Below are 72089 nucleotides of genomic sequence, written 5' to 3'. Positions count from 1 at the left end.
ACCCTCACTGTGTATTGCAGCCCTTCCCTCCTGCCCATCTAAGACACTTTATGCTTCAGTTACAGCAAGCTGCTAATAGTTCCCAAATGCACTCACTCTGCCCTATCTCTGAGTCTTTGTGCTTGCTCTTCCTTTGACCAAGGATATCCTTCCCCCATCCCTTACTTGCCTGGTAAACTCCTATCCACCTATTCCCTCCATCTTTTGAAACCAAATTCATGTGTTGCTTCCTAGCAAAAGCCTCCCCTTCTCTTCCCTGAGAATGAGATTTACTTTCTCCTCTGTGCAATCTTTGCGCTTTGTAAATATTTCCATTGTTGCACTTATCACGTGGTGTGAAATCTTTTGCATTTACCTTGTCACCTTCCCACTGTAAAATCCTAGACTCTGCTTCTATTTCTGTATTCAGTGTCTACCACAGTGCACGGCACACATGAGTCCCTTAACAATATTTGCTGAATGAAAAAAACATGGAAGGAGGCAAAACTCAGAAGTGGCAGAGCCAGGAATTAAAACCAGGACCTCATACTCTTAACCCCATGTTCTCCCGCGGACATCCCCCAAGAGTCACAGACGCAGTGAGCCAGTTTTGCAGGTTGTCATCTAATGTCTCATGGCCTTGGATTGACCTGAGAGTGAGATTTACTGCCTAGTGCTCTGAAAGATTCAGCCTCCAGCTCATCTCACAGGAGTTGCACAGGCAAGGGACTAAAGTGCCTCAGAAAACACTGGGCATGTGGAAGGCTCTTAGGCTGCAGGCAGGAACCTCAAAGACCCCATCCAAAGCAAAATGAAAACTCTTTTTAAAGCTCAGTAAAAGTAGAGGGACTTTAAAAAAATTTGATATTAACGTGATCTCCAGGCTGTGTTTATTGAAACAGTCTTAGGTTCATAATCAAAACAGTGTTTTATCATTTCCCCTCCAGGCTGGTCACAAGCTACAAACTGGATCATTTGACACATCTCTCGTGCACTTGAAACTCAAATTGAAACTCTGCCATTTTAACCGTACAAAGTAAAATAACTTTTCAAAGCCCCACATATATATTTTTCTGATTCATCCTTTTGATATTTTACTTGGACTAAAACCCAAATTCACTTGGTTTCCTCCAAGCACATATTTGGGCTACTTCCATCATTGTTCTTGGAAATGATTTTTCCTTTTGACATAGTGTACACTGGATATACAACCTGGTCAATACCATCTCAGGCCACAGCAGTGACTCCCTCGTGGGCTGTCAGGAGCATCCCTAAAATATTACGTCTCCACAAAGGAGGACCAGCTGGTTAGTTGTGCAATGTTCAGGAAAGCATTGTGTGTGTGTGTTTGCGAGTGTGTGTGTGTTTATGTCAGCAGGAGTAAGCTTTGTGTCTGCTGGGGAAAATGCTGGGTAAGCATGTTTTTCAGAGGGTTTGGAGAATTTCTGTGGCTTGTTTGCTGATATGAACGAATGTCAGAATATGTTTTGGGAAGATATGTGGGTATGTTTTCATTTATCTTAGGGAGGAATCCCAAGTATAGGAGACTTAACATGGGGAGACGTTGTGTCTCCTGGGTGGTGTTGGCAGGGGATATTTGTTAGGAGAATATGAAAAGCTCATCAAAACTGGGCAAAGTTTTACCTTATTGTCTTAGAGGAAGAAAAATCAGCTTGTTCCACTGCTGTGGGGTTTGACCACGGCAGCTTCCAGGAACTGGGATGGCCTGTCTGGGGCAGGAGCAGGGAGAATGGAGCCAGCTATGGGGATTAGTCCAGCTACGTGGATTAGTCCATTTTGCATTGCCATAAAGGAGTGCATGAGACTGGGTCATTTAGAAAGAAAAGAGGTTGATTTGGCTCATGGTTCTGCAGGCTGTACAAGCATGGCACCAGCATTGCTTGGCTTCTGGGGAGGCCTCAGGAAGCCTTACTCCCAGTGGAAGGTAAAGGTGAAGAGCAGCAAGTGTGTCACATAGTAAGAGAGGGAGCAAGAGACAGGAGGGAGTGCCAGGCTCTTCGAAACCACCAGCTCTCAGGCCAACAGCGAGAGCTCACTCACTCCTGTGAGGGGGACACCAAGCCATTCATGAGAGACCTGCCCCCATGATCCAGACACCTCCCACCAGGCCTCACCTCCAACACTGGGGGCCACATTTCAGCGTGGGATTTGGAGAGGACAAACATCCAAACCACATCACTGTGGTTTCACCTGAAGTCAAGCTGCCAAACTCCTTGTTGTCCTTGGTCATCTAACGAGTCCACTGGCGTGTACCCCACTTCTTCATGTACCCCCTTTCCGGCCCAACCTCCCCCACATCAGGTTCCCACCTCCTCACCTGCCTGTGGCTGATCTTTGCTCCTTCTCCCTTATTCTTGGTCCCTTCTTTCCCAGTTTTCTCTCTCCTTGTGGTTGGTCCTGGCTATCCGCTTCTTCTCTCGTTGTCTGCTCCACCGCAACCCACCCCACGCTTTTTTATTTCTGCCCTGATTTTTCCTACTGCCTCCTGCCTCTGTTTGGCTTAGGCTCTGCCTTCCCCATTCCCTGCCCTCCCTTCCTCCCCCAGGCTCTGGTCTGTGTGCTCTAATGGGAGCCCAGGTAAAACACTGACAGGGGAGGATGACCACAGCAAAAGACTCAAGTAAGCAAAAGACCAACTTGGCCCACATGGTGAAACCCCGTCTCTACTAAAAATACAAAAAAAATGAGCCGGGCATGGTGGCACACACCTGCAATCCCAGCTACTCGGGAGGCTGAGGCAGGAGAATCGCTTGAACTTGGGAGGCGGAGGTTGCAGTGAGCCGAGATCGTGCCACTGCACTCCAGCCTGGGCGACAGGGAGAGACTCTGTCTCAAAAAAGAAAAAAGAAAGAAACACCATGACGACAGGCAGGAGCAACTAGAATCCCTTGGAAGAATTCAAGTTCCTTTAATGTAGACTGTTCCTAATACACAACGGGGGGATCAGAGCCAATGAAGCCATGCTGCTGCCTCTGGCTCATTGCAGTCCATTTTTAATAAAGGCTACAGCTGGACACAGTGACCAGATGAACTTGAAGTTCCGCCCAGTGCTGAGATTCTATGGTTTGCAGGATATTACAGCTGTAATATTTTAAATACTTTAAAATCGTGAATATGTATCAGTTTTAATTGATCCAGGCTTTATCTTAGCTAGAAGGAAGAAGGCCCGGCCACGGTCTAAGCTCTGTTGAGCTGTTTGACAGGCTTTCCTGTCCTCTCGACGCTGCTGCAGCCAGAGCCAGGGAACTCTAGCACACCCAGAACTTTCACAGAGGCCAGAGTCGCTGCTTTCCAATTCCTCCCACAGTTTAGGGAGGCGATGAGATACCAGTACTCTCGTTCCATGTTGCTGTGACTTCCAAACATCATAAAGCAAACTGAGAATGGCCCTGGCTGAGCCGTCAGCCCCAGCCTCACTATGCTTCTGGTCCTGAAGAGACTGGATGGGAAGCCTCCAGTTTCTCAGCTAGGGTAGGTGGTATGCACCTGGATGTCAGCATCTCCTCTAGTTCCTGAGGGGGCTCCTTCCTAGGCTCTTCCACCTGAATCCAAGTTGCTACCAGGCATAGCACTACATCTATTTCTTGGCTCGACTAGCTTTTGACCAAGTGTGATGGTTAATTTTCTGTGTCAATGTGGCTAGACCACCATACTCTGCTATTTGGTCAAACACATCTGAATGTGGCTGTGAAGATATTTTTCAGATGAGATTAATGTTTAACCACTAGACTTTGAGTAGATCAGATGAATAATGTGGGTGGCCTCCTCCAATCCTGTGAAAGCCTTAAGAGCAAACACACCGACATCCCCAAGGAAGAGGAATCTGTGCCTCTAGACGGCCTTCAGAAACAAGACTGCAACATTGACTTTTTCGACTTTCTTCTGAGTCTCCAGAATGCCATCCCAGCCTATAGCTTTAGGACTTGCCAGTCTCCACAGTCCTGTGAGTCCATTCCTTAAAATAAAGCCCCCCAACCCCTGCTCTGAGTGCACGCATGCATGTGCACACACACAGATACACAGACACACACACACACACACTACTGGCTCTGGGGAGTGCGAACTGATACACCAGGTGAGGCCCAATCTAGACACAGCACAAGGTGGCCTTTCTTTCATTCTTTAATTTATTTGCTGCCACAAGATCCTTAAGGCAACTCATTGAGTGTCCAGGATTGAATTAGCTCTCGGATGGGTGACTGCTGGTAACTAGGAGCTATCAGACTTTAGGGTGACCAACATCCTGGTTTGCATGGGCCTGGGGGATTTCTCGATCTGTGGGAGCTTCTAGGGGTAAAACTGGGAAACCTAATACATCAGTCAACCTCACCACTTTAGCAATTTGGGCTACTGACTGTTTTACATTCAAATGCCTAACATTTTTGAGACTGCATCTCTGGTGTACTTACTAAGAAACTGTTGTGCCTAACATCTCCGGATTTTGGTTGTTGATGCAACAAGCACACAACCCCTGTCACAGACATGCCATTTTAAGGCCCTGGTGTTGCGTCCAAGAATCACTCAGAGTCTTACATAAACATATCTTCTAATGTCCCCAAAGCACTTTAATTATGAGTGTGCCTCTTGCCAGCAAGCACATTTACATGCTGGCTGTGGAGTATTCTTCGGATTCTCAATGCTGGCTTCCACAAGCCATGGCCGACCCTGCCTGGGTTCTTTTCTGTGCGTGGGAGCCACAGCTGTGTATTTGTGAACCCTGCTTTCTCAAATGCTAGTGCTCTGTGACTTTCAGTTTTCTGGAAAATTCACCCTTGCCCGGCATGAGCCCTCCAAGTGCCCTTCTTGTAGTTACCTCCAAAGCTGAACGTCTGTGTGCAAGCCCCTTAACAGAATCTAGACAAGATCAGGCCTCTCCCTCTGCCAAACCCCTTTCTGTGTGGACACAGTTTCTTGACTGCCCAATCTGTAAGACTGGACCATGGAGAAAGTCAGGGTTTAGGAAGTTAATGCCCCTCGCCTGATTGCCCCATTTCTCTCCTTCCTGGAGGGTGTGAGTAAGGGCCTCTCAGAGACTGAGGTCTAGAGGGCTCCCAGGCGTTCAGGCCCTCTGAGCCCGAACAGTTCCACGTGGCATGCGGGTTTTGATGTGAGAAGCTGCACACTGGAGATGAGTGTGTTGCTATTTATCAGACACTAAACTCTGTGCTCAGAAAAGCCAAGCCCTTACACTCTCGCCCCATTAGAGCTGCTGGCCACGAAACATGCTTGTTCGCGGAGCCACAGATAACTGGAGTGGAAGCTGAGACCCTCGACGACCTCCGTGGCAAGTACTGTACCAGGCACTCCACTCCGGGCAATAGATAACCCCACCACCATTTTACCAATGAGGAAATGGACTCAGATTAAGTGCTGTGTTTGGTGTCACAGTAAGCAAGCAGTGAAGCTAGACGTTGATCCCAAGTTTCTCTGACTCACTCCAAATACCAGTGTCCTTCCTCTGATGCTTCACAGCTTAACAAAGTGCAGATACGTGCTATGCTCCGATCTCAACTTCATCCTCTGTGAACTCAGAGTTAGGATGGTATGATAGATTGTTAAATATGACCACAGATTCCTCCCATCCCTGTGTGCACGGCAAGTTTGCTGTTTCTGCCACCACGAAGTGGAGGCTTACTTCACTCCTTCAACCTGGGTTTGGCCAGGGAGCTCGTTTTGGTGAATGTGATGTTAGTAAATGTGGTGGGACATGAGGCTTGCCAGGTGCGTGTGCATTGGGACTTGCCTTCTCTTGTTGCTGGAGACCCTTCCTCCCCCACAGAGCAGTTAGAGGCATAAAGCTTAGGCAGCAGCTAGCACTAACTGCCAGGAGGGCAGATGATGCCATCTTAGACCAGCCAGCCCCCAGCTGATCCTCCAGCTGACTAGAGCTGCGTGAATGATTCAGGACAGACTAGGAGAAGAACCGCTCAGCTCAACCCGACTTAATTATGTATAGGTTTGTGAGCTGGTAAATCACTGGGTTGGCTTGTTATAGAGCAATAACTGGCATGGAGGGTAGCACCCTCCCTTGGGCATAGGAACTGCAGAGGTGCATGTGTACACACGTGCGCACACACACACACCATCCCATGTTGATTTAGCTACTTGGTTGATTTCATTACTTGGGAGAAGGCCGACCACTAAACGCTCAGAGAGTGTCCCACCTGGATGTCTGTGCTTTCATTTCCTATCTTTCTGTCACTTCCCATTACTTTCTTGTCTCAGACTCTTTGTGCCAAAGTCCCTGTGTTGGTGGGGGGCGGGGTGGGGGTTGCAGGTGGTCGAGGGAGTGGCACTCGGCTTTGCCCTGGCACTCATTACCCCTCTATAGGATAATGGGATAATGGATTAGTTCTCTCACTCATTGTTGTGCCTTGCACATTCTAGAGCCTCAGACCTTGCAAGAATTCACTGTTTTTTCTTCTTTCCTTCTTTCTGTTGGGCTCTGGGTTTGGAGGTTTTTGCTGGGTTTTGGGGAGGAGAGGATAGTGGGAGTGACAGGAAGATAGGCTCTGTTTTCCTCATGAACGAGGATGAGGTGAGCTAGAAAATGATGAAGCACTTCCACTCCAGGGTATAGTTGGTTTGTCTATGAGAATAAAGACTAATTTCTCCCATATTCATTCTATCCTCTGCTCATCTAGTTTTTTTTTTGTTGTTGTTGTTGTTTTGAGACGGAGTCTTGCTCTGTCACCCAAGCTGGAGTGCAGTGGCGCGATCTCGGCTCACTGCAAACTCTGCCTCCTGGGTTCATGCCATTCTCCTGCCTCAGCCTCCCGAGTAGCTGGGACTACAGGCGCTGCCACCATGCCACCATGCCTGATTAATTTTTTTGTATTTTTAATAGAGACTGGGTTTCACCGTGCTAGCCAGGTTGGTCTCGATTTCCTGACCTCGTGATCCACCCTCCTTGGCCTCCAAAGTGCTGGGATTACAGGCGTGAGCCACCATGCCCGGCCTACTCATCTAGTTTTTAAGAGAAATTTGTATTCTTCTTATCCTTATGAATATAACATAGGCCTTATTTCTTATGAATAAAACCCTTGTCTAATTAAGCTTTCTGTCTGGTAAAAACAATGCCAAAGGTATAAATGTCCCTTCCCTCCCAATAATAGACCTGTTGATTGAGTAGGTTTATTGTTGTTATTGTTATGTGATGTTAAAGCACTTAAGCAGTGTCTTAGAATGTCCCATGAAAGCATAAACATATCTCAGATTATCCATTTTTCATACTTTTTTAAAAAAGAAAGTAAGATGCGGTTTGATATTTTTGTTGAAATCATCCAGCAACCAACTACAACAAGGGATGGTGAACATTCTATAAAGGAAAAGACAGTAAATATTTTAGGCCTTGCTTTCATGCGGTTACTAACCGAACTACTACACCGCTGTCATAGCATGAAGGCAGCTGTAGGCAGCAGTAAATGAATGAGCATAGCTCTATTTCAATAAAACTTTATTCACAAACACTGGCAGTTGGATTGGCTTTGGCCCAGCAGTTTGTAGTTTGCCAACCACCATCTAGAATGTGGAGATTCTGAGTCATGGGCATACAGCCCTTGGGGTTGTAAGTCAGTCTTCCCAAGATGAGCTTTTATATACACCGGTAAGCTGATGTTGTAAGGGGCCTTAGATAAGCCTGGACTGGTATGAAATCTAGTCGCACCCTCTCATTTTACAGATGAAGCAATAGGAGCTCAGAGAAGTGAAGCAAATCACCCAGAATGAGGCAACAGAACTCATGCTCCTGACACTGAGCCAAGGCACAGCAGTTGCTACATACTTTCTCTGAGTACTTGCAGTATGTTTCCAAGAGCGTTAACAATAATAACACCTAACATACAGCTGTTTGCCAGTTTATCATTTACAAAGGTGAGAAAATATATCTTGTTTTATATATGAACAAATTGAAGCTCATAGACTTTCAGTAACCTGCTAGTGATCAGAGAGTCAGCTAGTCACGGATCTAGACACAGACCCATGCCTTTGGACTCTAAGACTGGCATTATTGTGTTGTAGAAACACGTTCTATAGATAATGCCTCAGCTGCGGAACAGAAAATGTAGAGAGAAACTGGTAACTTCCCATTGACTCGGTAGCTTTGGTTCTGAATGTGTTTCTGGTACAGCAATAGAGGGGATCCCTCTTGGCTCTGTCTTTGAAGATTTGATCCTGTGAATCTGGACCTGGCGTGGCAGCAGATCTTAAAGTGACCCCTGAATCTGAAGTTAAGGATCTCTAGTACTTCCTGGTGCTGCCTCATTACATGCAAGAATCCGGCATCTACGTAAAGCTTTTTTTTTTTTTTTTTTTTTTTTGCATATGTTCTCAGGGATTAGAGAGTGCAAGCCACTTGCTGAATAGTGGTCATTAGGTTTGGAATAATTCAGGCAGACAAGCTGAGCTTTAGAGATGCTCCCTGCAGCTTTTTTCCTCCTAGGGGAAAGAGATAGTGAGTAACTGTGTCTTGGTGGTCAGGTACACCTAGCATAGTGCAGGGTGCACAGACAGTAGGACGCTGCCTGGTTTATATCAGTTCCACCCCTTCTACCCTCTCAGTGACACTCAGTGACACTCTGCCAGGGCAGCGGTGCCTGGCGACCTCTTCCCACTCACATTCCTGAGCACTGCTGAACCCAGCCCAGCTAAGCAAAGCCTGCCAAGCAACTCGGCACACAGAGTGCGGTGAACTGCCTAGAAGAATGCAGAGACTGAGGCCAAGGCCTGCTTGGCTTTGTTATCATTGATTTTGGTGTATTTATTTAATTGTATTTGCAAATTCTTCTTTATTTTCCTTCTTTGCTCTTGGATGGCACGTGACAAGGACTTCCTGGTATCACATCTAATTATACTATTTTTAAATTTTTCCTTCACGCCCCATCACTGGCAAATGTTTTTCAAAAAACTTGATGAGATTAAAACTAAATGGACCAGATGGCTTCTTTGCACCTAATTTAGCACAGTCCAGTGGTGCCAGATTTCTAGGGCACAGGGACCCATTATCCTCATGCTTACTTCCTTGAGCTGCACCACTCTGTTCTGCCTTTTATATTTATCAACTCTGGAAATGGATTTAAGGAAATGCACAGATGTTACTGAGCTAAGAGGAGCCTTGGGGCTTTAGGGCTTGGCAGAGAAATGTAGCAGTGTGCTGGGAAGAGTCCCTGAGTTGCATGAGGGATCATCTTTTCATCTTCCAGTTCTGCTTCCTAAAGCCCAGCTAACAAGGGAAGTAAATGGTCTAGAACTACAAAGCTAGACCTGGGTTTCATGTTCTCTCCCTGTTGTGTTCATTGTCCAAATTTGTCAGAGGGTATGAGAATTTTCTGGTTAACACTTAGATTCATGCATCCATCCCATATTTTCTAAGTTCCTCTAACATACCAAACACTGAAATAACAGCTGGGGATATCATTACAAATAAGACAGGCAATCTTTGCCATATCAGGACGCATAGTCTATTTGGGGGAAAATATTTAAAAAGGTAGTTCAGGTGTTGTTGCAATCTCTTCTTTTCCTTCAAAAGGTAGTATTCCATAACCTAAAAGGCAATTAAGAGATTTGGAGTATGTCTCTGCAATGTCTTTTCTGGGGCCTACAGGGTCATAAGCCTCTCTGTCGTTGACAGCTATGAATGACCCAGCATCCGAGCCTGCCTATGGAGCTGCTGCTCACTTCTCCATTGGATCCAAGAAAGGAATACAGAGGAGCACTCCTTTCCCCATGGCAACACAATGGGTTGTGGTACATATATGATGTTCCTTATGGAAGAGTTACAGTGATCTCAGAAGGAAACATTCCAACTCAAAAGGACAAAGCCTGAAGCTGTACTTAGAACTTCCTATTTTGTTACACAAAGGAAAGAGACGTTGTCTTAGGCCTTCACGAGGAAGACATCCTTCTCTGACCTGGCTGTCAGGTTCACTTTTATATTCATGTGTATTTCTTCCTTAAGCCTCTCAATCTGGCACCTCTCAAATGTTTTCTGTGGAAAAATACATTTCCTCCACAGGTTGAGGCTCTAGGTTTTTCCTTTGAATCTTCAATGTCAGTTAGCATTAACTAGATGAACACAGATGTTCACTGACTCTAAGTTTCTCAGGCTACATAGCCCATGAGTGAGCGTGTAAGTAGATCCTGTACCTACCAGTGAAATTGTGACCTGCTGGTTCCCGATTTAAGTGGTATGTTGGCTAAAGATATCACTCTAAGATAAACATAAGCTTCTCTTAGCGTCCACATAGTTAAATCCCATGCTGGAAAAACAATATTTCTGTATTAGCAGGGCTTTCTGGCTTAGTCCCTTGGGAATGATAGGACCTCATGAGTGGGTGAAAGGGCCCCAGGCTCTTTCCTGTTCTGATCAAGCCTGGAAGAATCACACCACAGTAACCTCAGTTTTTAATGGCTATTCTATTTATAATTTGGGAAATAATTACAGTTCTGATTATATTATGTTGTTTTTAGTCTCCTTCAAATGGGAGGAGGAAGACTCTGAAAATTTGTCTTACTTCAACAATTTCTACAAATTACTTAATTACCATTGTTATAATTAACCCAAAGGAAAAATACAGAGTTCCGTGATGTGCACAGCTGGGGACATCAGACATGATCTGGCAAGAAAGGGAGAAAGTTCCTTAACGGGTTGAGATATAAAAAGTAACTAAGCATCTTCCACTTCCAGTCAAGATGGGGTAAGGGGGATTGGATTTACCCTCACACTTGGCACAACTACAGCACTGGAAAAAAGGTATAAAACAATGACACTCAGGACATTGACCATCAAGTGACAAAGGAAAAGTAGGAGGGGAGTCCTGTGATTACCCCAGCTTGCAACCTGGAAAAAATTTTCAGGTCACAGTGTAGGTAAGAATCAGATGTTTCTTTGAGTTGAGAAGACGAAATGAGGAGTCCAGGGAAGCCAAAGCAGCTAGAATTCCACACAATAATCACCATAAATGAGAGATCCATGCAGAGAGAATTCCAGAGACATTCAGGAGATTCCTGTCAAGTACTCAGTTGAGTGTGAATCAGACCATGCATGTGAGGAATTATCCAAGGCTGGGGAAAGAATCACCTTGAGAGGATTAGAGGAAACAGTATTCGAATGTCACAGACAGCCTGTTTCCAAAAGCCACAGTTGAAAACCCGATTTAAGGGACATCAGTTACAATTCTAAGAAGTGTCTTACCTCAATAGTGGGAAAAATTATCCTTAGACTAAATGCAACTCTGGTCCCAACTAACAAAGTTTAAAGCAAGTCCTGAAAAGACCAACTGTTTTTGAGCAACCTAGCCACATTCTAGAATCAAACTTAAAAATTGCTCAATTTTTCCCCAAATCTGATTAAAACCGTAAAGCCACAGACCTAAGAAGTTCCACAAACCCTAACCACAAGTAACACAAAGACAACCACATAAAAATGTTTAAATGTTGAAGTGTTTAAATTGTTTAAAACCAATTGTGAAGAGAAAAATCTTAAAAGTAACCAGTGGAGAAAGACATATTACATACAGAGGAACAGGGTAAGGAGGACAGATTTCTCTCTGGAAACAATGCAAGTCAGAAGACAGTTGAACAGCATCTTTAAAGTACTGAAAAGAAAAAAAAAAGCCCACCTAGAATTCTTTACTCAGCAAAAATAACTTTTAGCAGTTATGGAAAAATACAAACTTTTTCAAATATATAAGAGCTGAAGTAAATCATTGCCAACAGACCAGAATTATAAGAAATGTTAAAGGAAGGCCTTCGAGCAGAGGAAAAGTGTAACTAGATTAAAAACCTCAATCTTCACAAAAGAATGAGGAAATGGTAAATATATAGTAAATATAAAGACTATTTTAAAAAGTTTAGTTATATTCAAACACAGTAAACCATTTAAGTGAAAAACAAGAACACTGTACTTTGAGGTTAATAACATGTAGGACGTATATAATATGTAGAAAATGTGTAACAACCATAGCACAAACATGAGGGGGGAGAAACAGAAGAATAATGTTGTGAAGTTTTCACACTACACTTGAAGTTATCTAATATACTTGAAGGTAGACTATGATAAGATAAAATGTGTATTATAAACTCCAAACAATTTTCAACTCAGATGACATGGATAAATCCCTTGAAAAACATAAATGACCAAAACTCACTCAAGAAAAATAACTCCAATAGCCCTGTATCTATTTTAAAAAAGGAATTACTAGCTAAAAGTCTCATGAAGAACACTGCAGAGGCCAGGTGTGTTCGCTCACACCCGTAATCCTAGCACTTTGGGATGCTAAGGTGGGAAGATCTCTTGAGGCCAGGAGTTTGAGACCAGCCTGGTCAACATAGTGAGACCCTGTCTCTACAAAAGTGAAAAATAAATTAGCTGGGGTTGGTGGTGGTACATGGCTGTAGGCCCAGCTACTCATAAGTCTGAGGCAGGAGGATTACTTAAGCAGAGGGGTTCAAGGCTACGGTGAGCTATGATCTCATCACTGGACTCTAGATTGGGTGACAGAGCAAGACCTTGTCTCCCTTAAAAAACAAACAAACAAACAAACAAACAAAACGCTACAGGTCCAGATGACTTCTCAGGTGAATTCCACTAAACATTTAAAGAAGAACTAATACCAATCTACATAAACTCCTTTAGCAAATTGAAGGGAGGGAACCTTTACAGTTATCTTCACAAGGTCAGCATTAGTCTGATATCAAAATTAATCAAGGACATAGGAAAATATTAAGGACCAATATCCTCATAAAAATAGAGGCAAAAATGCTTAACACAATTTTTAGCAAAGTCATTCTAACAACATATAAAGGAAGAATACCTCGTGACCAAGTGGTTAATCCTGGGAATAAAGGTGATTTAATATTTAAAAATCCATTCTATGAACAGATTAAAAAAGAAAATGATATGAGTTTTTCCAAATGTGCAGAAAAAAATTACAGAATTTACCATTTATCTATGATAAAAATTCTCAGCAAATTGGGAATAGAAGGAAACCTTCCTCTATCTGATAAAGGGAATCTACAAATGAACAAACAAACAAACAAAAACCCAAAACAACAATGAAAAAAAAAACCCCAAAAACCAACAATGGTTAATATTATACTTAATGATGAAACAGGGAGTGCTTTCCTTGAAGATCAGCATCAAGGCAAGGATGTCCATTCTCACCACTTTTGCTCAACATTGTTCTATAGGTTCTAGCCAGTACAATTAGGCAAGAAAAAAAATGAGTCGTCATAATTGGAAAGAAATGAGTAAACTGCCATTATTTGCAAAAGACATGATTGTCTATGTAGGAAATTCATGAAACTTACAAAAACACTGGTAGTAAGAATAAAGCTATTCTTATTATTTATTAGCCTTATATCCTGTAAAGCATAAAATAGGTTTGAAAATAAACTATATTTTTATGTATTACAATAGACAAAATTAAAATAAAAACACCATTTACAGTAAAATCAAAATACAAAATATTTTGGGATAAATACGGCAAATGATGTGCAAGACATGTACTCTGAAAACACAAGGCAATGCTGAGAGAAAATTAAAGAATACTCAAATGAGCAATGTGTCTTGTTTATAAGTTGGGAGAGTCAGCATTGTTAAGATGTTAATTCTCCCCATATTGGTCTATAAATTCAATGCAACCCAATCAAAATTCCAGCAGGCTTTTGTATAGAAAATTTCAAACTGATTTAAAAATTCATCTGGGAATATAAAGGACGTAGAATAGTCAAAAAACTTTGAAGAAGAACAACTTTGAAATAAGCCTTGAAGACACATTAAAGATTATTATAAAGTTAAAATGTAGCATTGAACTCAAGGTGGAGAAATACGCTAAAGGAATGTAATAGAGTCTAGAAATATATCCACACATATATAGCATATGCAGTCAGTTGATTTCTAAATTTTATTTTATTATTATCATTTTTTGAGATTGAGTCTCACTCTGTTGCCCAGGCTGGAGTAAAATGGTGTGATCCTGGCTCACTGCAACCTTCGCCTCCCAGGTTCAAGTGATTCTCCTGCCTCGGCCTCCCGAGTAGCTGGGATTACAGGTGCATGCCTCCTCACCCATCTAATTTTTGTGTTTTTAGTAGAGACAGGGTTTCACCACGTTGGCCAGGCTGGTCTCAAATTCCTGACCGCAGGTGATCTGCCAGCCTCAGCCTCTCAAAGTGCTGGGATTACAGGGTGAGCCACCGCACCCAGCCTAGATTTTATTCATTAATATATCTTTTTTTTAAAGAGAATTTTTAGGTTTACAGAAACATTGAGCAGATAGTGCAGAGTTCCCATAAACCTCTGCACTACTTGTCACTCACCACCCTACCAGTTTCCCCTGGTATTAACATCTTGCATCAGTGTGGTTCATTTGCTATCCTTGGTGAACCTACATTGATACATTATTATTAACTGAAGCCCATAGTTTATACTAGGTTTCACTCTTGGTGTTGTATGTTTTACGGATTTTGACAAATACATAATATTATGTATCCACAATTACAATATCATACAGAATACTTTCACTAACCTAAACATCCCTTGTGTCCCACCTATTCATCTCACTCTCCCTCCCCCTGACAACCTCCCCTCCCCTGGCAATTACTGATATATATATATATATATATATATATTTTTTTTTACTGCCTTTACAGTTTTGCTTTTCCCAGAATGTTATATAATTGGAGTCATACAACAGATAGCCCTCTCAGAATGATGCTTTCCCTTAGAAATATACATTTAAGGTTTCATCCATGTCTTTTCCTAGCTTGACAGTTCATTTCTTTTTAGCACGAATAGATGTTCCATGATTTGTTTATCCATCCACCTACTGAAGGGCATGTTCCTGTTTTTGGCAATTAGAAATGAAGCTGTGATAAATATTGGTGTGCAGGAGTGCTATTGATATGCTGGTAATATGTTGGAGGGAAGGGAAACTTTCTGTTATCCCGTGACTAGATGTCAGTCATTTAGAGTCTATGCTGCTTGGGTGTGACATTCACAGGTGCTTCTCAACTTTCCCTTTCCTGTTTGGAGAAACAAGAAGGCTAGAGGAGGCTGGAGCTATTTCCCTTACCCCACATGGACAGCCACAGGGAGCTGGTATTGTGGATATCCCTTCCCACAGACCCGTCAGGATCTGATAAAACTCCCAGTTATGCCCCAGTAGAACAGTTTCCTTTGGGGGCAGGCCTTTGTTAAGGGGAAGAGATCACCCTGGACATACTTCAAAATGATTACTCCTCTCCCACTGCTGGAAGCAAGAGGAGCTTTTCTCTGATTTTCACTCTGAGAGCCAGGTGGGGCTCCTGGAGGTAAAACTTATGAAAGTGTAGGGGCTCCCCTAAGACTGGGCTGCTAGGACTTTTTATTTCCCAAGCTAGTCCATAGCTTAGTCTCCAGCAATGAGTCAATTATTGTTTAGTTGCTCCTACCACAGCTGGGGCTTCTGCTCCTGTGAACTCTGATTCTCTGCATCTACCTTTCTGTCAGTTTTCGGGGTAGTACTATGGCCTGTGACCTCAATTCTCTGATTGATCAGAGCTGTTGATTTTCGGTTTGTTCAGTATTTTCCTTGTTGTGAGACAAGGAAAGTGATGGCAAGCTCTTTACAAGTGGAAGTTGGAAGTTGTCAACTGCTTTTGAACGATGATGCAAAGCCAGTCCATCCAGTGAAGAATGAATGGTCTTTTAACAAATGGTGCTGGAACAATGGGACACACATATTAAATAAAATGAAGAATTTTGATCCATACCTTGTACCACATGCAAAATTAACTCAAAATGGATCAAATGGATCCTAGAACCAAGCATAAAGCCCAATGCCATAAAACATCTAGGAAAAAAGTTAGGAGACAGATCTTTACAAACTTAGGTTAGGCACAGATTTCTTAGATACAACACCAAAAGCATGATCCAGGAAATAAAAATCATCAAGTTGGACTTCATCAAAATTAAGAACGCCTGATCTTTAAAGACACTGCTAGAGAATGAAAAGACAGGCCACCATCAGGGAAAAAATACTTGCAAATTACACAAAAGATTTGTACTCTAAATATGAAATCTCTATAATAAGGAAACAGATAACTCAATTGAAAAACAGGCAAAAGATTTGAACAGATGTTTTACCAAAGAGATACACAGATGGCAAATAAACATATGAAAAGATGTTTGACATCATTTTTATTAGAGAAATGAAAATACAATTAAAACCATAACGAGATACAACTATACCCCTATTAGAATGTCTGACATTAAAAACTCTGACCCCTACCCAGCATATCTAAGGATGTGGAGGAACTATCTCCCACACAGTATTGGTGAAAATGTAAAATATGCAGCCCCTTTGGAAACAGTTTGTCAGTTTCTTAAAAAGTGAAACATGGCCGGGTGCGGTGGCTCATGCCTGTAATCCCAGCACTTTGGGAGGCCAAGGCAGGCGGATCACCTGAGATCAGTAGTTTGAGACCAGCCTGGCCAACATGGTGAAACCCTGTTTCTACTAAAAATACAAAAATTAGCCGGGTGTGGTGTCACGCACCTGTAATCCCAGCTACTTGGGAGGCTGAGGTAGGAGAATCGCTTGAACCCAGGAGGCGGAGGTTGCAGTGAGCCAAGATCGCGCCATTGCACTCCAGCCTGGGCAACAAGCGAAATTCCGTCTTAAAAAAAAAAAAAAAAAAAAAAAGAAAAAGAAAAAGAAAGAAAGAAAGGAAAAAAAGAAAAAAGAAAAAAGTGAATCATACAGGTATCATATGACACAGTCATAGCTATCTAATGATATCTCATTATAGCTTTAATTTATAGTCATTTGTGAAGTGAAAAAAAATTCAACTACTGGAAGAAAAAAATAAAAGAAAGGAGTAACAGATATTCAATCACACACCGGAGCCTGTTGGGGGTTGGGGAGCTGGCGGGGGGATAACAGGAGAAATGCCTAGTGTAAATGACTAGTTAATGGGTGCAGCACACCAACATGGCACATGTATACATATGTAACAAACCTGCACATTGTGCCCATGTACCCTAGAACTTAAAGTATAATAAAAATAAATTTTAAAAAAAATCATTTGGCCATCCTCTTCCCCTAAGTTGAGTATGGATCTTGTAAAAATCCTCCAAGGGTAAGTTGAAAGGATGTTCTATGGGATAGAGCCGAAAGAATATTTGCCTACTAGGTTGTGTTTTAACCCCACTATTGCAATGTACACAGAAGTCTAAAAAGTAAACTCTGCTTTTAAAGATCACAGAGATGTATATAAATTAGAAATTTTATGCATCATAATCATTTTCTAAAATAAATGGGAACTTGAATTTTTCTACCTTGCAATGTCAGTTCCAAGATATGGTTAGAACAGCATTGTCCAAAGTGCATTCTCCACAATTCTTCTGCTCGTAGGTGTTATGAAAAAAAGGTGAAATCTAGTAAAACTGGCTTGATGAGAAGTTTGAATGTAAATAATCATGAGAAAACCTAGGGGAAGCACGTATTATGCAAGAAAATATAAATATTCTAACCATGGGCTCTCTCTGTTTTTAGAGGCATTTTCTCAGACTAGTGTTCCATGAAATAATCTTTAGTGATGCCAACCTAAATGCAATTTGTATTCTGCAAATGCAATTTAAAACGGAGACCATAAATCAATCAGCTGTCAGGGAATGGTTAAGCAGGATTCTCTACTCGGGAGAATAATGATAAAAATGCTTACCTTTTCATGTTATTTCTTAACTTTATTAATCAGCTTGAAGAGCAGGGGTCTCGGCTGTTTTGTCAGCAGTCAGGGTCAGGCATGGAAACCGCGCTATGTGATCTGAGAGGGGGTGTCTTGGAGGAAAGCCAACTGAGGAAGCCAGGCAGGCTGCCCAGGAGAAAGCCTCAGGCGGAGAGCAAGGAGCTGAATGTGTGTGCCTGTGGGAGGAAACTGCATTTCTCAACGACATGTTTCAAAGCTGCTATTACCTTTCTACTATTTGATTTAGAAATTGCAATTGTTCTACATCAGTAGGAGCAAAGGTGAGAGGAAAAACTTAGAGGAGCCCCCTCGGTCAGCGAGTGCCGAGGTTTGCAGCTCTTTATGGAGATGAGAGCGGGGGCGACTATGAAAGGTGGCCCTATGTGAACATGCCCTTTCCTTCATTTTGGACCCCTTTTCCTGACTGGAGGAGGCTGTGCTCTCCCCTGGACTTACCCAGAAGAAGGCCTTGCTTGGCTCTGAGACACTTCTCAAGTAGAAAGCAGAGTCTGTTCTGTTTCTGGCCACTGTTCTCTCAATAAACCATATGCTATGGTTTGATGGGATTTTTTAGGGGTCCAGCATTTCTTTCCCTGTAGATTTTTTTTTTTTTGAGACAGAGTCTCACTCTGTCACCCAGACTGGAGTGCAGTGGCATGATCTCGGCTCAATGCAACCTCTGTCTCCTGGGTTCAAGCCATTCTTCTGCCTCAGTCTCCCAAGTAGCTGGGATTATAGGTGCGTGCCAAAAGGCACGTGGCAACACGCCCAGCTAATTTTTGTATTTTGAGTAGAGATGGGGTTTTGCCATGTTGGCCAGGCTGGTCTCTAACTCCTGACTCAAGTGATCCGTCCACCTTGGCCTCCCAAAGTGCTGGGATTACAGATGTGAGCCACCTCGCCCAGCCCTTTGCCTGTAGATTCTAATAGCCTATCCTCCAATGCTTAGGCTATCAAATCGGCAAGACAAGATGCAAGAACTCTACCTCATGGCTTAAATAGGAATATTTTTGACTTTGTCCACAGCACATGCTGTGTTTGCTGGTTAAGTCCTTCTCAAAACAGTGTTTTTTTTTTCCACCTATGGCATCAGGTAGGGATATCATCCAGTTAGATCCCAAGCCCTCAGAATAGGGGCTCTTCAAAGCTGCCATTCAGTAAGTTCTGGAAGATAGTTGAGATGTCGCACGGGCCAAATGGCTTTCTTGTGCATTCAAAATGAATTGAGCAAATTTAGAAGCCCGTCCTCCACTCATCATTTTTCTAGAGACAAAGTTGTAGGTGCCTCTGTGCATGAATTTCGTAAAGGCTCATCCCACACAGAGCTGGTTCAAGAGATTGTAGGAAGAGGTGGTGGTAAAGAATGATGACTATCTTGAGATCTGAATATGCCTGGAAGAGGCAACTTCTTCTGTCCCTCCAGCTCAAAAAAAAATTACGAAGCTTGCTGGGGCTTATACAGTGAGGAGGAGGGTCTGTAGAGGCCCCTGCTCCAGTTTAATTTTAATATATTGGTAGGTGCAGAGCCTGTGGAATGCGTCGATCTCACAGCCACACTCCTCATGTGAGGATATATAGTGCCTCCTCCTCTTCCTCTCTCCCTCCTCGTCTTCCTTTTCCTCCCCCTCCTCCTCCTCTTCCTTTTCCTATTCTTCTTTCTCTTTCTCCTCTTCCTCCTCCTTATTCATCTGAAACTATTTTTATAGGCAATCTGATGGTAAACATCTCATGGGAAACAGTGGACAGAGTTATTAAGGAGACGTATGGGTCATAACCATCTGTGTGATTAGGGATACCATGGCTGGTGAATAATGGCTAATGGAAGCTTCTCCAGCCCTCACCTTGTGACTTGAAGCAGATTCTTCCTCAACAGTGGGTATAAATGCCTAGTGTATTTTCTGGTGCCCCCTTGGACTGGGTGGGTGGGGATCCAGTCAAGCTAGATCAGGACTGGAACTATGACTTCTTTAAATTTTACTACATTGATATAGAGTCAGAAACCAATGATCCTGACCCTCTCTGGGATGCATAAAACCCTTCCTGTGGCCAAAAAATGGGGTTCAACGCAGGCAGGAGCAGCTTCCCTGGCAATTGGATTGTATCTCATTGGATATGGCATCTTTGGATAGAGTGGCCTATTATTCTGTGGGACAGGCACAACTGGGCATCTGTGGGTAATGAGGGAGGGTGTCGGCCAAAGAGATCTCTTGTCTCCCTGGTCTGGAGGTCTGCAGGACTATAGAGGGCATGAGCTCAGGAGCTCAGGCCAGCTCATGGTGCAGGGCCTCTGGAAGCCTTCTCAAAATGATATCTGATTTTATTCAAGACTCTGGCTGGGAATCCAGAGCGCCAGGGCTTGGTGGGCCACACATCCTCTCTCGCAGCCTGTGTGTGGCTTTTCAGGCCACCTCCAGGCTGTCAGGGAGTGCTGGTAGACTTTTAGCCGCAGCCTGCCATCTGGAGGAAAGGAATTGCCCACTTTTCTGCATTCCCTGCCATAAATGGGAAAAAGGATGACAGAATTTTGAGGTTTTTTTTTCTGCCCTCATGGGGTAGAATATTTTAATTTTGAATATTTGCACCCTGCCTCATTCCACAAAGAATCTGAAGTGGCTTATACAAATGCACACAATACAAATGAGTGGAAATAAATAATTAAATGAGTCAGAGTGATGGGAAAATACAGTGAATGAAAGGAAGCCATGTGTAATTTTATCACCCCAAAATGCATACTCCATCGTCCTCGATGTGTCCTGTGGTTGGGCCATATACTTGCACCTATGGTGGAGGAAGTTAAAGTCCTAAAACACATTTTGGTGAAAGCAATTTTAACAAGACAGTAAACCCATGCAGTCCTTAAATTCAGAAGTCTGTCTTAAGTAGGATGAAAAAAAATTGTAACTCTAAGAGCGATTTTTTCATTTTTTGTATTAATTTTAGTATGCTATTTGATTCATACAAAAGACTATTTATGATATGTGTAGGTTTCAAAATATAGTAGTATGAGGAACATTTCTGAACCCAGCAGTCAAGCAAAGGACAAGTCCATTCCCAGTAACTCATATCCACACTCACTTCTGCTCCTAACTTTCTTCTGTGTCCTGCTTTTCTTTTCCCCACAGAGAGAACAACTATCCTGAATTTTAAAATTATTCTTTTGATTTTTTGTTTTGTTTTATCCCAAATGCGTGCATATGTAAATAATATTTTGCCCAGTTTTGCTTATTTTTAGGTTTATTAAAATAATATCTATTAGGTTGGTGCAAACATACTAAGGTTTTTGCAATTACGTTTGCACCAACTGAATAAATCAAAGTCTCCTGGGTTCTTTCCTTTTCCATTCAACATCATGTTTCTAAGATTCCTTAATGTTGTCACACATGTGTGCAATTCATTTTTTTTCTACTGCTTTATTATGATACTTTTCATGAATATGCTGCCCTTTATCCATTCTCTGCTGTTCACTCTTTAAGTTGCTTTTAGTATTGTACTATTATGAACAATGATCCTGAAACCACTTTTGAATATGTCTCCTGGTGCACATATTCAAGAGTTTCTCTAGGCTGGACACCTAGGAGTAGAATTATGTGTTATGCTTCACAAGATAATGCTGAAACGTTTTCCAAAGCAATTGTACAATCTCACCAGTAAAGTACAAACCTTCTCAAATCCTTATTTGACATTGTCAGATATTAATTTTTGTCGATCTAGTGACATAAAACCCATCTCATTGTGGAAACGCAGTTGCATATCCTGGACTAGTAGGGCAGTGAAGAATCTTTTCATGTTTTCTTTTTATAGTTTTCTTTTTCTGCGAAGCATTTTAAAAATGTATTTTGTACATTTTATTGGGTTTATTGTCATTTTCTTACTGATTCATGACAATATTTTATATATCTTCTCTTAGGCCAACGTTTCATTCTGTTTCTCAGGCAGGCCATTTTATTTATTCTTATGGCTTGAATTTCTTTCTATGTATTGATTACTCACAAATCTAAGTATTCAGTCCAAGATGTTCTTCTGAGCATCACACCCACGAATCCAACCAGACACTTACTCAACACCTTTACGTGGATGTCTCACAAGATTATGAGACTCAGTATGTCCAAAACTGAGTTCAACATCTTCCCACCCAGGCTGAATTCCTCTGTTTTGTCTTCTATCTTAGAGGTATCACAACCAAAAACTCAGGTATCCAAGCTACAAACTTGTGTGGTTTTTGACTGTAGCCTCTCCTTCATATGTGATGTCCAATCAATAACCAGGTTCTATGGATACTAATTTCTAAACGTCCCTTGAGTCTATTCCTGTCTCTGAATCCCCAATGCTATTCCTTTATTCAACAATCACAGGCACCCCAAATTGCTTCAGGGTCCTCCTAGTTGGACTTCTGGTCTGCAGTCAGCATACTGGAGCCGTGGGGATAGCTTTTTAAAACAGGCTACGTGGTCAAGCCACTGCCTTGTTTAAAAAGTTTTAATGGTTCTCCAGGAAGCAGAGATTGCAGTGACTTGAGATTGCACCACTGCATTCCAGCCTGGGCAACAGAGCAAGACTCCATCTCAAAAAAAAAAAAAAAAGTTTTAGTGGTTCCCATTACTTACCAAGGCCCAGACACATCATGGCTTAAAAGACCCTTCATAGTCTGACTCTAGGTCATCTCTCATTCCTCATCCACTGTCACGTCCTCTGCATGCTTTGTGCACCAGTCGGACCCAGATATGGCAGAAGCTGCAGATGTGGCAGAAGCTGTCCTACCTGAGAAGATTAATAAAGAAATGTCGAGTGAAAAAACCACATACCACCTGTTCTCACTTATAAGAGAGCACTAAACATTAGGTACAGTGGAAATCAAGATGGGAACAATAGACACCAGAGGAGTCCAAAAGAAGGGAGGAAGAGGGGCAGGAGTTGAAAAACGACCTGCTGTGCACTGTGCTCCCAAACCTCAGCCTCACGCAATCTATCTACATAACACACCTGGAAAGTGCACCCCCAAACCTAAAATTAAAAAAGAAATTTGGTTGGGTGCGATGCTCACAACTATAATCTCAGCACTTTGGGGGGCCAAGGTGGATGGATCACCTGAGGTCAGGAGCTCGAGACCAGCCTGACCAACATGGAGAAATCCCACCTCTACTAAAAATGCCAAAATTAGCCAGGTGTGATGGTGCATGTCTGTAATCCCAGCTACTCAGGAGGCTGAGGCAGGAGAATTACTTGAACCCAGAAGGCTGAGGTTGAAGTGAACCGAGATTGCACCACTGCATTCCAGCCTGGGTGACAGAGCCAGACTCTGTCTCAAGAAATAAATAAAATAAAATAAAGAATTGTTAAAATGGTAAAAGTCATGTTGTGTATACTTTGCCACAATAAAATAAAAATGGATAAAAAAAAAAAACTTGGGTAAAACAGGGAATCATACAAAAATGACATATACATATGATATGTATTTTATTTCAACTCAAAGCACAGAAATGTCTATTTATTCAGCAATGTCTTGAAATAGGGCCAAGACCTTTTCTTAGAGTGTAACTCGTTTGGTGTTTGGAATCATCTTTTTTGCACAAACCACACCAATAATTGATTATTTATGATTTCTAATTACAAATGGATCAAGACTTAAGAACACTTATGAAGCGATGTAAGTGCGTAATTATTCTACATTTGAAAAACTTTTCTCCCCAAAACTATTACAGTTGTTTTTCCCATATCTAGTTTGATAGCATTTTCTTTTTAGGACTTAGACTCATGAAGTCTCTTCAAAACATTCTACCTAGGATAAAAATAGTAACTTTCTTTTGTAATCATGTTTCATGAGTTTATATAATACCTATTTAAGTCCTATAATTAAAATAACGTTAAGCCTGGCATAAACAGTTTTGGGAACAAATACAGCTGACCCTTGCTAAGCATATAACTCATCCGGTGGAGTGGAAGTACACAGGCTCCCCGGCCTCGCACGCTCCTGTGCTGTGTGTGCACACTCGTCAGTATTTTTTTTTTTTTTTAAGACAGAGTCTTGTTCTGTTGCCCAGGCTGGAGTGCAATGGAGAGATCTCGGCTCACTGCAACCTCTGCCTCCCAGGTACAAGCGATTCTCCTGCCTCAGCCTCCAGAGTAGCTGGGATTACAGGCACCCACCACCATGCCCAGCTACTTTTTTGTATTTTTAGTAGAGATGGGGTTTCACCACGTTAGCCAGGCTGGTCTCAAACTGCTGACCTCAAGTAATCCACCCGCCTCAGCCTCCCAAGTGCTGGGATTACACGTGTGAGCCACTGCACCTGGCCTTTTTTGGAAATGAGTTAACATAAGGGAAGGGTGGTTAAGAGAATGTCTGCTCTATTTGCAGTTCTTTAAATGTTCATCTCCAGGTTTGGCTTATGTAGGTCCTTCCGCTTGAGAACCTCTTTCCTAATTATGTTTCCTACTCATTCTTCTTCATGTCTCAGTGCACTCATCACTCCATCTGATAAGCCTTCCCTAAGGCTCCGGCACTTAGATGCCTCACTTTGTGCTACTGTGTGTTTCTGTTGCTCTCTAGGTTTTCCCAACATTTTGGGGCAGATGATGCCTTTTGCTTGGGTCTGTTCTGTGCCTTATAAGTTGTTTAGCAGCTGATCTCCCCAAGATGCCACTAGCATCCTTCCCCCAGTTACAACACTCAAACATGTCTTCAGATATTATCAATGTCTCCTTAGGGAACAAGATTGCTCTGGTTGAGAATGATTGCTATAGATTACAGATGTTCATTGAATGACTGAATGACCTTAGTTCTTGGATTGCTGCAGAACTGATCAGCAATAAAGCAGCATATAAATTCAGGAAAGTGCTCACGTTCTTTTTAGAACAGTATCTCCATCCTGTAAAATACATTTCAGTGCATTTTTAATTTGGCTCAGTGCTGCTAACCTAGGAAGCTCTTTTTACTACCTACAGGAGAAGAGTGTTAGTGGTGTTTTATATAACTTACTCTGTCTCCCCTTCACCCCAATTTGCCACCTGCCAAAATCTTTGGCCCTCAGAGTGGGAAAAATACACCCTACCAGCCAACTGAAATCTACCAAGTGGATCATGGCCAAGTAAATGTTGAACTGTCTGCTCCTGAAGTTTTTGTGAGAATCAGTTTATGTAAGGGGGCGGGGCTGTGGAGTGAGGAGGCATGGGTTTGAAGTACAGTTAGCTTAACATCCCATCCTATTTAACAGTCTTTCTACATCCCTTGAAAGTAAACTCACCAAACTTCTAGGTGGGAACCCCTTTCCATGTCTCTGCTATCTATGGGACCTTTACTTATTTGTTTCATAAATATTTTTGGGCACCTAATATGTGGCAGACACTGGTTTAAATGCTGGTCATTATGCCTATGTTCGTGTGATTTGCCAAAAAATCAGTTTCATTTATAGGGTTCTTGGCCCCACCTTGGGCTCCATGCTGGGCTGAATCGTCCCTGTCATGTGGTTTGTGGCTCCCACAATTTGAGAAAAGGTTGGGAAGTGATTCAGAGACAAATGAGTGGTTAAGAGGCTGGCTGTGTCTGTTGAGGAATTGCTAAGAACACCCACCGCGGCTGTCTCTTGAGGGAGAATCAGCATGAGGTGCAGGTCTATCTAGAAAAGGGGTCTCATACAGATTTTCAGAGCTTTGTTCTCCAAGTCCACGTGGCATAGAGAAGTGTCAGGCATGAGGGAAACAGGTGAGACGTGGCAAAGCACTTCCTGACATACCTGCTCTCTCCCACCAAGTGATGGGTGGTTCCCCGGACCCACCCTGCGACCGGGCACTGGCTGCCTTGCCATGCCTGCATGCTGGCATCTTGGACTTCAGAGCCTGGGGAATTCTCATGGCAAATCCCTACCTGATAAAACTCTGCTGGGGGAAAACAGGTTTTGATGCACGTTCCCAGGAGTCACTGTTGAGGGTTGTGTTTTTTTTCCTGTGAGCCGTTGGCAGAAGCAGGCTCTAAGACTAACGTCAGAAGGGCAAGGGAGCTTTCTGTTAACTGATCGCCTGCAGAGGATCAGGGAGGAATTTCTGCTGGACTGCCTGCTCTGGTCCACCCTGGCCTCGTTTTCCATCTCTGGATCCTTCCAGCCATGCAAACATACACAGCGTTGCCATGGCGACTCTGAGACAGACACATGCTTGGGAGAAAAGCGTGAGGCAAAATCTCTCCTCTGATGATGTGCTGGGAGGGAAGGAGGCCTTGAACAGGTTTCAAAAGCACCTTGTTTCACCTCCTGATTTTCACACGAGAGCAGCTACCCCAACCATAAACGCAGTGGCCTCTTTTCTTCTGCTTTGCTTGCTGAGGTGACTGCAGCTCTGGGAGACCGGAAGAGGCTCCAGGATGAAAGAGCCTCACACCCTTAAACCCACCCTCAGAATGTGTTGCCAGTCATCAGCTGGGGACACCACTGGATGATCAGGGCTGTCCCTGGTGATTAAACTCATTACCCTCCCACCAGGACCCCTCACTTGTCCTTGTGAGTTTCTGACATGGTCCTCCTCTGTCTCTTCCTCGCCAGCTTGGCTGCCACCCCTCAGGCTGGGGTCACTGGGGCATGGCCCACCAGCGGCCTCTCCATTCTGGCCCAGCTCCAGCCGTCCTGTGAGCTCAAGTGGACTCAGCTTTCCAGGTCATTCTGGAGAGATCTGGTCATGACCACATCACTCTGGATTCTGGTGCATTTCCAGCATTTTTCCCAGGTGAAATCAGGCTTAAATGAATATTACGCAGTGACAGGAAAAACAGCTGCTGCCTAAAGAAAGAACACACACAGCAGAAGAGAAATGATGGTGGCGATGGAGGTGGGGTAGATGTTCAGTGGGGGGCCCTGGAGGCGGGGGTGGGGTTGGGGGAACAGCGGCAGGGTTTATTTGTCAGCCCCCACCATGCTGGGTGTGTCCCGAATGCCCGTTCTGATTACTTGGTAATGTTTTTTGGGTGCTGTGCTGAGAAAGTGTGCGAGGCTGCATGAGGTTCTGCAGTAGAAAGCCCTGGTGCTCCATGACCAATACCTGTGACTGGTGCAGCAAGAGGGACGTTCCTCCCCTGAAATGAGTGAGTGCATCTTCCCTGAAGGTGAGTGTGGAGAAAGTCCATCACCAGGGTCCTGTTTGGAGGAGAAGCAGCAGATCTGAATGAATCAACTTTCATCAAGTCACACCATGGCTCTAGGAGAGCCAGCCCACTTTGTCATCAAGCCCCACATTCCCTGGCTGGCTGACTTTCAGCCTCCAATTTGACCTGGCCCAGAGCAATTTCAACTCCTGTTCTCAGCACACCCCTCCTGCTGTGGTCGGGCACGTGGCCTTCTTAGTCCTTGAAGGTAGCCCCCAACACCTGTTTCCATGCTCTAGTCCAAGGCCCGCTCTCCTTCCTCTGGCTTCCTGAAATCCCTCACGTTGAAGGCCAAGTTCAGGACCATGCCCTCCACACACCTTGTAGACAGCACCACCCGTGGTGGTCTCTCCTCTTCTGCCCTTTTCTCTGTAGTCTGTGCATTCCAGATCGGCACATGAGCTTTTGTGTGTGTGTGTGCACAGTGACTCCTGGGAATGTCCAAGGTGCCAGCACACAGGCATGGCAAGGCAGCCAGTGCCCGGTCCCTCTCCTGGCTTCCTTTGTGTTAGGCACAGATGGGAATTCAAGGCAGAGATGATATTCTGCCTTTACTTCATTGCTGGAGATAGGATCAGACTTGTGGGACCTGCTTGGTTACCACCTGCTGAGATTCTATTTTCTTTTATAATTTTATATGGTAGATGTAGCACACTCTTGGTTGCTTACCCAGTGTGCATTTCCCTTCTCTGCCTTGGTCACAGAACCCAATTTTATTTCAGTTAGTGCGATGCCCAGTTAAAAGGTATCCTTTCCATTTTATTATAAAGCTAAGAGTTAACATTGAAATGTGAGCAAACGTGGACAGAGATGGATGTGTTACAAATATTTTCTCCCAATGTGTGGCTTGTCTTATTTTCTTTTCCAAAGACTAAAAGTCTTTCATTTTGATGACTTCCAGTTTATCGCTTTTCTCTCTTCTAGGTCATGTTTTCTGTGTCATATCTGAGAAGACTCTTCCTGACCCATAGTAACAAAGATTTTCTTCTAGGGTTTTTGTAGTTTTAGCACTTAGTCATAGGCCTGTGATCATTTTGAGTTCATGTTTAGATATGGTGTGTGGTAAGCATCAAGGTTCAATTTTTTTTCTTAATGTATTGTTATTATTATTATTTTTGAGACAGAGTATCGCTTTGTTGCCCAGGCTGGAGTGCAGTGGTGCAATCACAGCTCACTGCAGCCTCAACCTCCCATTTTATTTTTGTTTTTGCAATGATTCCAGCCCCATGTATTAAAATCACCCAGAGTTTAACCTAGCATTAGAGACCTCTGTGGATTTGCTTAGGGAGTTTTGGAACACTTCAAGTTGCTTGGAACTTTTTGTGTGTATGTGCTCGTGTGATTTGGGGATGGAAGGGTGGTGGAAGTGGAGATGACTAACAGCTTTCACCAGATTCTGGAAGATGCTTATCTCCCAGAAGCTTAAACATCTCCACTGTAGTGTAACAAGCAAGGCCTTTTTCTTCACCTCACTGAACAAAGGGAGCTACAGAAGAGAGAAAGGGATGTCAAAGACTGCGTGTGAGCTGCTTTCGAATTCCTGGGAAGAAAATAATATGAACTTTGGGGAGTAAGCCTGTAAAAACATACACAAATTATTCTTAATAATAGCATTAAAGCCAAGGCAGTAAAACTTTGTTAAATCTGATACTAGGCATCTTTAACATAGCACATAATTCAAAGCAACTGCATGGTTGTTTTAAGTTCATTCTTCTGGGCCGCTGTGTTTTAAATAGATGAACCTTACTGAGCAAGAGAGTTTAAAATCTAAGTTGAAAATGAAATTTTAATTAAGGGGATTTTGTGAATATGGCTAGAATGAGTATTCTGCATTCAGGATCTTATAGTCCCCAAATGTCAACTAGGTCTAATCACCAGAGATCATTGGCCCCCTCACTCTACTGGATTGGCCACAAGGCTCTGAAAACATGAGCCGCCTAACTCCCGGAGCTGCAAAATGTCCGTTTCCCTGGGCTAGAGCAGCAGCAGCCACTTCCCCATGAGGGTGAGGAAATTCAATATCTTCCTGATGGGAGACAGAGCCAGACTCCCACCGGCTGTTCTTTCACTCTAGCAGCTGCTTGCCCTACATTTTCCACGTTTCTGGTCAGGCCGCCCATCAGCCGACCCTTCCAAGTCACCGCTTCCTGAGAGCCCTCCAGTGTGACTCAGACCAATCCCATGGGGCTCCCTTGAGCCATGGAAGGCGCAGAACCAGAGAGCTGGACGGAATCTTGGACATGAGCTGCTCTGAGCCCTTTCATTTTCAGAGAAGAAAATTGAAGCCCAGAGAAATAAGGCCGGTTGCCCAAGGTCACACAGTTAGAGGTAGAACTGAAACTAGATGCTGGGTTATCCTGACGTGAGGCCAACATTCTTTCTATGATAGACGGAGTAGAAAAATGGAAAAAAGCACAAACTTAGGGCTCAGACAGATCTAGGTTTGGATTCTGACTTTTTGTTCACAATCTGTGTTACTTTGCGAAAGGCACTTTAGCTTTCTAAGCTTTAGTGTCCTCATTGGAAAACAGAGATAAATATGCGGCAGATATTAAGTTCCTTTTCTGGACTGGCACATGCTATTTTTGGTTCTGAGTACATAGCTGGAAATGAAAAGAACCAAGTCCCTTGGCCCAAGGCATAGAACTTACATCCCAGTGTGTGAAGGATAATACCAGTGCTTCTGAGGTTATTGTAAGGATTCAAAGAGACAAAAAATGTGAATGTAAGCCCAGTTCCTGGCAGAGTAGGTATCTAGTAAATGGTAACAGCAATTATAATTATTACTTTATGTTCCAAATGTCAGTCTCCACAAAGAAGGCCAACTCCTGGGATATAAGGGTTCTGTCTCAGTTTCCTCACCAGCACCCCAGTATATAGGACCCCCAGGAAGCCCTGGCAATCTTCGGTGCTCAGAATCCTGCCCTAACCTACTGTCAAACCCTTAGTTCTTGCTTCTGAATTCATCTGACATCCTATTGACTGACCTGTATGCTACCTTTGCTTCTCAGCTGGGACTCCTTTGGAGAGCCTGAAAGGTGGTCTTGCTGGGACTGGAGACCACCTGACAGCCCACTGTGTCCTGCAGCTTGGATCATCCCAATGGCCTGCTTAGCTCCCTTGTGCTCCCCTGGCCTCTGAGCCACAGCCATTAGATCCTGGCTCTGGCCTGCCATTTGGCTCCTGACCCCTCATGTGGGGTTGGCTTTCTCTCTCCTGTCTAGCCCCAGCCCTGCCTGGCACCTCTTGAGCTGCCAATGATGCAATTCCTATTGGTAGTCCAGCAAAAGGCCTTAGAGCTGGAAGCAGTTATACCCTGCCTTGGTCTCAACCATGTCAAAGTCCAGGGTCCATTCTGAAGTAACAAGACTCACATCTAGGGAGAGACGCCCTTGACTTCTAGGAACCACCCACTCTGTACTCTTTCCACCCTCCCCTCATATATGAAGCAGGGTGAGCCATGACTTGGGTTGATGGGTGTTGTGGCAACTTTCAGAAAGGAGAGGAAATGGAAATTTGAATGACCCATGTACACATAGCGGAATGCTGCAATCACATGCCTTTCCTCTCACTGCCAAATCTCAATGGTGTTCTTACGAATTTTTCCTAATATATTGGAGTCTCCAATCCCCATTCAATCCCCAGGCTCTCCAAAGCAGAAGATATTGGGACTGGAAAATGAGCAATATATATTTAAGGGAGTATGTTTCTGTACAAGAAGCCAATTTCTGAATAGTTCATCCCTCCTCGCTTTCTCTTTAGTAAAGATAACTGAGACTCAGGTAATGATGGCCAACAATGATGAAGCACTCAGAGATCCTGTTCTAAGTAGTTTACATATATTAATCTATGTAAGCCTCAAAACAACCTTGTGAGGTAGGCACTATCAAAATTCACTTTATTTCGGATGAAGAAACCAAAGCACCAAGAGCTTAAGTAATTGGTCCTAGGACACAGAGCAAGGATAACAATGCTGGCAACCTGGCTCCTGAGCCATTATGCAATACCACCTATGATCCACTTTCTGCTCAGTAGCCCACACAAGAGAAATGTCTTTTATCTTATCTCAGGCAAAAGCAGTAATTTAATACGAGTGTGCATTCCAGCCACATTTTGTTGTCAGAAACCGTTACCAGGGGCAGCGATGGAATGTGAGGCATGATGGTATGTGCCAGGCTGTGGTTTCTTTCCCTGTTGCATCAGGGCACCTCCTTTCTCTCTTCACTTGGAAAGTTAGGCTGCAGCCTGCTGTCTCTCCTCAGTGGCAGCACTGAGGAGGACAGAGTGGGGAGGCCCTCTCTTTGCTCAGATTGTCTCTTTTCGAAAGAACTTGGTTCCCAGAAGATTTGTAAATCGAGGTGTGCTTGAAGGGGAAGTGATAATTCTGATTGGTAAATCGGGGATCAGGAACTGGGCAAGTGCAGCTCAGACCCTCCCCTCTCCTCATGCTCCTTGTATCTACCCAAGGCACTAACAGTCTCCTCTGCTTCTGCAGCAGAGATTTTAGAGCGTAGGTTCTGCTTTTGCTGATGGGCTAGAACTGCTATGGCTGAGAGGTTACGTACGTGGGATTTCAGAGTTCAGTGTTAGGAAGCCTGTTATTGCTGCAAATTTAGGTTGTATTTTCCAACAATTATGTCAGTAATTAAGTTGATATTTGGATCTTCCAGCCTCAGTTGGTTCTAAACACAGACACAGAAAAGAGCAGATAATTATTGTTCACCCCTCATTCCTAACCATTTCCTTTCCTATCGCTGGAGTTGGCTGAATTGGTCATGAGATATAGTTCAAAAATACGTAGGTACATTTGCACAAATACATGTAGAGAGCTAAAAACCAATAATCGCAAGCATTTCAAGGAAGGTTGTATGTGGTGGTTTCATTACTTCTATCAGTTGAGTCTACTGTGTTTGCAAGCTACAATCTGAGAAGACTGAGTGTTCCAAAGTAAATTATCTATTGTGTGTGGGTCTAAGTTGTCTTTTAAAGCTGTCTTTTCAAGTAGGCAGAATAGATTGCAGAAATAGGAAAAGAGCAGTGGTAGTGCCAAAACAATGCTGGGCTTGGGTCAAAAACAAATACGAGCTTTGGTTAGCCTAGATTTGGTGACCCCATGCCTTGGCACACAGGAAATAATTAATTAGAAAGATAAATAGGTATGTGTCATTTAAAAGAATGTGTTCACTGCCACAATTTATATAAAATAAATACCATGTTCCTGGGTTTCTATTTATAGCAGACATTTTCACATTCACCACCTCAGTTATTATCATGACCAACATTTTGAGGAAGCTGAGAAACAGAGATTGAGGTTAAGTGACTTGTATAGAATCATATAGCAAGAGGTGAGATTTGAACTCATGTTTATTCATAGCAGGGTATATCATCTTTCCACTATATGATGTTATGGACACAGAATTGCATTAAGTGTGGACATAGTCACTATTTTTAGGAAACTTAACACTTGAACTGAAAGGATAAAAATACACCCATGATAAGAAATTAACAACCAAATATGCTCAAAGAGCTAAAGGAAAGCATAAACAAAAAACTAAAGAAAATCTGGAAAACAATGCAAAACTGAAGTGAGAAGATGGAAATTATATAAAGGAACAAAACAGAAACTCTGGAGCCAAAAATATTGTAACTGAAGTAAAAATTTTAATAGAGGGATTTAACAGCAGATTTGAGCAGGCAGAAGGAAGAATAAGTGGATGTGAAGATAGGACAATTGGAATGATCAAGTCTAAGGAACAGAAAGAAAAAGAATTTTAAAAAGTAAAAAGAGCCTAAGGGTCCTGTGCACACCATCAGGTGGACCAACATATGCACTGCATGAGTCCCAGAAGGAGAAAAGAGAGAAATTAATAGAAAGGTTATTTGATGACACAATGGCTGAAAATTTCCCCACTTTGATGAAAGATATGAGTCTACAAATCCAAGAATCTCAACAACTTCAAGTATAATAAACTCAAAGAAAATCACACTGACATGTTATCATCAAGCTCTAGATTCTTGAAATAAGTAAGAGATTGTGATTCATTGTTGTATTAGTCCATTTCATTGCTGCTGATAAAGACATAGCTGAGACTGGGTAATTTACAAAAGAAAGGTTTATTGGACTTACACGTCCACATGGCTGGGGAGGCCTCACAATCATGGCAGAAGGCAAGGAGGAGCAAGTCGCATCTTACATGGATGGCCACAGGCAAAAAGAGAGCTTGTGTAGAGAAGCTCCTGTTTTGAAACCATCAGATCTCATAAGACCCATTCACTGTCACGAAAACAGCACAGGAAAGACCCGCCCCGAAGATTCAATCATCTCCCACTGGGTCCCTCCCACAACACATGGGAATTATTGTAGCTACAAGATGAGATTTGGGTGGGTATACAGAACCAAACCATATCAGTTATGCACATCGAGTCCTCAATAGAATTATTAGCTAATTTTTTATTAGATAATTTGGAGGCCAGATGGCAGTGACCTTAAAATGCTGAAGGAAAAATCCTGAAAACCAAAAATTGTGTACTGGCAAAACTGTCCTTTAAAAATAAAAGAGAAATTAAGCATTCTAGTAAACAAAAGATGAAGGAGCTCATTTAAACTAGCACTGCTCAACAAGAAATGCTAATAGGAGTTCTTCAGAATGAAATGAAGGAATGCTAAATAGTAACTCAAAGCTGTATGAAGAAATAAAGATCTCCAGTAAAGTTGAAAATATGGGCAAATATAAAAGCTGATATTATTATCATTTTGACTGATATGTTTACTTCTTATTTTCTATAGAATTTAAAAGACAAAGGAATAAAATAATTGCAAATTTCTTAATTAAACAATGCATAAGATGTAATATGTGACATCAGTAACATAAAAGAAGAGGGCAGAGCTACATAAGATTAGTTATGGTATGTGATTAAGGTTAAGCTGGTATTAATTCAAAATAAATAGCTGCAAATTTAGGATATTATATATGACCCCCATGGTAACCACAAAAAAAGTATCTGTAGACTATACAAAGAAGGAAATCAGAAAGGAGTCAAAATGTGTCACTACAAAATATCGACTAAACCCATACAAGGCAGTAATGGAAAAAATAAAAGACAGAAAACAAATGCAAAATGGCAAGAGTAAGTTCTTTCTTATCAGTAATTACTTTAAATGTAAATAGATTAAATTCTCCAATAAAAAGGCATAGATTGGCAGAATGGGCTACAAAAAAAGATTCAATTATATGCTATGTGCAAGAGATTCACTTTAGATCTGAGGCGACAAATAGATTGGAAGTGAAAGAATGGAAAAATATATTCTATACCAATAGTCACCAAAAGAGAGCTGGGTGGTTGTATTAATTCCAGGCAAAACAGACATTAAATCAAAAATTGTTCCAAGAGACAAACAAGTATGTTGTATATTGAAAAAAGAGTCAATTGTCAGAAAAACGTAACAATTGTAAATATACACACATCAAGCATCAGTGTTCCAAAGTACGTGAAGCAAACACTGGCAAAATTGAAGGGAGAGCTCAATATTCCACTTTTAATAATGGGTAGAATAATCAGATAATCAGTAAGGACATAAAAGACTTGAACAACACTGTAAACCAGGTAGATTTAACAGACTTACATACAAAGAATACCACCCAACAATAGCAAAATACACATTTTTCTCAAGTATACCTGGAACGTTCTCCAGGATAGATCATATGTTAGGCCCCAAAATAAGTCTTAATATATTGAGAAAGATTCAAATCATACAAAGCATCTTTTCTGATCACAATGGAAACTAGAAAGAGAAGGAAAACTGGAAAACAGAAGGAAATATATGTGGAAATTAAACAACACACCTTTTTTTTCTAACCCAAGAGTTCATCACAGCTTTATTCACGGTAGCCAAAAACAGGTAAAAATCCAAATAAATTTTCATCAACAGGTGAATTGCAGTCCATCCATACGATGGACTTGTTTGGACAATAAAAAGGAACAAATACAGACAGAAAACAACATTGATGAATATGAAAAAAATGGCATGCCGAGTGAAAAAAAGCCAGACACACAAGGCTACCTCCTGGGTAAATCTATTTACACAATGCTCAAGGACAGGTCAAACTAATCTATGGTGGAGAAAAACCAGAATAGTGGGTGCCAGTGGCAGTGAAGGTGGATATAAATGAGATGGAGCATGAGGGATCCTCCCAGATCAATGATGGACACATTTGTTAGATGTCCATGAGAGGTACAATTATGATTGAAGGATGTTACTGAATGCAAATCATTAAATAGCCATTAATGACTATTCATCAATACTGGCAAACACTAAATACAAGCAAATACCAAATACTAGTAAACTAAGTTCAGGAGCATTTTTTAAACTTTTATTTTAAACATGTACACCAAACCCCCCAGTGACATGCAATTTATGTGTATAACAAACTTGCACATGTACCACTGTACCATGCAGGTTCACTATATAGGTAAATTGTGTGTCACAGGGGTTTGGTGTACAGACTGTTTTGTCACCCAGGTAATAAATATAGTACCCAATAGAAGTTTTTCAATCCTTACCCTTCTACCACCCTCTACTCTAAAGTAGGACCTGGTATCTGTTGTTTCCTTCTTTGTGCCCACGTGTACTCAATGTTTAGCTTCTACTTATATGTGCGAATGTGCAGTATTTGGTTTTCTGTTCCTATGTTAGTTCACTTAGCATAATGGCCTCCAGCTTCATCCGTGCTGCTGCAAAGGGCATAATCTTGTTCTTTTTTATGGCTACATAGTATTCTGTGATACATATGTACCACATTTTCTTTATCCAGTCTACTGTTGAGCACTTAGGTCGATTCCATGTCTTTGCTATTGTCAATAGTGCTACAATAAACATACACACGCACGTGTTTTTATGGTAGAATGATTTATATTCCTTTGGACATATATCCAATAATGGGATTGCTGGATTGAATGATAGTTCTAAGTTCTTTGAGAAATTGCCAAATGGCTTCCCACAGTGGCTGAAGTAATTTACACTCTCACCAGTAGTGTGTAAGCCTTCCCTTTTCTTCACGACCTCACCAGCATCTGTTATTTTTTGACTTTTTGTTAATAGCCATTCTGACTGGTGTGAGATGGTATCTCATTGTGGTTTTGATTTGCATTTCCCTAATGATCAGTGATGAGTATTTTTTCATATGCTGGTTGGCTGCATGTATGTCTTTTTTTGCAAAGTGTCTGTTCATGTCTTTTGCCCACTTTTTAATGAGGTTCTTTGTCTTTTGCTTGTGTTATAAATTTTGTTTAAGTTCCTTATAGATTCTGGATATTAGACCTCTGTTGGATATATAATTTGTAAATGTTTTCTCTCATTCTGTAGGTTGTCTGTTTCTTCTGTTGATAGTTACTTTTGTTGTGCAGAGGCCCTTTAGTTTAATTAAGTCCCATTTGTCAATTTTTGTTTTTGTTGCAATTGCTTTTGTCATCTTCGTCATAAAATCTTTGCCAGGGCCTTTGCCCAGAGTGTTACTTCGTAGGTTTTCTTCTAGGATTTTTATAGTTTTAGGTTTTATGTGTAAGTCTTTAATTCATCTTGAGTTGATTTTGTATGTGATGTAAGGAAGGTGTCCAGTTTCAATCTTAGCCAGTTATCCCAGCACCATTTATTGAATAGGGAGTTCTTTCTCCATTGCTTGTTTTTGTCAACTTTGTTGAAGATCAGATGGTTGTAGACGTGTGGCTTTATTTCTGATTCTCTATTGTGTTCCATTGGTCTATGTGTCTATTTTGGTATCAATACTGTGTTGCTTTGGTTACTATGGCCTTGTAATATAGTTTGAAGCCAGGTAATATGATGCCTTCAGCTTGTTCTTTTTGTTTAGAATTGCTATTCAGGCTCTTTTTTGGTTCTGTATGAATTTTAAAATAATAGTTTTTAAAATGATTCTGTGAAGAATGTCATTGGTAGTTTGATAGGAATAGCATTGAATCTGTAAATTGCTTTGGGCAGTATGGCAATTATAACAATATTGATTCTTCCAATCTATGAGCATAGAATGTTTTTCCATTTGTTTGTGTCATCTCTGATTTCTTTGAGCAATGGTTTGTAATTCTCATTACACAGTTTTTTTTTTTTTTTTTACCTCCCTCGTTAGCCATATTCCTAGATATTTTAATCTTTTATGGCTACTATGAATGGGATTGTGTTCTTGATTTGGCTCTCAGCTTGGATGTTGTTTGTGCATGGAAATGTTGCTGCTTTTTATACATTGATTTTGTATCCTGAAATTGCTGGAGTTGTTTATAGGATCTAGGAGCTTTGGACAGAGACCACTGGGTTTTTTAGTTGCAGAATCATATCTGCAAACAGAGGTAGTTTGACTTCCTGTCTTCCTATTTGGATGCCTTTTATTTCATTCTCTTGCCTGATTGCTCTGGCTACGATTTCCAGTACTATGTTGATTAGGAGTGATAGTGATGAGAGTGGGCATCCTTATCTTGTTCCAATTCTCAAGGCTAATGCTTTCAGCTTTTGCCCATTCAGTATAATGTTGACTATGGTTTTGTCATAGATGGCTCTTATTATTTTGAGATACGTTCCTTCAGTGCTTAGTTTTTTAAGGGTTTTAACATGAAGGGATGTTGCATTTTATCTGCATCTATTGAAATGATCATGTGGTTTTTTGTTTTTAGTTCTGTTTGTGTGATAAATCACATTTATTGATTTGCATATGTTAAATCAACCTTGCATTCCAGGGATAAAGCCTACTTGATCATAGTGGATTAGCTTTGTGATGTGTTGCTGGATTCAGTTTGCTGGTAATTTGCTCAGGATTTTTGCATATATGTTCATTAAGGATGTTGGCCTGAAGTTTTCCTTTTTTGTTTTGTCTCTGCCTAGTTTTGGTATCAAAATGATGCTAGCTTCTTAGAATGAGTTAGGGAGGAGCCCTTCATCCTCAATATTTTGGAAATAGTTTCAGCAGGAATGGTATGAGCTATTCTTTCTATATCTGGTATAATTCAGTTGTGAATCTACCTGGCCCTGGGCTTTTTCTGGTTGATAGGCATTTTATTACTATTCAATTTTGGAACTCATGATTGGTCTGTTCAGGGTTTCAATTTCTTCCTGGATTAATCTTGGGAGGTTGTATGTTTCCAGGAATTTATTCATTGCTTGTAGATTTTCTGGTTTGCGTGCATAGAGGTGTTCATAATAGTCTCTGAGGGATTTTTTGTATTTCTGTAGGTTCAGTGGTAATGCTCCTTTGTCATTTCTGATTGCACTTATTTGGATCTTCTCTCTTTTTCTCTTTATTAGTCTAGCTAGTGGTCCATCAACCTTAACTATTCTTTCAAAGGACAAACCCCTGAATTTGTTGATCTTTTATATGGTTTATTGCATCTCAAGAGCATAGTAAAAGGATTACACTCCTTGATCAAGTGGGTTTTATTCCTACAATGGAAGGATGTTTCAACATCTGAACATCAATAAATGTAATATACCACATTAATAGAATGAAAAAAATACACATAATCATCTTATTGTAGAAGAATAATTTGACAAAATTCAGGACCCTCTCGTGATAAGAAAAGACTCAAAGACTAGGAATAGAAGGAAACTATTAGTAAAGGCCATATATGAAAAACCCATAAGTAATGTCATACTCAATTGTGAAAGACTGTAAGCTTTTACTTTAAGGTTGCAGGAAGAAGATATGGATGCCTGCTTTTGTTATTTCTATTGAACTTAGTATCAGAAGTTCTAGATAAGCAATTAGGCAAGAAGAAGAAATAAAATGCATTCAAATTGGAAATAAAGAAGTAACATTCTCTCTGTTTGCAGCTGATATGATCTTATATGTAGAAAACCCTAAAAATTCCAAACATGAAACAGAGCTAATAAATGAATTCATTAAACGTGCAGAATACAAAACCAATGCATAAAAATCAATTGCATTTTTATTTACTGGCAATGAATAATCCAAAACGAAACTAAGAAAACAATTTCATTTCTAATAGTATCAAAAAGAATGAAATATTTAGGGATACATTTAAACAAGGAGGCAAAAGACTTGTATGATGAAAACTAGAAAACATTGCTGAAAGAAATTAAAGAAGACATAAACAAGTGGAAAGACATTTCATGCCCATGAATTGGAAGACTTACTATTGTTAAGATGACAATACTACCCAAAGAAATCTGCAGACATAATCTAATTCTTATAAAATACCAATGGCAGGTTTCTAAAAAATAGAAAACCCCATCCTAAAATTCATATGTAATCTCAAGAGACTCTGAATATTATTCAGCCTTAATAAAAAATGAAATTCAGCCAAGAAGAAACGGGTCATACTAACTCATCCAAATTCTTTTTTTCTTTTCTTTCTTTCTTTCTTTTTTTTTTTTTTTTTGAGACAGAGTCTTACTCTGTCACCCAGGCTGGAGTGTAGTGGCATGATCTTGGCTCACTGCAAACTCTGCCTCCCAGGTTTAAGCGATTCTTGCGCCTCAGCCTCCTGAGTAGCTGGGATTACAGGCATGTGCTACCACTCCTGGCTAATTATTATTATTATTATTTTTAGAGACTGGGTTTTGGCGTGTTGCCCAGGCTGGTCTCAAACTCCTGACCTCAAACTCCTGACCTCAAGTGATCTGCCTGTCTTAGCTTCCCAAAGTATTGGGATTACGGGCATGAGCCACCACTCCCAGCCTCATCCAAAGTCTTTTTTCTCATTCTCCTCTGTGGTCAATAGCATCCAGAGTCTTGGCAAGATGGCCAGCTGAGCTTTGTGGTCCATATGTGAAATCACATGTGGATTCATATGCATAAACCTTAGAAATAGTACCGAAGTGAAATAAGTTAGACACAAAAGGACAAATACTGTATGATTCCACTTATATGAGTATCTAGAAAAGGCAAATTCATAGAGACAAAGTAGAATTGAGGTTACTAGGGGCTGGGGGTAAGGGTTAAAAAAACTCTTGGGAGTTATTGTTTAATGAATATAGAGATTCTGTTTGAAATGATAAAAAAATTCTGGAAATGGATAGTGGTGATGATTTCACATCATTTTGGGATGTGCTTAATGCCACTAAATTGTAAAATTGTACACTTAAAAGTAGTTAAAATGGTAAATGTTATGTTTACTTTACCGTAGTTAAAAATCTCAGAAAGATTAACTCTCACTTAAAAGACAGCTATAATGTTACGAGTAATATTTTAATTTGTATTTTCTGAAGAACAATGGATCATACTAAATCATCCAAATTCTTTCACCTGTTCTCCTTTATGATCAGTAGCATCCGTGGCCTTTGCAAGATGGCCAGCTGAGCGTTGTGGGACAGTCGGTCCCATATGTGGGGCAGTTCTGTCATTCCTTCAACTCCCCACCTGTCATATATATGAGTCTAACATCCTGATATTTGCTTTAAAACATACATATATATATTTAGGTTTTGCAAATTGGGATGTGGACAAACAGTACATATATATAATGCAGCAGCAATTTTTAAAATTACTCCCTCTGAAAAACTAGTTAAATTGAGGATTCATCTTATAATTAGTGATATATGTAAATTAAAAAGATATAGTTGTGACCCCAAAATATGAATGATATGGGAAGGTCATAAAGGACTAATAGAAAGGAACCAATTAAGAAAACAGGTAAGGAAGATTTCTTGGTGCTAACTTCTGGGGCTGCCTAGAAAGTGGCACAAATTAGAAGAAAGGAGTGTTTACCTTTTAAATAAAGCGAATAGATTAAGTAGAGAGTATTTCTATACTTGTGTCAGGAAATAATGTCAATCAGCATTAAGATCTTTATAGATGCTTATCCATAACCCTCCTAACAAGAGTATAAGGTGGATATTATTATTAACCCCACTTTACAGATGAAGAAATTCAGACACAGAATGAATAATCCCTACAAGGTTTCACAGCTGGTAAGTGGCAGATCTGTGATTTGAACCCAGGTAGTCTGTCTAGAGTTCACCCTCTGACTACTACTAGCTCTACCTGCTTTTGGTAGGAGTCATTAAAATAAAAATGGAAAAAGAAAAAGAAAGGAAATATGTAGTTACTGGATGCTTAAAACTACCAGCAAATGATCATTGAAATTATGTACAAGACACTGACTATTCATTGACCAAGTCCAACACATTGGCTTCAAAGGGACTGCTGCTTGGGGATCTTGAGACAAGTGAACACTAATATAGGAAGTCAGTGTCAATCTGGAAATACGTTAGAGGTATTACAAGTAGAATTTAGCAAGGAGTTAGTCTGAGTATGCCTTATTGTATCTTTGGCAATAAGATAAAAAGTTTAGAGTGTAATGAATTTATAATGGTCAAACACCACAGCCAAGAAGAAAAAACTTCCTATTACCGTGAGTAGGCTAATTCTTATGGGTATATTTTGATCACTGAACAGTGGAAGCACTGTTGGACTTCAGGCCAGTAGTAGGTGAAGGTGCCTCCCTGTGTGTGTGGGGGGGATCTCCCCAGATGGAATGAATCTCAGTGTGTTTTGGGTGTGGGGATATGAGAACGTCTTGGATATGCAGGAGTTATTATATAGTCATAGGTGAATTATTAGGTGCTTGCTTTCATGATTTTCACTTTCAAATAAGAAAATTGAGCCTTAGAAAAATGAAGTAACTCTCTCACAACTGCCACCCCAGTACAGGTCTGTCTGACTTGACCCCAGTGCACTGAACTGAAGAGTTAAGGCAGTCTGAGTCCTTAGCCAGACATATTTCTGGAGCTTTTCTCCAAAAAGCTTGGCAAGTTTTGTGTTGTGCTTTAGTAAGGGAGGTATTCTCTTGTTCTTTTATGTGCTGATTAATGCTTTAGAGTCATTCCAAAGGGAGGCCTCCAGGGATATAGGACTTCCTGTGTTACCCACAAGCTTGATATGTATATCTTTTATGTCTTCCTATGTATATCTTTTATGTCTTCATATAATTAACTGATAAAAATGTTGAATAAGAGATGGCTAGAACTGAGTGGTATTTCAATATAACCTCAAAAGACTGGAATTAAGGGCCAAAACCAATACGATGAAATTCAACTGGTAAAATGTCAAGTCCTGACTTGGTGTAAAGAAAAAATCAGTTTACATAAGTATCAGGTGGTAAAGACCTAGTTTGAAATTTAGTTGACTGCACACTTAAGATAAGCCCACATTGTGAAACAATGAATAAAATAGAGCTTGAATTCTTAGGTTGCATTGCAAGCAGCAGTGACCAGAGCAGGCAAAATGGCAGACCCATTGTACATGGTGCTAGTACCCCATCTAAAGATCATGTTCGAGTCTATATAAAGGAGGCATTGACAACCAGATTCTGGTCAAAGGGAGAGGGATGGTGACTGTTGAGAAAATCATGTCAAATAAGGAATAATTCGGGAAACCTGAAGTAGTTATAGCAGGGCCTGAATAAGAGAAGCCTTGAGGATAGATAAATTACATATTTTCTCCTGGAGCTCACCAGAAATTCTGAATATCTCCCTAGCCAGCAGGCATAGGTGTGGAGAATCATGAGGAAAAGAGAAAGGAAACAGTAGAGGAAAAGGAAAGGGGGCTATCTCAGTCCATCTGCCCCTTTCTAAACCCACACATCATGCTGCCGTTTAACTATGTATGTCTTGGGGTAGCGAGGCCTTCACATCCTAGAGTCCCAGTTGGAAATGGGGCTCAGTCTCCTTTTTGCTTTTAGCTTCCCACTCGGTCCATCCAGGGCCTGTATTCTTTTGCCATGTGCCTGCCCCACCCTGAGGCCAAGACTTGGGTAGACATGGCCTCCTGATGGAAGAAACCCATGGAGCAAACTGTCCAGATGCCTGTGTGGTCTGCACATTAAGGTGTTTTGTAATCCTCTATGATCCGAGCTGACCACATTTGGTTTTTGATACTTACAGGGAGCGTTCAGAATTTAGAGAGAATCTTTCTTCTTTCAACAAAGTCTATTGTCCAGCTGAGAACCCAAGAAAGAACCCAGTAGTTCTTGAAACCACTGCAGCTTGGCTTCTAGGTACATCTATGGAAATTTCTGTCAATGCTCACCTTCTAACTTCCAACTCTTTCCAGGACTCTTTTCAGTGCAATTTTTTTACTGAAATCCTGCAGCATTTGCTTATCCTCATCACTCTTCCTTTGCAAAATTTCTATTCCCTTGTCTTTTGTTCCATACCTCTGGCATGCCTTCTCTTTCCCTCATACAGTTCCTTGCCTTTGCCTGCCCCTTAAATGTTGATATGTCATACGTTCTCATTCATGACCAACTTCTCTTCCTATCCTTATGCCCTTTGGGGTGATTTAATCCACCTGCAGGGTTTTAACCATCACTTATATGTGGATGATGCTCAAGTCTAAATTTCTAGCCCACATGTTTCTTCTGAGATTCAAATTCAACCTGCCCGAAGTCTATCTCCTCATCCTCTAAAATACACCTGAAATTCTCTATCTCATTTGATGGCACAACTGTCCTTATAGTCACCCAAGATAGAAATCGTATGTAGTTGTTGACTCTTTCTACTGTTTCTCTTTTCTCAGAAGCTCTTGAACAGTCTTTTCTTGTCTATCCCTACAGCCAAAGTTTTATATCAGATCCTCCTTTTTTTTCTGCCCAGATAATAGAAACAGCCTCAAAACGGGCCCTGCTGTGCCCAGATCCGTTCCCCTGCAGTTCACTTTCTGCAGGGCAGTCAGAGTGACCTCTTTAAACTTCAACAAAGGATGTCACCACCCCCAGTGATTTCTCCTTTGACTACAGGCTCCATACAGACCCGCGTGTCTCTCCATCACCTTCCTCTCCAGTGTCACCTCCCATCACTTCTAGGCAGACCCCTCTCACTCCAGCAATGAGCAATGGCAGTACAGATGTTCCCCTACTCATTCTGCCCCGCACCCTGGAGCCCCAGCCCCTGTCTTCTCTGTCTCTCCCAACTCTGACAAAAGCGTCCATGTTCCTCCTTCAGGATTCCATACATACTAGATCCTACCAGATAGAATTCCCACCCTCTGCCCAGCCCTGCTTGCATGTGCTCAGGGGAATCAGGTATTCCTAAATGCTCAAGGAAGATCCTCTGAAGACATACACCACTCATTATACTGATTTAGCAAACTTATTTTTCCTATAATATTTATAATTTTTAAAGTGATTGAAGTGCTATAGCATACTCAGTTCAGAAGACCTGGAAGAAAAAACATCACTCACCATCCTACTAGTCCTAGGAACTTCATTATTAAAATATCAACAGTGGAAATATTATTTCCATCACTTTTGTGTGTGTGCGCATACATATAGATTTTTAAGTAATGTGGTGTCATTCAAAATATATTGAGCATTTATCATATGCCAGGAACAGGCCCTACCCTCATTCAACTATAGTCTAGTTGGAGAGTCAGACATTAATCAAAGAGTCACACAAATAAATGCAAGTTACAACTTTATTTACATAGTTGAGAAATGCTAAGAAGGTGAGGCCATGGAGCTCTGAGGACATAACTTAAAGAGAACTGACCTTGTAGGAGATGAGGATGAACAAATTAAGATTTAAAAGAAACTAGGAGTTAACTAACTCAGGAGGGTGGTGTATTGTTGAATTTCTGCATTGAAAGCTTCTTTTCTTCCTTTAGGATTTTCACTTAGCAATAAACTGCAAACATTTTCCTGGTAAAAATTCTTTTGTGACACACAAGTATTTTAGGTATAATATTCAATCATATGGATATATTGAAGTTTAATAAATCCCCTAACATCAGATATTTAAAAGTTTCCTACTTTTTATTATGAATTATGCTGCAATGAATATTTTTGCACATATGTATGTCTTTATGTATGTCTCCAATAATTTCCTAAGGATATATTTCTACAAGTGGGAGTGCTATGTCAAAGGGTGTGCATATTAAGGTTTTTGCAATAGGCTGCCAAATTGCTTTCTGGAAAGGCTCCACTGGTCTGCTTTTCCTTCCATCAGCCACAGCCGGGAATGCCTGCTTCTCGCGGTGGTCACCAGCACTGCATCCTTGCTTCCTTTGGAATCTTTACAGATTTTAATTACCCCCAAAATTGTGTCTTACTGAAGTTTTAGTTTTCATGTCTTTGCTTCCCATCGAGGCTGAACTTTTAAATACATTTTTGGCAGTGCAAATTTCTTTTGCTAGCTGCCTATTTTACCACCGTATTATTTTCAAATTGTCGTTTCAGATCATCATTTTAAAACTGCCCAAGTGTTTGTTTCTTAATAGATCACTGAGGGCAGAGGCTCTTATTTTTGCCCAGTGTATTACTTTAAGCCTAATAAGTACTAATAAGGATATTTTTGAAGGTGATTTGGTTTCTAGAGCACCACCAGTTCCCTGACCAGAATGAGTGTGCAGAATCAGGATCGCTTCAGTCTTGTTATCCTAGACAATTGCCAAGATTAGAGAATTAATATTTTCTTTCTAGATCACATGATTCAATCATATGTACTATTTTCGCTTCTAACACTATATAGCTCCAGGTACCTAATCTTAAAGACCTTTTGAGTATAAGAAAGAACCGAACTTAGTGGTCTACAATATCTCTTCAATATTGTCTTCTCCTTTAAACCTCTGGCTCCCTAAAGGTGGTAACAAACCCTGCAGTTCAGGACACCCTGGCTCTTCCCAGAGAAGGACAATGGGAATACATTGGATAGCTGATGGCTCTCAGCTGTGGACCTGACATCTCTAGGGGCTAGGAATTATCAGTCTTCAATACCCAGAAGAAAATAAGAATGACTGAAAGGATATAAAAGCAGATGATGAAATGAATGACTTAAAGATCTGTGGGCATTTAGCTGATAAAACAAATGATTTCAGGAGTGAGAAAATACAAAACCTGTCCTTAAATTCATTTTAATTATAACACACATTTTTCTTACCTAAACTGGATATAGCACTATGGATTAATAAAGGACATGATTTACTTTGCACCCGTTACTGTTGCTTGTAAGTTGGTTCATTCATTCATTCAACAACTCTCTAGTAAGTTCCTAACAGGAGCCAGATACTGTAGGAGGTGTTACAGACTCGAAGGGGAACAAGACAGCCATTACCCCCGCTCTCACAGAGCTTACAGCGGACTGGGAACAGAAGCTGGCTGTGCTCTGGGAGGACATAAAGTGTCGTGTGTAACACACTGACTTTGTCTGAGTGGCTTCATTTATGATAACAGTGGAAGCGAAGGGTCTAGAAGAATTAGTGAAAACACTGTGTCAATGACAGTGCTGGTGCCGACAGGACCCACAGGGAAAGATCTTTTGATAAATGGTAAATGTGAACAGATGCTGGATTTACTCAGTGATGTTTAAATTTTAAAACAGTCCACTTCAAACTGTATATCTTTATTGTCCAAATGTCTTCATGAAACAAACAAAAAACCCGTTTTGTTATCTTGAGTCTAAAGTTCTCCATCTTTAATTTTTCCTTTCCTTTTGAACACATGATTTGTGGATGCAAGTGTTCCTGGCATGCTGCTAATGAATGATAGGACAGACCGCTTTGAGCTCTATCTCTTGTTCTGCATGCCAGGTGTCAGTAAAGACCAATGACTGACTACCAGCTGCAGGGAAGTAGTTTTTGGTTCAACATTAAGGTGAAGAATTTTGCAATGAAGGAAAAACAGAAAGGAGCTGTTTTTTCTTTTCTTTTTTTTTTTTTGAGAATAGTAGTGAGCTGTCTCTCTAATAATAATAACGATGCTGCAATAGCAGTGACCATTTTACTGTACACTTACTACCTCCCCTCGGTGTGCTCAAAGGTTTGCATGCATTATTTCATTTGATCTTCTCAAAAATAGCTAAGAGGTATTACAATGCATTTATGTAGACGACGAAACCAAGGATGAGTGAGGCTGAAATATTGGCCCAAAGTCATGAAGTTACAAAGTGTCGGCACCAGGGTCTGGGCATGGAAGCATCTCCTCCCGAACCCCTGTTCTCAATTACTGAGCTATTCTGTCGGGTTTTCATCACTGGAGGAGTTCAAGCATAAATTGGATTATTGCATGAATGAAACTCTACAGAGAGAATTCAAGCTTCAGATGAGGATGGAGGTCACAGGGCTAGTTAACAGCAAAGTCAGTAGCTCTAAACATTTTTAGTCATGGGTTTTGTTGGGAATTTGACAACAATCTGTGGGCTTTCTCAAAAATACATGTGTGCACACAGGTGCAACCTATTACGATGTAAAAGTTTGAAGATGCTCATGAACCTTTTGATACCATCTTGGGGTTCCAGATTGAAAGCCCTTGCTTGAAAGACACTTTTGCTCTGAGATTGTATATGCAGCTACGTGCTTTTGGAGGTGAATTTCCCTCCAGGTTATGACTACAGGTGTTGAGATGGTGCTATCACCTTGTGGCACTATGAGAAAAACAAAACACGGAGTCATCTCCCTTCCAGAAGAAAGAGAAGCCTTCGTTCCACATTTCTCAAAGTAGGCTTTGTGTGCCACTGAAAATCTCTCCCTTGGCTGCTACAACTTCAGGTGCATTCAGAATGACTCAGAAATAGAGACCCGAACCATATGTACAGTCTCCATTCATATTACTATTTATGGGGCACAGGAGCCTGTCTCTCCCCAGCAAGCCCCATTGCCAATAAAGAAGTGAAGGGAGACTGGGGAGGAGGGGCGAGATCACGGAGTGAAAGTGTCTGTGCAAGGCAATATTTTTATATGTTGTTGATTTCTGGTTCCTGCCTGGCCTGACAGCGCATGTGTTTCCAATTGGGAATGAACACGTGAGCTCAGTATCTACAGAGAGGCTTATTGGGTGAAGGACCCTCCTCTCCTACCCTGCATTCCACTCCCACCTGCACTCAAGTGTATGGGAACTCTGGTACTGGGAGTTTGGAAAACATCCCACAGCGGGCCTGGGCTCCCTCAGTCTGGCACCATCTCAGAAACATATATGTGTGTGTCTGTGAGTACATGTGCATTGTATGGGGGTTCACTTAAACCTTCTCCTTTGGACATTTGGGTTGCAGCCATTTCTGGGAGATTATGGATGCAGGTTAGGGCCTTCTGGGTCTGCTGGGGAAGGCTATGGTGTTTATCCTCTCCTCCAACCTGCCTTCCATTTTAATGCATTGTTACATGCTTAATTGCTTTGGCGCTGGTCCTTAGAGCAGCTCTCAGCACAGGTTCCTGATGATTCCTGCAGGGAGGCTCTGTGGGGAGGTGGGTTTGCCAAACAGGAGACAGAAGGCCAAGGGGTGTGCGGAAAACAGGTTTTGCTTCTGGCACTGCTTCTGCTCTGCTTTGGGCCCTCTTATCTCTCATCTAGCCTGTGGGAATAGCCCTTTCTCTGCCTCTACTCTTGCTCCCATTCAATTCGTACTCCACCCTGCTGCCAGAGTCACCTTTGTCAAAGACAAAAGTGTCATTATGTGGCTTAAAAGCCTCCTGTGGCTTCCTGGTATCTTGTTAGAAACAATAATCACAATATCTTCTACCAGTTTTGGAGCCCTCCCTCCGTGCCAGGCACTCAGCAAAGGCACTTGCCATGCACTCCCTCTGATAATCTTTCCAACATCCCTGCCAGGCACAGTTTATTGTTCTCCGCGCTTTACGGATGAGGAAGCTGAGATTGCGAGTGTGTAACTAACCTGACCAAGGTCACAAAACTGGGAAGCAAAGACAGTGCATAAGGTTGCACCGCTCACACCCTGCCCAAGGGCACCCAGCAGCGGGAGACCTGAGGACTTAACTCCAGCCAGGCCTCTGCTGGCCAAGCCGTATGCCTCAGAGAGAAGCCCCTTGTCTAAATTGTCCTGTTTTCATGGAGCAACATGAATTCTTTAGCTCTTGACTTTCCACCACCTGCTGTTACTGCTCTCCAGGCTATTCCTTTTGGTGCTGGTGTGACGTGAGCTGCTAGGGATACACAGGTAATCAAATATAGCTGCTAATCTTTGAAACGTATAGTTCTGTATGGGGGACAGATGGTCGCAGATAGCTCTGTTTCCGTGGGTTAAGAATAACCATGAACTGTGAGCAATGCATGGGAGCACAGAGGCAAGTCATCTTATCCACCTTGGACCGGGAGTAGAAGAAGGGTGAGAGGTCCAAGAAGGCCTCCTGGAGGAAGGCGATGCTTGGGCAGTCTTAATACTGAGTCCTGGTTAGTCAGATGAGAGTGGAGGTAGGCAGGAAGAAGGCATTTGAGACAGTAGGAAAAAGAGCAAAGCAGGAAGGTGTAAACAACACGGAGTACTCAAGGCTCTGTTTTGAAAAACAAAAACAAAAACATTGGTAAGTAAATTTGCAGTGGAAAAATGTTACATCTTAAGGCAAAACTTGGTTGGAGACTTAGATCACAGTAAATGTATGAAAACCCTTTGTACAAAATTTCAGTCTGGGCACGGTGGCTCACACCAGTAATCCCAGCACTTTGGGGGTCCGAGGCGGGAGGAGTGCTTGAGTCCAGAAGTTCAGGACCAGCCTGGGCAACTAGTAAGACTCCATCTCTACAAAAAGTTTTAAAAAAGTATCCAGGCATGGTGGCAAGTACCTGTGGTCCCAGCTGCTTAGGAGGTTGAGGTGGGAAGATCGCTTGGGCCTAGGAGATTGAGGCTGCAGTGAGCTAGGATCACACCACTGCACTACAGCCTGGGCGACAAAGTGAGACCCTGGTTCAAAAATAAAAGATCACTGAAATAAGGACAGTCTGCTAAAGGCCAATGACATTTGCTATGACTTGGGCTATTCTGAATAGCAGTCACCGTGCTGTCAGACTTGATGGTCTACCTTCGTTGTGGATCTGATGGGATGTGGTGAGGTCATGAGGCTTGTATGAAGGCAACGCACCATCCACAGGCCTTGGTTGCGTTTCTTCCTCCTTTCTGATATCTTGTGCCTTTCAGATTTCACTTCGCCTGCCTTCCTCTTGCCAGATCCCAGTGATACAGAGACTTGGGTGGAAAAAGCATGAGTCAGTTGTCCACGTTAAGCTGCACATGATTTCCGGGCAGGTATTTCTTAGACCGGGGCTTTATAGCCTTCATTTTGCTCACTCTGCGCTTGGTGCAAAAGCTTATCCTGCCTGCCTGACTATCCCACCTGTCCCTGCTCCATTTCTGCTCCAAGCTAACATCCCTTCACTTCTTTATCCCCAGGGTATCACTATATGAAGATTCACTCTCATTATGCCTTTTCATTTCCCTTCTGTTCTCGCCCCACTTAAAAAAATTAACCAAAGTAATGCATAAAGTGTCAAACAGTGTTACAAGACTTACGACAAAAAAAACCATTCCACGTTCCACCTTTTCTCTTCCCTAAGTCCTACCCTTGCGAGGGTGTCATTCCAACTCTCGGCATTTTTGCTGGGTGTTTGCCTCTGTATTTCCTTACTCTTCTTGCTGTGAACCGCACCACTGGCTCCCCACGCCTGCCACACCTGCTACACCATTATCCTAGGGATTACCTTTCCCAACTTCTGATTCCAGCCCCTTAATCCTGAACACTTACTATATAGACTAAATGTTTGTGTCTCCCCCAAATTAATATGTTGAAACATATCCTTATAGTGACAATATCAGGAGCTGAGGCCTCTGGGAGGTGATGAGGTCATGCAGGTGGGGCCCTCATGAATGGGATTAGTGCCCTTCTAAAAGGAACCCCAAAGAGCTCCTTCACTCTTTCTGGCATGTGAGAAAAAGCACGTCTAGAAACCAAGAAGTGGGCTCTCACCAGACACTGAATCTGCCAGCACCTTGATTTTGGTCCTCCAGTTCCCAGAAGTGTGGGAAATACATTACTGTTGTTTATAAGCCACTCAGTAAGTTATTTCGTCATAGCAGCCTGAATGACTAAGACAATAGTACCTTTCTTTCTCTCATTTTATTCTTTGCCTCCCTGACTCTTTTTTGGTGAAGAAGTAGCTTCTTGAGAAAGGGTAGATGGGAGGTAAATTTTCAAAGAGGTCGTTATTGTATTCTCACACTCGACTGAAAGTTAGGCTGGCTTTAGAATTTTAGGTTGGAAAAAAATTCTGCACTTAATTTTGAAGGCATTGCTCCATTGTGTTTTAGCTTCTATTGTTGCTCTTGGGAGATTCGATGCAATTCTGTTTCCTAAGTCATTCTATGTTAATTTTTAAAATCTTTCTCTGGAAGCTTTCGGACCATCTTTTTATCCTGCCCATTGTGAAATTTGATAGCTCCATGTCTTTATGTGGATCTTTTTCATCCTTCAAGGCCTCTTGCATTCTAGAAATTCACTTTACTTTTAGGGAAAATTCTTGTATTCTTTCTTTAATTATTTATTTCCTTCAATTTTCTATGTTACCTCTTACTGTAAATTAGACATAACATTGTCTAGATTGGCCTTCTAATTTCTTACCTTTACTGTTTTTTATTCTTTAACTTTTGGCCCCGGATAATTTTCTTCACTTTACCTTCCAATCCCTTAATGGCTTTTTGGTTTTGTATTTTTAACTTTCTCTAGCACTTTCAGTCCCCAGGATCTAGCCCTTGTTCTCCGGATCTGCCCTTCTTCTAATCACATCCCGTTCTTGGGTCTTCTCACCAGTATGAGGCTGTTCAGAAAGTTTACTTGTAAAGTATTTTTCTGCTCCTTCTGACCCTGTTTTGTGTGTGTGTGTGTGTGTTTAATTTTTCTGTTTATTTTAGTTTCTGTCCTCATGCTAGAGATGTTCATAAAATATTTAGTGACCTCAACTGGCCATTATTATTTTAGAGAGAGGCACTGAAAAACTCACTGGCAGCTCTGGTGTGGGGTCTCAGTTTGGTGACTGGGGAGTTTCACGGTGAAATTCTTCTGGTGGGGGAGCAAGAGGCATCTGCAACTGATGGTAGGTCTTTTCTTTCAGACCAGTCCATTTATCCAGGGAGGAGCTCCTGACTAGGGTGCAAGCCGACTTCTCCTGGCCTGAGTGTTTTGGTGGGGTGTGTGAGCTGGGCAGCTCACTCTCAGCCCGTAGACTTTCTCTTCATCCCGCACTTTCACAGAGCATGGTCCCCGCTGCCCTCTGTCATGCATGGTATCTCCAAGCCCACAACCTCCCTGTTCCCCTGTTTCCTGCCAGTATTGGGAAGAAACAGATCTGCAGGTTAGGGAAAAGGCTGGGGGAGGCCTCTTACTCCTCCTAATACAGATTCTCAACACATTCTCGAACTTTATTCTCCACCTTCAGTTCACCAGGTGCCACCCGTTTCTGAGCCCTTTTGAGGTTCGGTGACCCAGATTGCTTTGCTTCTTGTCTCCTGTGCTGCAGTTTCACCCCTCTGGTAAGTCAGTTCCCATTCATTCATCCATTTTCTGTCTTCCAAAGTTTGGTTATGTCTCCAGTCTGTTGCCATCTTCTCTCATTCTCTTTGTCTTCTCATGAGTTCAAAATTCCTACTTCCATTTTAATAGCGTTTCAGAAGAGAATGTAGATTGATGATGTTCAAGCTGCCGTATTGAACTGAAAGTTATTTTATCTCCTTTTCTTCTTCTGACTTTTAATTCTTCTCCTAAAAGTTACTTACAACAGCAGTAACTCCCTTTTGAATACATTGGTACTGAAAAGCTTGCATGCATTGAATAGGTAGAATATAGAAAGTTCATATTCTAGAATTGAGAATGAAGAAAACTGGCCAAGGCTTTGGCGTCTGAAATAAATCCAAGGCAATACAAGTTCTCAACTCCCAAAGGAGGCAGTGTGGTTTCTTGGAGCATGACACTAGGCCGGTGGTCAAGACACTTGCGTTCCTATTCCAATTCCAATCTTCCTACTAGTTAGCTCTGTAACCATGGGCAGGTTAGTTCTCCTCTCTGGGACTCCATTTCCTCCAGAGGACAATTCCTCTCAGTTCTTGACTTTCATGCCTGTGTTTTTAAGTTCTTGAGATTTAGCACTCACCTGAGGAATATCAGTTGCTGGGATGAAATCATGTGTGAAGGCAAACACCTATAAAAAGGGTCCTTGTTCCAGTGTAGTCTGTAAGTTTTATTAATTTTCCTCTACGTAGCCTCAAATAATATTCCTTTAATTCAAAGAAAAATACCTTTTCCTATTGTCTCTGAGTAATTCCTGGCTTTGTTTTGAAATCATTGTGATCTTTGCTAAAAATACCATATTGCTGGGTAGTAGGTGCTTACACAGGCAGTTCTGGCCACCCATTTGGATTTGAGTCCTTTAGAGACTCCTTCCCCAACACATGCCTCAGAGCCCTCTCATGTGCTGATCCCCTTCTCTGGAACACTCTTCCCTACCCTTTGCTTTAAGTAATTCCTACTTACCCTTTAGTCCTCAGCTTCATATCCACTTCTTTGGACAGGCCTTTCCTGACTCTACAGACTCCTTTGGCATATGTTCTCCTACTTTCTTATATCTCTCTCTCTTTTTTTAATAGTTCATTTCACCTTTTAAATAAAGAGTGCTGCCTGGATGTAGCTGTTGTCTCAATTCCATGGTAGGCACTCTCTCTCTTTTGCCTCTTATCTGCTAGGTACAAAGTTTGGCTTCTTTACAAGTTTCCATAAGAAATCAACCACACTGTGGATGTTAGTAGAATTTACTCAAGATTTGGAGGACGTGTCAGTGCATTAAACCCTGGAGGATGGGCCTGCCTGCCCTTCCTCAGCATCCCTGTCTTTCTTCCTTCCTCTTTTCTCTCATGGATGCCCTTGGGAGCTCCACGTTCTCTTCTCCTGAGCAGTGGCTCCCCTTTCTTTGCAGCTTTGGTGCCAGCTGACTTCTGGGCAGAAGAGTCTTGGCTTCCACACACATAAGAAGACAACCCTTGAAGATAGAAGGGAGCATGGCTGACTGAGGGGCCCTGTCCGACTGTAGTGGAGGAACACAAGGCCACACTGTGTGCAGGGGCTTGTCAGATGCTTCTGCAAGGAGGCACCTTTCAAAGGCAGCTGTGGCGAGGAAAGGAAGCTGCCTGAGAGCACAGCTGGGTGCCTCCACGGCTCCGTGTTCACTCATTCCCAAGGCCAGAGGCCTGGAGCCCACAGAAGCTGCTGGTCTTGGAAACTCTGGTGAGCAGTGTCCTTGGATTCCCAAGCTCCTCAAATCCCAGGGAATGAAGATTAGAAAAAGCCACAAAGACATATGCAGTGTCTATCATGTGATATCAAGCTGCTAGGGGACCACAGAGGAGCTACTAGGGTGGAGACAGGCCCGAGCAATTCAGCTCAGCTGTCTAGTCCCCTACTCCAATCTACTAGGACATGCATGAAGATAATGTAAACATCAAAATGGATGCTTAGGATGATGAAAATAATATGATGCATAGAATGTGTTTTGTCACAGAAACATTTATCAAGTACTACAGAAAATGTCTGATTTTAGCCATTTTTTAGGCTCAGACATGGGTTAGATATTATCTCTCTCCCCAAGAAACTTAAGTCTACCTTGTGAGAGAAGATACACATGGAAAGCTAGTCCTTCAGGTCAGCACAGGGGAGAGGCAGCATGAAGCAATAAACCTAGCATGGCATGCTTGGTTTCAACCTTTTTACTTGCCCTGTGATCATAGCTTTGTCTTTAAAGCAGGAATGCTACCATTACCTTGTAGTATATTAAATATGAAATAAGGGGTCAGGTGTGGTGGCTCACATCTGTCATCTCAGCACTTTGGGAGGCTGAGACAGTATGATTGCTTGAGCCCAAGAGTTCAAGACCAGCCTGGGCAACAGGGCAAGACCATCTCTACAAAAAAATACAAAAATTAGCCAGACATGGTGGTACATGCCTGTAGTCCCAGCTACTTAGGAGGCTGAGGTGGGAGGATCACCTGACCCTGGGAGGTCGAGGTTGCAGTGAGCCATGATTGCGCCACTGCACTCCAGCCTGGGCAATGGAGTGAGACCTTGTCTCAAAAACAAAAGAAAAAAAAAATTAAATGAGGAAAAAACCATGTAAAGCACCTACGTCTGTATGAGGCATGTATTGAGACCTTAATGGCCATTAAATCTAATTTTAATACATAACTAGTAAGTGGTTAGATTTGTTTCCCAGGGCTGCCATTACAAGCACCATGAACCAGGTGGCTCAAGCTATAGAACTTGTTGCTTCACAGCTCTGGAGGCTGAAAGTCCAAGTCTCAGTGCCAGCAGGGTTCGCTTCCACCAAGGGCTGTGTGGGGAGCCTGCTCCAGGCCTCTCTCCTAGCTTCTGATGGTTTGCTGGCAATTGTAGGCTCTCTGCCTTGGCTTCTACTGCATCACTCTGATCTCCACCTGCATCTTTGCATGGTGTTGTCTTGTGTGTGTGACTTTGTCCAGATTTCCTACTTTTATAAGAACAGTAGTCGTGGATTAGGGACCCACCCTACTCCAGTGTGACCTCATTATGACTTCATTAATTACACCTGCAATGACCCTATTTTCAAACAAGGTCACATTTAGAGGTACTGGGGTTATGATTTTGACATATAAATTTTGGAAGACACAAGTCAACCCATAACAGTAGTAAAAGAATAAAAATCTAGAAAAGGTGGGAGAGATGGCAACAAATCCTTAGTACCCAGGGCGGTCAGTGGAACCTTCTTAGATCACCTGGAGCTGAATCCAGGACTGGGCAGTTGGCAGGAACTTGTAGTGGTGGGCATGGGGGCACAGCAAGGAGAATGTGACATGCAAGGACACAAAAGCAGAAATGTGTAGGCATGTTTGAAGGGCAGTGAGGAAGCCAGTCAGGCTGGACTGGAGAGTGTGGGCCGGGGAACACTTTGGAAGCCTTTGACTCATGAAGGAAGGAGTTTGCACTTCAGACTCTTGGCACAAGGAAGACAGTGAAGGATTAGGATGCGTACCACTGAGACAAATAAGCACTTAAGACCCGAAGATGTAAATATTTTCTCTGGTTATTGAAAATGACACGAGAGAGCCGTATTACTAGTGCATTCACTATGACTTACTTTACAGTAGTGAGATTGGATTGAGTGGACTCATTCCCTATCCGCCCTGGTTCTCTCAGCGTATATTTGCCCTCTTGGCTGGTGGAACATAGAGGTACAGTCTCTGATCAGATGAGAGCTTATCTGCGATCCAAGTGACCTGATTTACATGGAGATCAGTCCAAATTAAGAGCACACAGTGTTCTCAGAGCTGGAGGGAGGATAACAACAGAGGTCTGGCTGTCTGTGTTCTTCAGGAAGTGCTGGCAAGGAATAGGGAGCTCTAAGAGAGGAAGAGGTGGTCTGCTGAATGGAGAGATGGTAGAAAACACAAGTAGTGGTCTCCGGAAGCTCAGGTTTATAGATGACTGCAGCTCACTGCGTTTATCCTTGCTCCATTAGGATCTCAGCACCTAGGTTATACAAGAACAAGTGTCTCATGGAAAAGTAAAAATCTATCCAACCAATCAATTGTTTGGTCTATGTGATGCCAACTAATTCAAGGGAAACTACTGTGTAACCTCAGTCTCCGGTTGCGGTGGCAGTAAGTCGGCACTGTCCTGATGTCTGGCACATCTGACACATCACTCAGCATTGCAGCAACATCTGGCTCCATGCAATTCTTGTGGGCAATTTCGCAGTCACCACAGACAGTGTAGGCTCGTAATTAACTTGTCAACACTCCCCACCAGGAATTTCCACTGGTCCTGGAGGGCCTAGCTCAGGGTATGAGCCGCAGCGCAGGAAGAGTTTCTGGTCCTGACTCCTGGAGCCAAGCCTGGCAGTTGTGGTGGGTGAGTGTGCTGGAACCAAGTCCGGTCCACTGCTTCTCTATGTACTTTCAACTCTGCAGACTTCTCCTTAGAAGGGATCTATGTTGGTTTTTTAAAGGCTGCTACTATAGATGTATCACAGAGAGAACCCATACTCAAAGCCAATGCAAGCTGACAACACTGGTCTAATGTGTAAGTACTTTGATTTGGTATGTAACTAGCATGCTTCATTGCATGTTGAAATACATGGGTGCTCCCCACCTGGGCTTCTTTCTCGAAGGTCTTCCACTCACTTGAGAATGAGATGCCACATCTGTCTCCTTTTTACAATGACCTTTGGCTCTGACTGTTCCCCAGCATTGAGAAGATGCATGGAAAGCCCACTTATTACTCAGCCCTTGATATCTAGCGAGCTCCAAATAAACGGTAGATAAATACAACAATTACAACCAACCCCACAGTGTGCCAATTGTTGTATCAGCGAAGGCTCCCCCAGTCTAGGTATTACCTTCTGTTTGGGTTTCTTACGAACAGTCAGGTCCAAACTGCAGCACTGGTTGGAATTATCAGGGAAGGAAGAGGTGTTGGCTTCCCTGGTGTGGCCAGCAGTCATGGAATCAGCTGTACGTAGTGCTCCAGGAAGGGAGTCGGTGCCTTCCAGATATGACAGGGATTGGTGATCCCTCTTATTTTCTTTATCAGTTCTAAGTCATTCACTAGAAAGCTTGAAGAAATCTAAAGCTAGAAGATTTTGTGGGTAGTAGCTGATAGTTCCTAGTTTCTCCTATTTGAAAAAATTTAGTTAGAGGAATAATCATTCCTCATTTTGTTTATGACTTAGTGCCTTTGGTGTTGTGCAGTGAGAGACAGGAAAGACAGAAGACACAGTTCCTATGATCAGAAGTTTACCATCTAGTTGGATAAAGAGGGCATTCATACATAAACACAACAGCTACAGGAAAAGGTTTTGAAAACTTCCCAGGCACTACCCCAAAGGATTCACAGATTTAGTGCAATTCCTATCAAAATACCAATGATGTTTTCTGCACAAATGGAAAAATCTACCCTAAAATTCATAAAGAATCTCAAGGGACCCCAAATAGCCAAAACAATCTTGAAAAATAAGAATAAAGTTGGAGGACTTATACTTCTGATTTTAAAACTTTCTACAAAGCTATAGGAATCAAAACAGATTGAAAGTGGCAGAAAGACAGACATATATATCAATGGAATAGAATAGAGAGCTCAGAAATAAATTCTTGCATATATGATCAGTGACATTAAACAAGGGTACCAAAACCATTCAATGGGGAAAGAAAAGTCTTCTCAACAAATAATATCGGGAACACTGGATACATGCAAAATAATGAAGTTGGACCCTTACCTAACACTACATACACAAATTAATTCAAAATAGATCAAAGACCTAAATTTAAGAACTAAAAATAGAAAACTCTTAGAAGAGAACATAGGGGAAAGGATTCATGACATTGGATGTGGCAATGATTTTTAAAGGTATGAAACTACAAGCATAGTCAACAAAAGAAAAAAACAGGTAAGTTGGATTTATTAAAATCAATAAATTTTGCACATCAAAGAACATGATCAACAGAGTGAAGAGGCACTCTTCCCCCACGGAATAGAGGAAAATAGGCAAATCATATATCTGATAGGGGATTAATATCCAGAAAATATTAAAAAAAAAAACTCTTACAACTCAATGACAAACACAACCCAATTAAAAAACAGACAAAGGATTTGAGTAGACGTTTCTCCAAAGATTATACAGATGGCTAATAAGCACATCAACAGATGTTCAGCATCACTCATCATTAGGGAAATGCAAGTCAAAACCACAATTACACAAAGTCATTAGAAGAGCTATTATCAAAAATAAAAACAAAACAAACAAGCATTGGCAAGGACATGGAGACATTAGAACCCTTGTGCATTGCTGTTCAGAATGTAAAATGGTGCAGTGCTATGGAAAACCATATGGCAGGCCCTCAAAAAATTAAACAGAATGATCACATGATCCAGCAAATCTACTTCTGAAAGAATTGAAAGCAGGAACTCCAGCAGGTATTCATACATCAATGTTCATAGCAGCGTTTTATTCACAATAGCCAAAAGGCAGAAACAGCCCAAATGCCCATTGACGGATGAATGGATAAACGAAGTGTGGCGGGCACATACATGGGGTATTACTCAGCCTCAAACTGCAGTGAGATTCTGATACACGCTACCTCCTGGATGAACCTAAAGATGTTACGCTAAGTGAAATAAGCCAGACACAAATGAACAAGCATTACATGATTCCATTATATGTGGGGCTGGAGGAAAGGAGGTGTGGAAAACTATTGTTTAATAAGTATGGAGTTCAGTGTGGGAGGATGAAATGGTTCTGCAGGTGGATGGTGGTGACGTTTGCACAACCATGTACATGTATTTAATGCCACTGATCTGTACACTTAAAATGGTTAAAAATGTCAAATTTTATGTTACATTTCTTTTACCACAATTTAAAAAAATTTCCTGAGAAATCCAAATGACAAAAGTGATCAGCCTGAGGAAAATGGAAATGGATGGCTTCCTGGGGGAGCAGAGTCTTCAGGGAAGTCATGACCGCAGAGGGAAGGCCTGGGGTGCTTGTCAAAGGCTCACAGTCAACTCTGCATCAGCTGTGTGTGGACAGCGCAGGGAGGTCTTTTCTGGCAAGGGCAGCAGGTGTTGGGGCTCTGGGCGAATGAAGCTGGGTGAACATGGGGCGGTGGTGTACAGTCTGCAGGAGGAGGGCTGGCTGGTGGGGCTGGGACAGAGCCCAGACAGGCCGGTGGGAAGGGCTGGGTGCTGGAAGAGGGACCAGTGCTACTGTGTTATCAGAACAGTCTGGGAGAGAGACAGCAAGGGAGGAAGGCTGGGTGAATAGCTAGCACCTGTGGCAGCAGCCCAGGCCCGAGGTGTCAGGGCAGGGGGTGGTAGCAGTGGGGATGGGAGGCCCTGGCAAGCCTTGGCAGACAGGCATGATTCCCATTTTTCTTCCTGGTCACCAGTGGATGCCCAGATCCTGTGCCTTGGGAAGGGCTGTGTTGAAATACCACTATCCTCTTCTTTTTGCAACTTTTCTGTTCTTCTGGTGGGCTCCTTTTGAGTTAGGTGTGTACGAGGACTAGACTGAAGGGTTTATCTGGGGAGTTTCTCCAAGTGGTTCTCTCATATAGTAAATGAGAAAGTTGGGTTAGATGACAGCTACAGCTCTTTCCTGCTTTTAAACACTGTGATTCATCTAGTTGATTGATAATTCCTCAGTTCTTTCCATGTGCCAGGCACTGCATGAGCTCATAGCTCATACAACAGTGACCAAGAGGACAAGCATCTGCTCTTGTGCGGCTGCCTCTCCTGCCTTTGTGCCATCCCTGTTAGATGAACTTGTGTGTGCCATGGTGCCTAGCTCATACCTGGAAAGAGTAGATGCTACCCATGGTGCTCACTGCTTCTCCTGGCTCTAGGTCTCACATTGACTCATCCTTCATCATATTGTCACGTGTGCTGTTTGCCCACACACCTTTCCTTTCTCTTTACATTTGTTATAATGCTAAACCCAGATCACCAGCAGACACCGCCCCAGCATAGCTGTGAGCTCACCAGGCTTGAAGCGGGCCTGGCATTGCTTAGCAACTGTGAAAATAACACCAGCAGACCCCATGGGACGCTTGAGAACCTCATCCCTGGGGCGTGTGGGAACGGAAGAGCTTCAGTTGAAATAAAGATGCAAACAAACTGAATTGGTTCCCAGACATCACGCTTCATGTTGCCTGACACTCAGCAGAATGAGATACTTGTGTCCCGCTCTCTCCAGCACCAACCTGTACCCAGAAGGATAGATCAGAGGAAGCAAGCAGTCAAGGCTGGAGAATCTGCAAGCTGTCTCTTAGGGATACACACACAACTTCACACACAGACACACCATGATGTGCAAATCCAGCTGCACATGAGTACCCAGTTCGGGCTGACTTCCTGTTCCATCAGTCTGCATGGAGTCTGGTTGCTGTTTGCATGTCAGAGCCCATGGGTCATCGTGAGTGTTTGATCAATGAATGAGGACAAAAGTGGCTTCTGTCAGAGATGTTATGCAATTACATGTGATGGATGCTCGCTCCCCTCCCTTGTTCTTCTCCACTGCGCAAACTTTGTAATACGTGGGAAGATTCAAAACCCTTAAAGGCCAAATGCCACACCAAGTGGGGAAGTAGGGTGGGTGTTAAGAAACTACTTTCTCTCTCTGCACCAACTGGTACTTCTGGTTTGCTTCTGGAGATGCTTTAGGTGCTCAGTTCCTGTAAAAGGTATGATCTTAAGGTGATGGAAAGATGTTTCAGCAGGAAAGCTATGCTGAGGAATTTTCTGCTGTATCAGGAGTAGAAACAGGGCTGAGTGAGTGATTTGGTGACCTCATGAGGGTTGCCTCCCCCTGAGACCCCAGCTGTGGAAGATGATATGATTAGGAGAACGGCACATTGCTCTGACTTCCGGGTCTATAGACGTCCAGTCTCCACCTCTGATTAATGATTCGTCACAGCAGGAAGGAGTGAGGTTGGCCGAGCTCACATCTTGCAGAACGGCATTGCAGGCCCTGGGTCAAGTGGCCTAGGACAGAATTTTGGTTCTACCACTTACTGTCTGTGTGTCCAAGGCAAGTCTTCATATGTAAAATGAGCTTCATATGTAATGATAGCTCACAGGGGAGGCGAGAGATATTTGGGGCTGTATGCATGTGGTTAAAAGCCCAGACTCCAGCCAGCAGTGACTTCTGTCACTATAACTTACACCCAACATGGTATAAGTTTCTCACGCCCCTGTTCACCTTGAGTGCTTCTGCCTGACCAGGTGTCACTGGCTCTCCTGTTGTTCAGTTGTGATGGCTTTACTTCTGCTTAATCACATCCTGTCTTTGGGCAGGTTCTTTAATTCCCCCTCCTTGCTCCCCTTGGCTTCCTTCATACCTCCTTGCCCCAATTCTGTTGGCATCAAGTTACCTCTATTTTTCTGAGCTTGTAGTTGACTCCCAGCTTATTAGAAAATTACCTACATAGAACTTTATCAGATAATTTAATATCACAAGGTTTAAAAAAATATTGACCCAATTCATATGAGCTTAGACTTAGTGCTTTTACTTCTCCAATCATTTCTCTTAGTCTTGGGGTTGGACTAGAGCCAGGATGCTTTGCTTCCAATCTTCTGACACTTTCTTCCCATGGAACTGAGGTGAGAATTAGGGTGACCCTGGATGTGTTGTGAGCCAGAGCTAACCCAGGATAAGTCTGGAATGAAACAGGGTCTGTAGAAATGGCTGTCTCCACATTCTTACCTTTAATTCACTCTGTATTTCACTCCAATTTGGCTTCCACTGTCACCATTTTACTGAAATAGTTTTTGCTACAGGCAATAATTATGTTGCCTTCCCCTATGAATATTATTTGTCTTTTTTCTGTTCTATTTTTAATATCAACTTCTATCTATTCAAAGTAGAAGGTATATCTAATTATTCAAAATCTTTGTGGCTGATACAAGCACTAGAAAAAGAATGCATAGTTAATAACAGTGAGTATGGGCAGTTTCACAGATTATTTTACTTTCTGGGAATCTAGAATCACTAGAATGTATTAAAGTTATAAAGAGGTTAAATTAACTCATTTTATTTTGGTAAGAACACTTAACATGAGATCTTTCCACTTGAAAAGATTTATGTGCACAATACAGTATTGTTAACTAAGGACAATATTGTACAACAAATCTGTAGAACTTATGCGTCTTGCATAATGAAACTTTATACCCATTGAACAGCAATTCCCATTTTGGCTAAATGTAACCACATTAAAATACTTGACATTGTCTTTGGTCATGAAGCATAAATGTATAATGGTAGATATATTTTAATCCTTATTCAGGAATGATATTTAAACAAAACTCTCACTCAGTAAGATACACATGACTACATGTTAGGAAAATCACATTCTAAATTTTATAGAACACTCTCAGGTGATGTTAACAGATTTAAAAATAAGGACAGCCAATGCCGTCGTATACATCTTTAAGCTGGGAAGTTTCTCAAGTAGTGGAGTCATATTCAGGAAGTAATATTTAAAATATAAACTCTTAATTGCGATTGCTTCTCTGTTAAGTCCATCTCTTTCAGATTCTTCAGTTAACAACAATACTCTAAAAATCTTCAATTGTAAAATTTTAGCTTGCAATGTTTTGATTTTTTCCTGAATTTTGAAATTTTTAAAGTGCCATTACATGTCTTATTAATGAAATAAATTAAACATATTCTCGGGAGACTACAACTCAGGAGCAGCCAGATGAGATGGAAGAGATCCCCAGAGAGAGCCGGCGGGGAGGCAGGACTTCCACGCCCTCTCCTGTCCCACCGCCTCCCCAAGGTGCGCTCGCCAACCTGGAAGCCCACGCCGCTCATCTTTCATCTCTCTTGTCCACGATGGGGTTTTAAGCTCCACTGACCGTTCTTTCTTTCTTGGAATGCTCTGCTGCCTTCTGGGACTCCACACTCTCCTGGTTTGCCTCCCACATCTCTGGCCATTCATTCCCTCAGTGTCCTTTGAGGGATCTTTTTCTTCTGCCAAATCTTCAATGTTAGAGTTCCTTAGGTTTTGATCCTAGACCACCTTTTCTTCCTATGCTACTTCCCTCTGGGAAATCTCGACCACTTTCATGCCTTCAAATACTCTCTGAAGATGACGACTCCCGGTGGTGCATCTCTAGATAAGCCTGGTCCTCTGAGTTCCACACTCTCACATGCAGCTCCTGTTGGCTCTGTCAGCTCCCTCAGTTCCATCCACCTCTCTCCCTCCTCAGCCCTACTCCTTTGTCCCTCACCGGGATAACTGTGATGAGCTCTAAGACGCCTCCCTGCCTCTGCTCTGATGTCTTCTGCACTCAAATGCTGAAGCGATTGTTTATCAATGCAAATCAGATTCTGTCATTCACCTGTATAGAACTCTACAGTTGTGCACCATTCTTAGGGCCAAGTCTAATGTTATTAACACAGCCTTATGGGCCCTGAATGATCTGACTCCTACTCATTGCTTGGGTGCTTTGGCTTTCTTTCAGTTTCTTGAATTTTCCAAGTTTCTATCCATCTCACATTCCATTTCCTCACCAGGTGTGTCCTTTAATACAGTCATAAGTGCCATGAACTTTTTCTTTGTGGCACTTGTCACAATTGCCACTAGATAATTATTTGTTCTTTAATTTTTTTCAGAGACAGAGTCTTGCTCTGTTGTCCAGGCTGGAGAGCAATGGTGCCGTCATAGCTCTCTGCAGCCTTGACCTCCTGGGCTCAAGCGATCCTTCCACCTCAGCCTCCTGAGTAGCTGGGACTACAGGTGTGCACAACCATACCTGGCCAATTATTTATTTACTGTCCATCTCTCCAGTGAAATGGTCCTGAAAAGTAGGCATCATGTTTGGTTCAACTCTTTATCCTTATCCTTAATGCTGGGCACCGTTTTATTTGCCTCAGTGAGACTTCATGAGTGACTGAATAAACCAGTGAGGGGAGAGTGGGTGGCAGGATGGGGAAATCCTGACATTGAGCTTTTGCCTGAACCTTGAAAGTGTTTGTGCAGATTGGTGCCTGGGAATAGAAGTGATGCCCAACTTTCTGCCAAATGTAGATCTTAAACTCCCACAGAGGGACCGTCTGTATCAAGGTGCCCGGGTGGTCCAGAGGACAGCAGTGTGTATAAAAAAGCCCAATGACAACAACTCTATGAGCCTCTGGGCTTTCCTGTTGGGATCAACAGAGGGGAAATTGTGACCTTTTTTTGTTTTGACACGTAATCAGGTCATAGTATAATGCTGTGAAAAGAGATTAGTTTAGGCTCAAGCAACAAATAAACCTCATTTGAATCCTGACTCAACAAGCTAATAGCTTGTAAAATCAGGCTAATTATTTAACCTCCCTGAGCCTATTTTATAGGCTGCTGTGAGGATTAAATAGTCCGTGTTAAATGCTCAGCTCAGTGTTTGATACATAGAAAGAGCTCCCTAATTGTTGCCGTTGTTGTCGCTGTTAATATTACTAGTGGTCCCAGCTCTCCAATAACAAATTATTTGACTAGACTGCTTCCTTTAGCTATAAGATTACCATCTTTTGGGGGACAAGATGACCTCTGCAGTCTCTCTAGCTCTAGGATTCAATGATCAGGGGACTTTTAGATCTCCCCCATGCTGGAAGTGTTTGAAGCATTTCCATGGGAAAGGAAAGAATCACTTCTCTTTGCAGCCATGCTCAAATGGATTGTCCTGGAAGATAAACAAAGATGACACATGTACGAGAGGAAAGTCCAGTTCAGTCTGGCTCAGACCCTCCTGGCATCTGGTACTTTTGGGTGGGACAGGAGACAGATGTTCCATGACAGCCAACATCGTGTACTTCAGACTTTCTGGGAATGATGGCAGGAGAGAAACCAGAAGAGCAGGGTGACTTGAATTTATTTTCTTGGAAAGACTATTTTGTTGGCAAGACTCATCCCTGGCCTCATAAATGGACCGGAAACTGATGGACTAGGAAGAGCTGCTCTTGGGCCACTCTCTCCCTGCTGGTCAGGCCCAAGAACGTTGCCTCCGAGAGTATGGACCCTGGCCCCAACCCATACTTGCCTTCCCCTGAGGTCGCAGGCTGTCTTTCTGCCCCTTTGGTGATCTGTCATTAATCTGATACATGTGTAATTTGAATCCATTTGGATGAAATTGTAGAGGAGGAAAAGAAGAGAATGTAGAAAGGAACAATGACGTTAAGTAGCATGGGCAAAGAACAGAGGTGTCTTGTGCAATAGATAGGCCTCTATCCAACTGAGTGACAGAAAACCCTAAATTATAGTAGTTTAATCAAAGTTAAGATTTATTGGTATCTCACATTAAGTTGCAGGGAGGCAGACGAGACTTGTAATTATGACTCTGCAGTCATCAGTGACCGCCCTTGTTCTATACCACTCCTCTGCCATCTTCAATATTTCTATTTTGTGGTCCAAGACAGTGGCTCTAATTTTTGTCATTACATCTGCATTCTAGCCAGCTGGAAAAAGAAAGAAAAGGGGAAGGGAAGGGCACATGCCTTCTCTTTAAGGACACTTCCCAGATATTGAACACATTGCTTATATCCCACTGGCCAGTACTTAGTCACATGGCTACATCTAGCTGTAGAGACACTGGAAAATATGTCTTTATTCCAAGTGGCTGTGTAGTCGGTTAATTTTTATAAGGTTCTATTATTTTTTAAAAAGGTAAGAACAGGCATCAGAAGACAAGTAGCAGTCTCTGCCACCCTTGGAAACAAGAGTGGACATTACAGATTGATGTCATAAGAATAGCCACAGTCAGCCTTGGGTGTAATCTCTAGAGCCAGGTGGCAAGAGCCAATTGGAATCTTATTCTGACCAGATGCTAGCTAGGCAATGCTGGGCACATTGGTTAATCTCTCTGAACCTCAGTTTTCTCTTCTGTAAATAATAGCAATAACAATGACTTCCAAGAATTGTAAACAGAACGAAATGAGTGATGTGTGTAGAGTACTTTGTGCCCTTTTTGTATGGGGTCATGGGCCGGCAGTAAATATTGAGGATAACTCTATTTGTTTTGGATGCATAGCCTCCCTGAGGATGCTCTTTTCCTCGCGATTTCTAGTATCATCATTCTTGTGACTATTACCCACACCCTTCAGAAAAGTCATCATTTTCTCCTAGATTAATCTCTTTCTTGAATTTTGAATTCCCCTAAAAGCCAAAACCTCCATTCTGTCAGGGCAGAACAGAGCCCTCATGTTTCTAAAGAAATAACTTACAACCAGAAAGTATCAGTAAATTCCCTTTTCCATGTTGCTTCATTCTGTCAAGCATGCATGTCATTTAACCTTAGTAAGTGGTTATTGTCCACTTACTGATAACTGCTTATGAAAACCATGCCTGGGGCCTGCGGTACAGGCATAGCCCCAAGAACAGCTCCAACCTCCCCTTTACCTTATCCTACACCGGCTACCTAACAGCCAAAGTCCGTGCTTCTCCAAGAGGACTGTAGGAACTGTTATCATTGCAGGAAAGGAGCCTGTCTAGACTGCTTCTTCCAACTCCATCCCAGTAATGAACTTGACCCTAAGATGCAAGGCGTGTAATCGCTTGAACCCGCTTGAACCCACTTGAACGTATCTGCTGGACCCATGTCTTCTGCAGGCTGTGGATCCTGCCCATGGGCTGCATGTGCTGCCAGACGGAGGCAGGGCCATGCCCTGAGTGTTTTTTTCACATGGCACCAGGAGTGTTGTGTGTGATTTCTGATAAAATTGAAGAATAGCTAATGATATTTGACATTTGTTCAGAGTTTTGCGGTTCACAAAACATTTTCATATGTCAGTAAAAATAGCAAGAATAATACTAACCATGTATTGAATATATATACTAAGTATTTCTTGTACATAATCTCAAAATTTTACATCAAGTATTACTGAGACTATCATATACCAGTTTTACAGATGGGTAAATTAAGGTTCAGACAGTGGCCTCTCCAAGGATACAAGCTTATAGGAGGCAACTTTTAAAAGAGGCAAACTTGGGACGCTATGCATATTCCTGATTCTGGTATAATATTTTTGCCTCTGAAGGAAGCTAACTAAGTAGAAGCAAGAAGAGGACAGATCTGGGCCATATGAATGTTAGGAAACACTTTAGAACCACAGCTGAATGGTTGCTGTAGGAAGGTTCTGCAGGCTCTGAGCAGCTCAGGAGCTGCTCATTCTCTTGCATTCTCCAGGCTTCTTTCTGAGCTGGGGTTTGAAGTTTGCTGGCTAGAAGGGGTTGGAGAGAGAGATGCCCCCTTCAACAGGACAGTCCCTAGCTCAATATGATTGGTCACTTGAGTTAAGAGCTTTGCAAACACTGTTTCACTGATTTCTCACAGCATTCTTGAAAGGCAGATATTACTCTCTATTTTACAAATGAGGAAACTGAAGCTCTCAGAGGTTAATGCTCAAGGATGCATAGCTGGTTCATGGTAGACCCAGGATTTGTGTCCTGGCAAATTAGTCAGATTCCGCCCATGCATTTAATTACTACACTAAATGCAAATAAAGTTCTTACCACAGTGAATCGCCAGGTGAAAAACTAGGGGACTGAAATATAGCAAGCACTCAATAACTTGTAATTATTATCTTATCAACAGAATTTCAGCTCACTGCGGGCAGGGACTGACCATTTTGTATACACCTTTCCATGTCTCTAAGAGGACAGTGCAGGACAGAGCTGTCAATGCTTCATACTCACTGGCCACGATGACTTCAGAAGTGATAGCATCCGTGGAGAAGGGTTGACAGTACTAGCACAGCACAGCTCACAGCATGCGACGTGAACATGTTTGGTGATGACTGGCAGCTCAGCAGTCCCATGGGAACCCAGCTGGCCGGGCTGAGAGTCTAAGGCTCTCCAGGGAATGGAAGAGCCTGGGAAAACCTGCGACGAGGAGCAGAAGGGTCATTTCCAGCTGTAAAAATTCTAAGATTTGGTTTCCAGAGAAAAGAGAGAGGATCTGGGTTCGCTGAGTTTTGAGATCTCAGAGTAACCACAAGGTTTTCTTAATTCCAGCAACCAGCCACGGATTGCAGTGAGTCAAGGAGGCGGCAGGGACACAGGAGAGACGCAGAAAGCATTCGATGTCCCTTTAGGGAGGGAGTGTCCAAAGATGATTCCAGTCTAATCTCCCTCCCAGTCATTGTAGAAAACAGCTATGGGGACTCAAAGGAACAAACACTGCATGTTTGGACCTGACATCCTCCAGCATCGGTGGCAGCTTCCTCCCAGGGGCACAACTGTCTCCTGTCTTTACAGGGCTCCCCTAACTTCAGTCCAGCTCCAGCTCCCAGTTTGCTCTTGGCCTGTCTTCTATTGGGTTCACTTGGGTTCACTCTTTTTTTTTTTTTGAGATGGAGTCTCGCTCCGTCACCCAGGCTGAAGTGCAATGGCGCGATCTCGGCTCCCTGCAACCTCCACCTCAAGGGTTCAAGTGATTCTCCTGCCTCGGCCTTGTTAGTAGCTGGGATTACAGGCACCCGCCACCACACCCAGCTAATTTTTATATTTTTAGCAGAGACGGGGTTTCTCCATGTTGGTCAGGCTGGTCTCAAACTCCTGACCTCAGGTGATCTGCCCACCTCGGCCTCCCAAAGTGCTGGGATTACAGGTGTGAGTCACCATGCCTGGCTTGGGTTCACTCTTTAACAAAGGGGAACTTCTAATGAATCAACACTTTTTGCCAAATACCCTGTAGGTCAGACGCCACTTTTGTCATGAAGTCTGCAGACAACAGGTCAAGTCAGAAAACCTGGGCAACTTTGAACGATCCTCCTTAGCCAGAGAAGGACAAGAGCCGGCATTCCAGGGAAGCTCGGGGCACATGAGGTCCACGAGAAAGGATTTATTTGCTTTTGGTAATGAGCCTTCTCCGTCTTTAAATGCTAGCAGCTAGAGTGAGTCAAAGGGATTTCTGAAAGGTTTGTTTTAGGGTGGGTTTGAAAGCTCCCCTCTCTTGCTCTGTTTTTCTTTTTAGGCAGCTTTGCACAAGGGGCAAGTCTCCTGCCAAAAGCCCTCGTAATGCCCCTCTTTAGGGACTGAATTTATCCGCTCAGCTGTCCCTTGTAAATTTATTCCTGTGTGAGATTTTTCCCAAACCATTCATTCCTACGCTTAGCTCAGGCAGCTGGAATGCAGAAAAAAATACATTTTTTCTCCCAAGAATGTGCCTTTTGTGTGCTTGGAGGGGCTGGGCTAAGGCGAAAAGAAAACAATCATGTGCAGCGATGCACACACACACACCAGACTGTGATGCACACACACACACACACACACCAGACTGATGCGCACACACACACACACCAGACTGTGATGCACACACACACACCAGACTAATGCACACACACACACCAGACTGATGCACACACACACACACACACCACAGTACGATGCACACACACACACTGGAATATGATGCACACACACACACCAGACTATGATGCACACACACACTGGACTATGATACACACACACACACACACACACCCCGAGCTATGATGCACAGGCACACACTGGGCTACTAACAGCCCCGCTGGGGCTCGGGACTGCCCTGGGTGGTGAGGGCGGCGAGGGGTTCCTGGCTACCAGTGCCCAGCGTGACTGTGGTGTGGGCTGCGGGCCCTCTGCCTGGGATGTGGCCAGAGCAACACCTCACTGGCTGTTTCCACAGCAACATCACAGTCTCACTGGAATGGAAAGCCACGGTGATTCGGAGCCAGGAGAGGCTTTCCAGCTGCATGTGTGCACAACGAGGGTCTGTGGGGAGAGGGGCGCTGGGAACTTTGACTTGATTTTTCCTTGAGCGATTACAGTCTCCCAGGCAGGTGAGGGCTGTGGCAGGAGCTGGAGGTGACATATGTGCTTAAGGAATTCAGGCTGCCTGAGGGGCAGGGAGAATTTTCCTGCAAACTATGATGGCTGAGGAGACCTGGGAGACTTGGCGGGGATGTGAGCCCGCTGACCTGTCCATCCTTTGCACAGCTATGATGTTTCTCTGCCGCGGTATCCCAACACATAGAGATGGTTGGAAGTTTAGCAGCGATGGCAGAAGAGTCAAGGACAGGAGTTTGCCCCATTTTCTGGAACAACAGTAACAAAAACCAACCATGTGCCATGGTGCAAAGAGATTCTGCGGGAAGGTCTACGAGCAGGAGATGAGAAATCCGGGTGTGCGGCTGTCTGATCCTCCAGCTGCAGTCCAGGCAGGCGGGATTCACCCCAGCACCCAGTTCCGGGTTCACAGCTATGTCCTTAGCATTTTGCAAGGGTTTCTGCCAAGAACTTCTGCCCTGCCAAGAATCCAAGTCTTCCCTTCAGAGCAGACAAACAATTTTTAGAATCAATGAGCCTACAGCAGCCATCATTTTCTGCCTATGGAGTAGATACACTTTTTGGGTGCAGGTGCCACCTTAGTTTTTTTGTTTGTTTTGTTTTTTAGAAAAAAGGTCTCACTCTGTCACCCAGGCTGGAGTGCAGGAGTGCAGTGGTGGGATCATAGTTCACTGCAGCCTTGACTTCTTGGACTCAAGCAATCCTCCTGCCTCAGCATCCCAAGGAGGCAGGACTACAGGCATGCACCACCACACCTGACTAATTTATTTTTTATTTTTTGTAGAGACAGAGTCTCACTATGTTGCCCAGGCTGGTCTTGAACTCCTGGCCTTAGGCGAGACTCCCACCTCAGCCTCTCCAGGTGCTGGGATTACAGGTGTGAGCTGCCGGCTGACAAGTGCCACTTTTATCCCTACAGCACAAGAAGATTTGGGGAACTTAAAATATCGTTGTGGTTTTTCTTGTATTTCCAAGGGCCTTCCATGCACCTGCTGGCCAGAGCTAACCTGTGTGGCTGCGGGTTTAGGAACACATCACTTCTTCTAGTTTGAGCTCCTTATTTGCCACTGGGTTGATGGGACCCGATTGACTGTAGGCTACACCCAGGAAGAGGCAAAAAAGAAATGGATGATGAAGACTCTGTCTTTAGGGAGATGGCTATCTTATGGGGAAGATGGTAGGAGCTGGAAGGCAAATTCAGACTGGAGGACAAGTCAGAAAGGGGTGAGTCGCAGGCTTCCCACGCTTCCCGGACCTGTTCGGGAAATGTGGTGTGGCTGGGATTCTGCCTTTCTCATGAGCTCTGAGTAAAGTCAATACAGCTGATCCACTAGCCACTCCAAAAAGCACGGAGCTAGAACACTCACCCAATGGGCCAGGGGGGAATTTTGCACTATGGAGAGTGGGTGATACTCTCAATACAACTTTCCTGTCATTGCTCACAGGCAAGTCGGTAGCTTCTTTTTTGTTAGCCTGTCTTTCCGGGTCTTGCCCTCCCAGAAACACTAAGCAGTTCAAATATCCATTGTTAATTTCAGCGTGCCATCCCCTGGAGTGAATGGGTTTAAGGGCAACTACCGTTTGTTCCTGAAACTGCAATATCACCAATGGCTAAGAGCACTTGACGTTAGTCAGACCTGGATTTGTCCTGGCTCCCCCACTTATACGGCCATGCAAACTTGGAGAAGTTATCTGTTCTCCTATCAACTTAATTTCCTCAACTGTACAGACTAAATGGAATAATATGTGTGAAGCACTCAGTTAACATCAGCTATTATCATGACTGGTTATGAAATAATTGATGCGTATCAGAAGTCATGAGCTGCAGGTCCAGAGGCCACATCTGCCATTCCCCAGATGGGTTTAATTTGGCCTGCACAGTGTTTTAAATAACATTGAGTTGGTTGCCAACATTTTAAAATTGGGAAATTTCACATAAAAATCTGAATTTGGGGCTTATATTGAAAAATCATTAGCTCTGACAAACCTGGCACCAATTTCTTACGTGGTAACAGTGAGTTAGCACAGGGGCTGAGCAGGGCTGGCAACTTTCCATGGCATCTGCACCTCCAGTTCACCATCACCCAGTCCTCCCTTTGTGTTACCTTCTCCCTGTGGACG

The 72089-nt window shown here is 42.6% G+C and overlaps 1 long non-coding RNA gene across 1 annotated transcript; it reads left to right on the top strand.

Moving 5' to 3' along the window:
• Positions 1-23937: 23937 nt before the first annotated feature.
• On the top strand, positions 23938-63811 carry LINC02873. Its single transcript, XR_004177287.1, has 3 exons — positions 23938-26442; positions 41061-41063; positions 62840-63811. It is a non-coding gene; the product is annotated as a long intergenic non-protein coding RNA 2873 (long non-coding RNA).
• Positions 63812-72089: the final 8278 nt, after the last annotated feature.

This window comes from Papio anubis, chromosome 12 (genome assembly GCF_008728515.1).
Source record: "Papio anubis isolate 15944 chromosome 12, Panubis1.0, whole genome shotgun sequence".
NCBI lineage: Eukaryota > Metazoa > Chordata > Mammalia > Primates > Cercopithecidae > Papio > Papio anubis.
This window is presented reverse-complemented; position numbering and strand designations above follow the sequence as displayed.